Source organism: Haliotis rubra, unplaced genomic scaffold (assembly GCF_003918875.1).
Source record: "Haliotis rubra isolate DU_JTF1 unplaced genomic scaffold, ASM391887v1 Scf960, whole genome shotgun sequence".
Lineage (NCBI taxonomy): Eukaryota > Metazoa > Mollusca > Gastropoda > Lepetellida > Haliotidae > Haliotis > Haliotis rubra.
The window spans coordinates 158,959-231,047 of NW_025767702.1; the positions used below are offsets into that span (position 1 = coordinate 158,959).

Genomic DNA, 72,089 nt, shown 5'->3' on the forward strand with positions numbered 1-72,089 from the left:
GGCGATATAGATAGATGCCCTTTCTGGAAACACCTTGGAATGGTGATATAGATGCCCTTTCTGTTAACACCTTGGAATGATGATATAGATAGATGCCCTTTCTGGAAACGGGTGGGGATGGTGATATAGATGCCCTTTCTGGAAATACTTTGGAATGGTGATATAGAAGCCCTTTCTGTAAACACCTTGGAATGGTGATATAGATGCCCTTTCTGGAAACACCTTGGAATGATGATATAGATAGATGCCCTTTCTGGAAACACCTTGGAATGGCGATATAGATAGATGCCCTTTCTTGAAACACCTGGGAATGGTGATATAGATGCCCTTTCTGTAAACACCCTGGAATGATGATATAGATAGATGCCTTTTCTTGAAAAACCTTGGAATGGTGATATAGAAGCCCTTTCTGGAAACACCTTGGAATGGTGATATAGATGCCCTTTCTGGAAACACCTTGGAATGATGATATAGATAAATGTCCTTTCTTGAAACTCATGGAGATGGTGATATAGATGCCCTTTCTGGAAACACCTTGGAATGGTGATATAGAAGCCCTTTCTGTAAACACCTTGGAATGGTGATATAGATGTCCTTTCTGGAAACACCTTGGAATGATGATATAGATAAATGTCCTTTCTTGAAACTCATGGGGAAAGTGATATATATGCCTTTTCTGGAAAAACCTTGGAATGGTGATATAGATAGATGTCCTTTCTGTAAACACCTTGGAATGGTGATATAGAAGCCCTTTCTGGAAACACCTTGGAATTGCGATATAGATAGATGCCCTTTCTGGAAACACCTTGGAATGGTGATATAGATGCCCTTTCTGTTAACACCTTGGAATGATGATATAGATAAATGTCCTTTCTGGAAACGGGTGGGGATGGTGATATAGATGCCCTTTCTGGAAATACTTTGGAATGGTGATATAGAAGCCCTTTCTGTAAACACCTTGGAATGGTGATATAGATGCCCTTTCTGGAAACACCTTGGAATGGTGATATAGATGCCCTTTCTGGAAACACCTTGGAATGATGATATAGATAGATGCCCTTTCTGGAAATACCTTGGAATGGCGATATAGATAGATGCCCTTTCTGGAAACACCTGGGAATGGTGATATAGATGCACTTTCTGTAAACACCTTGGAATGATGATATAGATAGATGCCTTTTCTGGAAAATCCTTGGAATGGTGATATAGAAGCCCTTTCTGGAAACACCTTGGAATGGTGATATAGAAGCCCTTTCTGGAAACACCTTGGAATGGTGATATAGATGCCCTTTCTGGAAACACCTTGGAATGATGATATAGATAAATGTCCTTTCTTGAAACTCATGGAGATGGTGATATAGATGCCCTTTCTGGAAACACCTTGGAATGGTGATATAGAAGCCCTTTCTGTAAACACCTTGGAATGGTGATATAGAAGCCCTTTCTGGAAACACCTTGGAATGGTGATATAGAAGCCCTTTCTGTAAACACCTGGGAATGGTGATATAGATGTCCTTTCTGTAAACACCTTGGAATGATGATATAGATAGATGCCTTTTCTGGAAAATCCTTGGAATGGTGATATAGAAGCCCTTTCTGGAAACACCTTGGAATGGTGATATAGAAGCCCTTTCTTGAAACACCTTGGAATGGTGATATAGATGCCCTTTCTGGAAACACCTTGGAATGATGATATAGATAAATGTCCTTTCTTGAAACTCATGGGGAAAGTGATATATATGCCTTTTCTGGAAAAACCTTGGAATGGTGATATAGATAGATGTCCTTTCTGTAAACACCTTGGAATGGTGATATAGATGCCCTTTCTGTAAACACCTTGGAATGGTGATATAGATAGATGCCCTTTCTGAGTTGTCTAAATCTAAACACTGATAGTTTGACTTTCTAATGATAGTTTTGTCGTGCTCGGAGCTCTGTTGCTGCTCTCTTCAATGTGGTCTCTGTTGATATTTACGAATGTTGTATGTCCTAGTGTCTGGAAAAACAGGAAATGGTCATTAATATCTATCTACGAATACTGTACGTCCTAGTGTCTGTAAACACCTGGGAATGGTGATATAGATATACCTACGAATGCTGTACGTCCTAGTGTCTGGAAACACCTGGGAATGGTAATATATAGATATATCTACGAATGCTGTACGTCCTAGTGTCTGGTAACACCTGGGAATGGTGATATAGATATATCTACGAATGATGTACGTCCTAGTGTCTGGAAACACCTGTGAATGGTGATATAGATATATCTACGAATACTGTACGTCATAGTCTGGAAACACCTGGGAATGGTGATATAGATATATCTACGAATACTGTACGTCATAGTGTCTTGAAACACCTGGGAATGGTGATATAGATATATCTACGAATGCTGTACGTCATAGAGTCTGGAAACACCTGGGAATGGTGATATAGATATTTCTACGAATATTATACGTCCTAGTGTCTGGAAACACCTGGGAATTGTGATATAGATATATCTACGACTACTCTACTTCATAGTGTCTGGAAACACCTGGGAATGGTGATATAGATATATCTACGAATACTCTACTTCATAGTGTCTGGAAACACCTGGGAATGGTGATATAGATATATCTACGAATGCTGTACGTCCTAGTGTCTGGAAACACCTGGGAATGGTGATATAGATATATCTACGAATACTGTACGTCATAGAGTCTGGAAACACCTGGGAATGGTGATATAGATATATCTACGAATGCTGTACGTCCTAGTGTCTGGAAACACCTGGGAATGGTGATATAGATATATCTACGAATACTGTACGTCATAGAGTCTGGAAACACCTGGGAATGGTGATATAGATATATCTACGAATACTGTACGTCATAGAGTCTGGAAACACCTGGCAATGGTGATATAGATATTTCTACGAATATTATACGTCCTAGTGTCTGGAAACACCTGGGAATTGTGATATAGATATATCTACGAATACTGTACGCCCTAGTGTCTGGAAACAGCGTCGGCCATCAGGGTTTGTATCAATTATTTCTGAAGCTATCCAAAATGTCGTTAAAATGCACTGAAAACTTTCTATTGGGGTCATGAAGTTCATATTTGACTTTTCCCTTCCTGGCCGTTAACATCTATATAAGTATAATTGGCGATTAAAACGATAATAAGCAATTATTTATTATCAATTATGTTTAGACTTTTGTGAGTAAAAGTATCGAAGCACTCGACTTCTTGTTTATTTGCATGGTGTAGAATTTATATGGAACATCACTCCTCACAATTAACAAGAAGTTGTTATCGATAAAGTTGTATACATCGTAGGGATTAATTAATCTTCAAGTTATAATTGCTGTAATTTACACACATAGCGTCCCATGATTTGAGATCGATATGGTGGACGTTGTAGCACATACGCATGACCTACACACTGTCCTGTTGGCAGGAAACACCAGGTTAACTTTCATCTGGAATATGCAGACTAGGAACTTTGGTAAAGCTTAAAGATCGTGTCAGGTAATTTCTTGAAAATCAATTGAAACGAAGTAAACAACACCAAAGAACCTTGAGACAATCGCTGTTACAACAATTATTCCAGCAATATTACGACGGGGAAGCACAAGAAATGGGCTTCACACATTGTACCCATGTGAGGAATAGAACCCGAGTCTGCGGCCTGACGAACGAACGCTTTAACCACTAGGCTACCCCACCGTCCCGCTGCTACGACTAATTAGTTCAGGAGATAATGGCCAGGTTCCGGGAATGATCACCCAACAACGTACTTATTGAGTCCACAGGTGCAACGAGTGCAAACTATTCAGTTTTGGCGAATGACATAAGTCTTAATGTTTGATTTAGACTTATTCTGAACGGTAGTTGTGGAAACACATGGCGTAGTATCCTTCACTTCCTGGTCTTTCAGCATCCCAGTTTCAGCAGCATCAACACGACTGTCTGTCCACGTGATACATGAACTAATGGAGGAAACACTGAACACAATGACCGAATACCCGAACACTCACTCACTCACTCACTCACTCACTCACTCACTCACTCACTCACTCACTCACTCACTCACTCACTCACTCACTCACTCACTCACTCACTCACTCACTCACTCACCCACTCACTCACTCACTCACTCACTCACTCACTCACTCACTCACTCACTCACTCACTCACTCACTCACTCACTCACTCACTCACTCACTCACTCACTCACTCACTCACTCACTCACTCACTCACTCACTCACTCACTCACTCACTCACTCACTCACTCACCCATATATTGTCCCGTGGTGTGGTACACGTTGTGTGGTACACACACCTGTCTGGACTTGTCCTAGATATATTGTCCCGTGGTGTGGTACACGTGGTGTGGTATAGTGTCCCGTGGTGTGGTACACGTGGTGTGGTACACGCACCTGCCTGGACTTGTCCTAGATATATTGTCCCGTGGTGTGGTACACGTGGTGTGGTATACGCACCTGTCTGGACTCGTCCTAGATATATTGTCCCGTGGTGTGGTACACGTGGTGTGGTATACTGTCACGTGGTGTGGTACACGTGGTATGGTACACGCACCTGCCTGGACTCGTCCTACATATACTGTCACATGGTGTGGTACACGTGGTGTGGTATACTGTCACGTGGTGTCGTACACGTGGTATGGTACACGCACCTGGCTGGACTCGTCCTACATATACTGTCACATGGTGTGGTACACGTGGTGTGGTATACTGTCACGTGGTGTCGTACACGTGGTATGGTACACCCACCTGCCTGGACTCGTCCTAAATATACTGTCACGTGGTGTGGTACACGTGGTGTGGTATAGTGTCCCGTGGTGTGGTACACATGGTGTGGTACACCCACCTGCCTGGACTCGTCCTACATATACTGTCACATGGTGTGGTACACGTGGTGTGGTATAGTGTCCCGTGGTGTGGTACACATGGTGTGGGACACACACCTGGCTGGACTCGTCCTACATATACTGTCACATGGTGTGGTACACGTGGAGTGGTATAGTGTCCCGTGGTGTGGTACACATGGTGTGGGACACACACCTGCCTGGACTCGTCCTACATATACTGTCACATGGTGTGGTACACGTGGAGTGGTATAGTGTCCCGTGGTGTGGTACACATGGTGTGGGACACCCACCTGCCTGGACTCGTCCTACATATACTGTCACATGGTGTGGTACACGTGGTGTGGTATAGTGTCCCGTGGTGTGGTACACATGGTGTGGGACACACACCTGGCTGGACTCGTCCTACATATACTGTCACATGGTGTGGTACACGTGGTGTGGTATAGTGTCCCGTGGTGTGGTACACATGGTGTGGGACACACACCTGGCTGGACTCGTCCTACATATACTGTCACATGGTGTGGTATACTGTCCCGTGGTGTGGTTCACGTGGTGTGGTACACACACCTGTCTGTGGTATACTGTCACGTGGTGTGGTACACGTGGTGTGGTATACTGTCACGTGGTGTGGTATACTGTCCCGTGGTGTGGTATACTGTCCCGTGGTCTGGTTCACTTGGTGTAGTACACGCACCTGTCTGTGATATACTCTCACGTGATGTGGTACACGTGGTGTGGTATACTGTCACGTGGTGTGGTACACGTGGTATGGTACACGCACCTGCCTGGACTCGTCCTAAATATACTGTCACATGGTGTGGTACACGTGGTGTGGTATACTGTCACGTGGTGTGGTACACGTGGAGTGGTATAGTGTCCCGTGGTGTGGTACACATGGTGTGGTACACACACCTGGCTGGACTCGTCCTACATATACTGTCACATGGTGTGGTACACGTGGTGTGGTATAGTGTCCCGTGGTGTGGTACACATGGTGTGGGACACACACCTGGCTGGACTCGTCCTACATATACTGTCACATGGTGTGGTACACGTGGTGTGGTATAGTGTCCCGTGGTGTGGTACACATGGTGTGGGACACACACCTGGCTGGACTCGTCCTACATATACTGTCACATGGTGTGGTATACTGTCCCGTGGTGTGGTTCACGTGGTGTGGTACACACACCTGTCTGTGGTATACTGTCGTGGTGTGGTACACGTGGTGTGGTATACTGTCACGTGGTGTGGTATACTGTCCCGTGGTGTGGTATACTGTCCCGTGGTCTGGTTCACTTGGTGTAGTACACGCACCTGTCTGTGATATACTCTCACGTGATGTGGTACACGTGGTGTGGTATACTGTCACGTGGTGTGGTACACGTGGTATGGTACACGCACCTGCCTGGACTCGTCCTAAATATACTGTCACATGGTGTGGTACACGTGGTGTGGTATACTGTCACGTGGTGTGGTACACGTGGAGTGGTATAGTGTCCCGTGGTGTGGTACACATGGTGTGGTACACACACCTGGCTGGACTCGTCCTACATATACTTTCACATGGTGTGGTACACGTGGTGTGGTATAGTGTCCCGTGGTGTGGTACACATGGTGTGGGACACACACCTGGCTGGACCCGTCCTACATATACTGTCACATGGTGTGGTATACTGTCCCGTGGTGTGGTTCACGTGGTGTGGTACACACACCTGTCTGTGGTATACTGTCACGTGGTGTGGTACACGTGGTGTGGTATACTGTCACGTGGTGTGGTATACTGTCCCGTGGTGTGGTATACTGTCCCGTGGTGTGGTTCACTTGGTGTGGTACACGCACCTGTCTGTGATATACTCTCACGTGATGTGGTACACGTGGAGTGGTATACTGTCACGTGGTGTGGTACACGTGGTATGGTACACGCACCTGCCTGGACTCGTCCTAAATATACTGTCACATGGTGTGGTACACGTGGTGTGGTATACTGTCACGTGGTGTGGTACACGTGGTATGGTACACCCACCTGCCTGGACTCGTCCTACATATACTGTCACATGGTGTGGTACACGTGGTGTGGTATAGTGTCCCGTGGTGTGGTACACATGGTGTGGTACACCCACCTGCCTGGACTCGTCCTACATATACTGTCACATGGTGTGGTATACTGTCCCGTGGTGTGGTACACGTGGTGTGGTATACTGTCACGTGGTGTGGTACACGTGGTGTGGTACAGTGTCCCGTGGTGTGGTACACATGGTGTGGGACACACACCTGGCTGGACTCGTCCTACATATACTGTCACATGGTGTGGTATACTGTCACGTGGTGTGGTACACGTGGTGTGGTATACTGTCACGTGGTGTGGTACATGCACATGCCTGGACTCGTTCTGCAACCTATATATAATCCAGGGTAGCATCAGATTAACTCTCTCCAACACTGACGTTGATAAGCTTGGAAGGTATGAGTGGGGTAAATTTATGAGAGCTATATGTTGTACGTTATTGCTAGGAAAGCTAAGTGAAGTGTTTAAGAATGTACGGCGTTATTTGGTGTAAGTAGAGCCAGTGTGACGGTGTGTCGACAGTTCTTCATTACACAGAGTGGGGCGTGTTATCAACACTTAAAAGGACTGACGTCCAAGTAAAATAGAAGCACACGTGAACGTAGAGTTACAGTGCAAAATCAAGACACATGAAAGTTACATCACATCTTTGTACCAGTAAGGAATGATTAATGTGAAACATATGTCTACCGTGTTATGTCAATGTACCAGTAAGGAATGATTAATGTGAGACATATGTCTACCATGTTATGTCAATGTACCAGTAAGGAATGATTAATGTGAGACATATGTCTACCGTGTTATGTCAATGTATCAGTAAGGAATGATTAATGTGAAACATATGTCTACCGTGTTATGTCAATGTATCAGGAAGGAATGATTAATGTGAGACATATGTCTACGATGTTATGTCAATGTACCAGTAAGGAATGATTAATGTGAAACATATGTCTACCGTGTTATGTCAATGTACCAGTAAGGAATGATTAATGTGAAACATATGTCCACCGTGTTATGTCAATGTCCACCGTGTTATGTCAATGTACCAGTAAGGAATGATTAATGTGAGACATATGTCTACCGTGTTATGTCAATGTATCAGTAACGAATGATTAATGTGAGACATATGTCTACCGTGTTATGTCAATGTATCAGTAAGGAATGATTAATGTGAGACATATGTCTACCGTGTTATGTCAATGTACCAGTAAAGATTGATTAATGTGAGACATATGTCTACCGTGTTATGTCAATGTATCAGTAACGAATGATTAATGTGAGACATATGTCTACCGTGTTATGTCAATATATCAGTAACGAATGATTAATGTGAAACATATGTCTACCGTGTTATGTCAATGTACCAGTAAGGAATGATTAATGTGAAACATATGTCTACCATGTTATATCAATGTACCAGTAACGAAGGATTAATGTGAAACATATGTCCACCGTGTTATGTCAATGTACCAGTAACGATTGATTAATGTGAAACAAATGTCTACCGTGTTATGACAATGTACGAGTAACGAAGGATTAATGTGAGACATATGTCTACCGTGTTATGCCAATGTACCAGTAAGGAATTACGTTTGGCGTATTTAGTTTATCGTTTACATGTTGTTCCCTGTAGTTACACCGCCATTTTTCCATTAGATATTGCACATTCAGGGAGCTTCATGAATCGTCCTTAGAACAAGGCGATACCTCGGTCGTGCAATCGCTACCAGCTCACTCCTGGTGTCCTACGAACCAAGACATTTGTATTGAGTTTGCTGAATGTTCACACAACGTTTACTCCACGCTTGAATCAAGTGTTTGAACGTACCGCTGTGTACATAGAGTGTCGTCATTTACAATCAGTTTGAAAAAATCCCCTGCCTTTCTGGAACTAACGGTCTAGCATCCTCGTGTGTATCGGCACCGCCCAGACAGTGCCAGGCTGTATACACAGACTGCTGGCGACAAGGAGCTGTACACTTCCGGTACCGTTCCGTAACATTTCTAACTTTAGCAAACTACTTAGGTCAAGAACGCAAACATCATCCTTACCAGGTTTACGCAAACAAATACTAACTGCGTGTTCAAAAAGAGAAAAAAGAGAAACTATTGAAGTTGTAAACACGGTTGCCATGCTGAAGTTAATATGTTGTCAACATCTTGCATCCAATTCTACTCAGTGTCTGTTTAACAGTGATCCTACCTCGCTACCCTCACCTGACAAATATCTAGCATCAATACAACCGTTGTTCTCTGTACGTTTATATAGGAGGGATCAATGATATGATAAATGTAGATATTTTAATATTGATCCAGGTTGTCTCTCATTGCCATAAAAAAGCAACAACAAACAGCGCTAATGACTCTTGACTCAAACTGTCACGTCGCCACTCACATCATATGGTTCACAGACGCGTCACCCAGAGTCACCCACTCACACGCCAGAGAATAAACACTACCCATTATCTGCCGCTAAAAGGAAAACCAAAGGTGTAGTTTTTTAATGAATGGCTTACTGCCAAGCAGACATCGTCCTGGTAATGGGTGTTCAGTAACTCTAAACTAGACACACATATTAACAATATCTCAAAACAATGAGGTAACTGGCAACTCAGTTGAGTCATGCTACTGCTCAACGTTAATTACTACACCTCTAATTAGTTGGGGATTAAACATTTCGAGATCAGCAAGAGGTATGCAGTTCCAGTTAAAACACACTGACTGTATACACGATCTTTGTTCGGCTGAAGCGTATTCAAGTAGAATTTAAAACCGATCTTATTTCAGCTTATCAGTGACGACAAGTTGTCATGCTCTGAATGAGTAACAAGATTAAAGTTAAATCTCTTTTAATAGAATTTAATTGAAGTTATTAATTGTATTACGCATGTTCTTCTGACTGTGAGTTGAGGTTCATAATACTGCCTTTTGATAGTAATTAGCTGTCAGGAACGCATTACCATGTGATGTCAGCAGTGGTGTAGAATGTAGTATACTTCGGAAGGAGTCAACACTGCTCCGGGATCGTCTAGCACACAAGAATAGCCCAGCAAAGAATGGAAGTTGCTGGAACGTTTACAAGACTATATAATGTGGCAAGAACATTTCACTCTTGCCCCACACTACATCATTACCAGCGTGTTGGTGTTAGAGTTAAGAGTATTATGACTGACTTCAGGTTATGACCACTGTTGGTGTTAGAGTTAAGAGTATTATGACTGACTTCAGGTTATGACCACTGTTGGTGTTAGAGTTAAGAGTATTATGACTGACTTCAGGCATGGTCACTGTTGGTGTTAGAGTAAAGAGTATTATGACTGACTTCAGGTTATGACCACTGTTGGTGTTAGAGTTAAGAGTATTATGACTGACTTCAGGCATGGTCACTGTTGGTGTTAGAGTAAAGAGTATTATGACTGACTTCAGGTTATGACCACTGTTGGTGTTAGAGTAAAGCGTATTATGACTGACTTCAGGTTATGACCACTGTTGGTGTTAGAGTAAAGAGTATTATGACTGACTTCAGGTTATGACCACTGTTGGTGTTAGAGTAAAGAGTATCATCACTGACTTCAGGTTATGACCACTGTTGGTGTTAGAGTGAAGAGTATTATGACTGACTTCAGATTATGACCACTGTTGGTGTTAGAGTGAAGAGTATTATGACTGACTTCAGGTTATGACCACTGTTGGTGTTAGAGTGAAGAGTATTATGACTGACTTCAGGCTATGGTCACTGTTGGTGTTAGAGTGAAGAGTATTATGACTGACTTCAGATTATGACAACTGTTGGTGTTAGAGTGAAGAGTATTATGACTGACTTCAGGTTATGACCACTGTTGGTGTTAGAGTGAAGAGTATTATGACTGACTTCAGGTTATGACCACTGTTGGTGTTAGAGTGAAGAGTATTATGGCTGACTTCAGGTTATGACCACTGTTGGTGTTAGCGTAAAGGGTATCATCACTGACTTCAGGTTATGCCAACTGTTGGTGTTAGAGTGAAGAGTATCATGACTGACTTCAGGCTATGGCCACTGTTGGTGTTAGAGTGAAGAGTATTATGACTGACTTCAGGTTATGACCACTGTTGGTGTTAGAGTGAAGAGTATTATGACTGACTTCAGGTTATGACCACTGTTGGTGTTAGAGTGAAGAGTATTATGGCTGACTTCAGGTTATGACCACTGTTGGTGTTAGCGTAAAGGGTATCATCACTGACTTCAGGTTATGACCACTGTTGGTGTTAGAGTGAAGAGTATCATGACTGACTTCAGGTTATGCCAACTGTTGGTGTTAGAGTGAAGAGTATCATGACTGACTTCAGGCTATGGCCACTGTTGGTGTTAGAGTGAAGAGTATTATGACTGACTTCAGGTTATGACCACTGTTGGTGTTAGAGTGAAGAGTACCTTTGTCTGGTGGTAACTATTGTGTTATGACACCTTACCTAGTGACCAATATATGTGTCATGACACCTTGTCTAGTGATCACTATATGTGCCATAACACCTTGGACTGATGGTAACTATAGTTATGACACCTTTGTCTGGTGGTAACTATATGTGCCATAACACCTTGGACTGGTTGTAGAAATATGTTGAACACTGGGTCGCTGTTTCTGCTCATGATCCGCCTCAAATGTTAACTTTTTCTGAGATTACTTAGCATCACAGCTCGGGTATTCCTGCGAAGTGTCTACCTCAAATATAACATGTATCTGGTGCCTTTGTAGTCATTATTTTGGCGGGGTTGTCAATAGCAACGTGCTGCGGGTACACACAGCCTTGCTCATCAACAATTGGGTGTGTTCGGCCCTTGGATTGTTTTGGTAATTACAGGTATTGGCCAGTGCCCACGTCTATACACGGGCTCCCTGCACTACAACTTGTCTGACATTGGTCGGTCAGTCACGGAGATGACAGCAAGATCTTTGCATACACCATCATTGCAACCTTCGTCACCCTCGAATCATCCTCTTAAGATAAATATCCTAAATTTATCTAACGACTTGAATTGTATTAATTGTATATATGTCTTATCTCTGGTTCATGGGTATCAAGGTTGACCCAACACCTGTTGTTTTATTGGATTATAACACTTGACTGGCTCATTAACTCCATATAATAGAGCTGGGTGGATGGGAAGATGCCGCCACGGACACGACAGGATGAAGCAGCGTTGGTTTAGGACAGGTCAATATGAAGAGATAACTTGCATGTTAGAGTCTTATCTTGATCTATATCCATCTACACTGACGTCTATTGATGTAATGGAACAAAGGAAAACACGTATAGTACAGATCTCATTACAGCCAACAAAAAGACATTAAACCATCGTGCCCGGCAGTCTTCCACGTTAATCAAGCAACTGAAGTCCTATGATATCATTAGTGAACACGATGCCTGGGTGTAGCCACACTTGGCATTCCATTGTTGATGGTAGATAACAAAGTTGTATGGCCTTGTCAACCAGGATATGTCGCATGGCGTAGCTGGTAGTTCATCTGTGGGATTCCTGATCGGCTTATAATCAATATGTTTGTTAAGTGATGTATGCACTGACAGCTCTTGTTCACAAAACAGAGAAGGGTGCAGACAGTGGGTGTAAATAAAACATGCCATCGTGAATAAAACATGCTATCGTTCTTTATGATGGAAAAATCAGTAAAGCGGGACTTTCTGGTACATCTCTTGTGCGTCCATCCATCCATAATATATACTTCGGGGGGTTCACAGGAGCTGCATGCTATGTCCTGTAAATAGTGCTCTCTGTCTCGATTACCGTACATCCTGCATATAGGCGCTCAACATGGAAAAATATGTTGAACAGAAATCTCGAACATATTTCTCTTAACGCCCTGTCACCACACTGTATGTTATATTTACTACCAAGGTATAACGTGTATATTTACTTCCAGGGTATAACGTGTATATTTACTTCCAGGGTACGAGTATAACGTGTATATTTACTTCCAGGGTACGAGTATAACGTGTATATTTACTTCCAGGGTACGAGTATAACGTGTATATTTACTTCCAGGGTACGAGTATAACGTGTATATGTACTTCCAGGGTACGAGTATAACGTGTATATTTACTTCCAGGGTGCGAGTATAACGTGTATATTTACTTCCAGGGTGCGAGTATAACGTGTATATTTACTTCCAGGGTACGAGTATAACGTGTATATTTACTTCCAGGGTACGAGTATAACATGTATATTTACTTCCAGGGTACGAGTATAACGTGTATATTTACTTCCAGGGTGCAATGAATCTGTAGGAGACGCTTTATGGAGGTCCAGGGTATCGAAAGGAAACAAGCCGACAAGTTCCCGTACTCTGGAATCAGAGTGCTTGGAGCTGTCCAAACCGGAATCGGCGTATCATGTGCGTTGCTTGGTGGCCTTGACCTGGCCTTGACGTTGACATCGCGTGACGCTGAGCGTCAAACGGCCAGTGCTGTTGCAGCTTCGTTGACGGTGTATGAGACGCTGGTAGCGTTAACGATAGCTGCATGTCCTCTGTGGTGCGGAATGTGGGTGAGTCGATCGCAGACATAGTTCAGCTCCGATAAGTGAGATGATGCAGTCATGATGTGTCCGTAGAGTGAGATAATGATTTGAGTGTCAGCTGAACACAATACATCAGTTATATCATGAAGCTGGGAGGGTGGGACATCTGGGGCCACTGCATCCTCCGTCTTCTGGGAGGGTGGGACATCTGGGGCCACTACATCCTCCGTCTTCTGGGAGGACGGGACATCTGGGGCCAGTGCATCCTCTGTCTTCTGGGAGGACGGGACATCTGGGGCCAGTGCATCCTCCGTCTTCTGGGCGGGTGGGACATCTGGGGTCAGTGCATCCTCCGTCTTCTGGGAGGACGAGATATCTGGGGCCAGTGCATCCTCCGTCTTCTGGGCGGGTGGGACATCTGGGGTCAGTGCATCCTCCGTCTTCTGGGAGGACGGGACATCTGGGGCCAGTGCATCCTCCGTCTTCTGGGAGAGTGAGACATCTGGGCCAGTGCATCCTCCGTCTTCTGAGAGAGTGAGACATCTGGGGCCAGTGCATCCTCCGTCTTCTGGGAGAGTGAGCCATCTGGGGCCAGTGCATCCTCCGTCTTCTGGGAGAGTGAGACATCTGGGGCCAGTGCATCCTCCGCCTTCTGGGAGAGTGAGACATCTGGGGCCAGTGCATCCTCCGTCTTCTGGGAGAGTGAGCCATCGGGGGCCAGTGCTCCTCCGCCTTCTGGGAGAGTGAGACATCTGGGGCCAGTGCATCCTCCGTCTTCTGGGAGAGTGAGCCATCGGGGGCCAGTGCATCCTCCGTCTTCTGGGAGAGTGAGCCATCTGGGGCCAGTGCATCCTCCGTCTTCTGGGAGGACTGGGCATCTGGGGCCAGTGCATCCTCCGTCTTCTGGGAGAGTGAGCCATCGGGGGCCAGTGCATCCTCCGTCTTCTGGGAGGACTGGACATCTGGGGCCAGTGCATCCTCCGTCTTCTGGGAGAGTGAGACTTCTGGGGCCAGTGCATCCTCCGTCTTCGGGGAGAGTGAGCCATCTGGGGCCAGTGCATCCTCCGTCTTCTGGGAGGACTGGACATCTGGGGCCAGTGCATCCTCCGTCTTCTGGGAGAGTGAGACTTCTGGGGCCAGTGCATCCTCCGTCTTCTGGGAGAGTGAGACATCTGGGGCCAGTGCATCCTCCGTCTTCTGGGAGGGTGGGACACCTGGGGCCAGTGCATCCTCCGCCTTCTGGGAGGGTGGGACATCTGAGGCCAGTGCATCCTCCGCCTTCTGGGAGAGTGGGACATCTGGGGCCAGTGTATCCTCCGCCTTCTGGGAGGGTGGGACACCTGGGGCCAGTGCATACTCCGCCTTCTGGGAGAGTGAGACATCTGGGGCCAGTGCATCCTCCGTCTTCTGGGAGAGTGAGCCATCTGGGGCCAGTGCATCCTCCGTCTTCTGTGAGAGTGAGCCATTTGGGGCCAGTGCATCCTCCGTCTTCTGGGAGAGTGAGACATCTGGGGCCAGTGCATCCTCCGTCTTCTGGGAGAGTGAGCCATCTGGGGCCAGTGCATCCTCCGTCTTCTGGGAGAGTGAGACATCTGGGGCCAGTGCATCCTCCGTCTTCTGGGAGAGTGAGAGATCTGGGGCCAGTGCATCCTCCGTCTTCTGAGAGAGTGAGACATCTGGGGCCACTACATCCTCCGCCTTCTGGGAGAGTGAGACATCTGGGGCCACTACATCTTCCGCCTTCTGGGAGAGTGAGACATCTGGGGCCAGTGCATCCTCCGCCTCCTGGGAGGGTGGGACATCTGGCGCCAGTGCATTCTCCGTCTTCTGGGAGGGTGAGACATCTGGGGCCAGTGCATCCTCCGTCTTCTGGGAGGACGGGACATCTGGGGCCAGTGCATCCTCTGTCTTCTGGGAGGATGGGACATCTGGGGCAGATCTCACTTATACTTCAGTGAACAGTATGAGGATATATAACGAAGCATACCTCTTTAGTGGTTACAGGTTCCTGTTTATTGAAGTAAACCAAGTTCTATGGATCGTCAAATTCTTTATTGCAATGAGTGCGACGTTTCGGTGTAGGTACTAACTTGATAACGGTGTTAGTATCTACACTGAAACGTCGCACTCATTGCAAATAAAGAAGTTGACTAACCATCTAAAAGCAACCATTTAAAATACCTCTCAAAGAAGTTCCTGCTTATTACCGATAGCGGCGTTTCGATCGTACAGTATCAACAAGCTGAGTGGATGATGACTGAATAGTTGATAAAGGCTATATACTGAAGTTGATTTACATATAGAATCTATCAATCAGCTCTCCAATTAGCATCCAATCAGCCTGTTTACAATTTGTTGATCTTACGCTCCGGCTGGCCCCATCCGAGTGTGTGCAGCTTGCTAAAGTACCTGTTGCTCCTGTTAATCGGCTGCTTGTCACAATGTACTATGCATATATACTTCTATTCACCTGGTTGTAGTAACAGTTATCTTGAAAACGGTGTAAGAATATAAATGGAAACGCCCCTCTGTGCATCAACAAGAAATTGGTATCTGAAAGTCGTGCTTCAAGAATGCTGATCAAACGAGCATTGGGTTACGATTGGCGTAATGTTCTCAATGCATCCTTTAACATTTTCTAAAGATATTAAAGTTCCTTCATCGCGGGAATCATGAAAAGAAGTGTATGTTCGATGCTCCAAGGGTTTTATTTTCAGAGCACATGGCAACGGTGAGTTACATGGAGGCTGCCATCTTGTAAACTACTAAAACAGGAACTTTTAATTGAAAAGCGGGAAGGGTAAGCGGAATGCAACAACTAAAGCGGAACAAATCAAATCCTTCATAACACAGCCGCCCCCAAATTTTGGGACAAAATTTGCTTTGAGACAAACTGAAAATGTCATCACTGTCACTTAAAGAGTCACTTGGCATCACTGTCAGCTCTGGCCACCGGTCTGGCGACTTCCTGGTCTCCTACAAGGACTGTTGCAGATCGAACCCTCCCATCATCGCCTGGGTACGTCCTGCATACTCTTCCTACCCGCCATAAGGAACGAACGGTCTGAGGGTCCGCAATCATGACAACATCATTGCACATCAAATTGTTGTGGTCGGGTGTATCTGCACGCCACTTCTGTCGCACCTGTAGGGTTGGCATGTAATATTTCACAAAGTGTTTCCAGAATTGATCTGCTAACACTTGGCTGTGATGCCACCTTTTCCGACCAAGAAGCTCATCAGCAGGGTACACTACCTGTTGAAGGGATGCATCTCTACGTCCCATCAATAGAATGTTAAGAGTTATGGTGTCAACATCCTTGGCATCGGTAGACACATAGCCTAGTGGCTTTGAATTGAGTATTCCTTCAACCTCGATTAACACCGTCTGGAGCACAGATTCTGATACTGTCTGATCACCCAATGCCACCTTCAGTCCATCTTTGACAGACCTGATTTCCCTCTCCCATACTCCACCGAAGTCAGGAGCATAGGGGGGGATTAAACTTGAACTTCACATTGCATCCAGCTAGTTGGTTAGTTAAAACTTGGTTCCATGGTCATCCAAGTTTCTCTCAGTTCTCTTTCTGCACCCTTGAAATTGCTGCCGCAATCTGAGAGGAGCTCATGGGGCTTGCCACGACGAGACACAAAGCGCCGGAACGCCATCGGGAAGGCATTTGTACTCATACTGTCTAGTAAGTCAAGATGTACTTCACGTGTTGTCATTCACTTGAAGATTACTCCCCATCTATTCTTTGTGCGCCGTCCTATCTTGACTGACATCGGCCCGAAACAACCCACTCCTGTGGAGTAAAAGGCAGGTTTTTCTTATGAGACTGAAGGGCACTGAATTCCTCAGGAAAGGAGTCACACTGGACTTTAGGAAATAAGAACATCTCTGTTTTCATCGAATCAAAAGGTAATTGTGTGTCATTGGCCTCCCCGTTAAGGATCTGCATGGTATCCCCAACAAACTGACTCCAGGTACTGTACTTGCTCACATCCGGAATCGTTGGGTTTTCAGTCATGGTCATTGCGCAAAAGGTAGTCTTGACTTCACCACTCGTGTATTTGATGGAGGTACTCATCACTATGTCAGGCGGCCACTCTTCTTGTGATCGAAGAAGGAAGGATGGACCATTCTTCCAAGAAGAAGAATTTGTAAGCTCCTCCAGGGTCTTGCCTCTAGTAATTTTAAAATCATCAGCGGGGTTATCTTTCGTGTTCACATACCGCCGATCTGCAACATTGGTCAGAGTTTGAATCTCTGCAACCCTGGTTCCAACAAATACTTTATATCTGCATGAATCAGATTTCAGCCAAGACAGCACTGTTGTTGAATCACTCCACAAGGTGACTCTTTCAATGGGTAAGGTAAGTTCTCTGATCAGCATGTCTGCAAGTTGTGCTCCTACTAGTGCTGCTGATAGTTCAAGTCGTGGTATGGAAAGTTGACGTTTTGGAGCAACTCTGGATCTGGCTTGTACAAAGCTGACATAAACCATTCCTTGATACACTGTCCGAAGGAAGGTAACTGCACGATACACACGTTCCGAGGCATCCGAGAAGATATGCAGCTGTATCGACATGTGGTATCGACATGATGAGGTGTGTAACAACGAGGTAGATTCACCTCCTCAATGTCTGGTAGCTCATTTCCCATGAACACCACTTCTCATATTCACTTCCCTCGACAATACGTGCATCCCAGTCTCTCTTCAGTTTCCACAGATCTTGGACAATAACTTTCGCTCTCGCTGTGAAAGGAGTTAAATATCCTAAGGGGTCTTACTGGCTGGCCAAGATTCGATATATGACTTTCATGGTGAGACAATCATGGCTAATCTCTTTGACCCTATATCCAAGCAGATCACTGTCACTTTGCCATTGGAGTCCCAAGGTTCCCTCCGTAAGTCCTGTCTCGCCAAGACTGAGCCAACGTTCACAATTGGCTGCCTTGTTCTCTGTAGGTAGATCAGCCACGACTGAGGGAATGTTGCTGATCCACTGTCTGAGGTGGAAGCCACCTTTATCCAGCAAAGGACTCATGTCATGTACTAAATCTTTGGCTTCTACTGCGGTTGGAACGCTGTCTAAGCAGTTGTCCACATAGAAAGCTGTGGTGACCGATCTGTACACATCAGGGTTTCCTCCTTGTGACCATGTGCATGTGTCTGCACTTGCCATTCATAAATGTTTGGTGGAGTCATCTGGTCCATGTCGCGCCAGATGAATCGTAGTAAGGGTCGGTCCTTTGGCAGTAATCTCACTTGGTGGAACATGGCCTTTATGCTGTGCTGCTTGAAACGCAGTAAGACTCCAATCAGGGATGATCCAAGTTGAGGCCCAGGAAGTAAGTTCTCATTGAGCGTTCTGCCTTCATAGGTGTACGAGCAATTAAACACCAAACGATTCTTACCATTGTGCTGTACAATGTGATGTGGAATGTACCAAGATTCATCACTTTTCTCTGCCTCTTCAGGGATGATCATCTTCACATAGCCAGCATCTACTAATTTCTGGATCGCGTACTACTTCATATATCTCCACTCTTTCTGTGAATGCCTCTATAGATTCCAAAGCTTGCTTGTCCTGCTTTGACCTGGTCGCGTCCTTTGTTCCATCGTTGTTCCTATCTGCCACAGTTTCTCAACATTACTCCAAAGTTCTGGATCACGGTGAACACTGGAAGTGAGTAAACACTGCTCAGCTATCTGTGCCATCTGCGGTAAGTGCATGTCTGCTTGGCCTTGTAAAGACCAGCCTAGTCGTGTATGTACAGCGACTGGTGCTCCCTTGGGCCCAAAGCGCACAGGTTCCTGTGGGAGAATCAGGTCTGCATAGTCCAAACGAATCAAAATCACAGGCTGTGCATTGCAGATTGAGGGTAGGGGATAATCTCTCAAATGTGGCCATCTAACCTGCAAATCCTTCACTGGATAGGTGTATTTTGAGAGGCAGAGTGAAGGTGATGTGAAGGCATTTGATATAGGATACTGAACCTGTGGAGAGTCACCTGGTGATATGGAAAGGTTGACACTCTTCCCTGTACAATGGTAAGATTCATGCCTAATTGTGGACAGGAGGATTTCATCTGTTCTACCACAGAGTTTAAGCCTTTCCGCAGTTGCTGTCAAAATCATAGTTCGCTGTCACCCATTATCCAGGACAGCAGATGTTTCCATCTGACCACCTGGACCATGGAGGACAACTTTCACAACTTTCAACATAACAGAGCATGGTTTGGAGGGTTGGTCAACATAAACTACTGGTTTCTCTGCTTTAACTGAATATACCTTGTTAGTTTGGGCTTGAACCATGTTAACTGCATTAGGGAGGACAGTCAAGTGCAGTTCTTGGCAGGTGTGGCACACTTTCCTGAGTGTACAGTCTACCGTTTTGTGAGTACACGCACACTTTGAGCACCAGTTCCCTTCTTTCATCCAACTGACAACTTGGTCCAATGAGAGTTTCTCAAACGCCTTACAAGAGTTCAAATAGTGTTCTGAGGAAGAGCAGTAAGGGCAGTAGGCCCTGAACTTGGTCATCACCTTTGTTTCATCCCTACCTACTGTACTGGGTGTAGGAGCACAGATACTTGGGTTTTGTGAGTCAGACCGCGTATGGAAAGTGGTCACCATTGTTGGTTCACCTCTCCGCGGTTGTACTAGTCTGAATCGACCGATATTCAAGGCTTTGTTACCACTGTCTGGTAGGTTGCCAACGTTATGATATGATGAGATGACTTGACTGGATAGACGTCTAGATTGAGATTTAATCTGAAGCCAATGACTAAACTGAGAAAGTGTGTAGGTTTGACTTGAGTTCCCCCCCCATGTCACACCCGTCTTGATACAATGTTTGATGAAACTGTCTCTTAAACTCATTGGTAGCTTACTTAACAGTCTGTCCACATGAGAACCACACTGTAACTCCGCACAACTCTCACCATTGAGAGATTTCAACATCCCAACCAGGGAATGTACAGCAAGGGCGAAGTTCTCAAATGCCTCATTATCTCCAAACTTTACAAAAGGCATACCCAAAATTGCTCCAGGCTCTCCTTGAACTAACTGGCGTGGCTGACCATACTTTTTCTTGAGGGCTTCAAGGCTACAGAGTAAGGCTGTGGTACGTACATATATGCCTCTGCTAAACGTTTGGCTCTTCCACCCAGCCTATCAAGCAACAACTAATACTTGTACTGTTCAGTTAAATGAGTATGGACATTGACCAGATTATCCAGGGCCATTGGTGGCAAGGCTGGCTCATCCTGTTTTATACATGTTTTCTTCTCACATGGTACAGGCATGGTATTATCAACAGAAAACAGAGTGGAAGGATTCACCTCTTGGTCAGACTTCTCTGTCTTGATAACAACTTTGTCTTGTTCGACCTGGTTTCCAACATTCGCCACTACAGTATGCTGACCTTGCGGTGATGAGGTACTAGTGGTGGAAGTGGTTACTGCAGTTGAAGCATTCAAACCCATTCCTATCATGGTTGCCAAAATGAGTATGGACATTGACCAGATTATCCAGGGCCATCTCGAGAATAGCAAAGTCTTTTTCCTTCTCACTATTGAATAAAGGCAGTGTAGGCCGTGGAATGCCATATGTCGACTTAATCAAAAGTTCAGTCATGTTTGGTGTCATAGGTGGACCAAATCCATGAGGGAAACTTGGTGTACCAGAAGTTTGTGATCCAAAAGGTGCATCTCCAGAAGGCGGGTGAACTGGAGCACCTTGGAATGGCTCAGCAGCTATGTTGGGGAAAATTGGTGGCAAGGCTGGCTCATCCTGTTTTACACATGTTTTCTTCTCACATGGTACAGACATGGTATTCTCAACAGAAAACAGAGTGGAAGGATTCACCTCTTGGTCAGACTTGATAACAACTTTGTCTTGTTCGACCTGGTTTCCAACATTCGCCATTACAGTATGCTGACCTTGCGGTGATGAGGTACTAGTGGTGGAAGTGGTTACTGCAGTTGAAGCATTCAAACCCATTCCTATCACGGATGCCAAAAGACCTGCTTCCTTCAAGGAATTCTCTGCCTAACGGATCCTGCGTTGTCTACTCAGCTCCGTATTTCGTTTCTCACGCTGTCTTATCACCAAACGTTCAATGTCTTCTGCTCTCTTTCGAGCCTTCATCATTTCCTCCTCTGCTTCCACACGAGCCAAATATGCTTTATCCTTTAATTGCCTCATTTCTTCATCAACCTTGGCATCTTCGACAGCCTGTCTCTTTAGTTCAGCTAACTCTATTTGTCTCCTCTGTCTGGTTAACTCTGCTGATTGGAGATCACTTAGTTTGGAGTTAAGTGACACGTTTTACATATTTGAACGCCTGGATACATTTGAAGTTCTGGTTCTCACGGAGTGTTTAGTTTGCCAATTATCAGGCTTATCCACAGAGTGAACAGACGTTTTTATATTTCTGCCACCCTGGAGATCTAACTCATTATCTGTCAAATGGTTAGGTAAATGTCTCTCTCGTGAGGATTGATGTAAGGGCATAGTACTCTGAATCAAACCTTGGGCAATTGTAGTGGAGGTTGTCGCTGTTGATATCCGGATTGGGGTTGTCTTCGTGATGCTATTTGTAACTGCATGGGAGACTGGGTTGGTTAGTCTATCCATGTTGGAAAATAGTGATTCATCACTAAAGACACGGGTCAGTGTTTGTCCATCCATCTGGCAACTTATCCGCCTCACGGGACCATGAAAAAAGAGTATGTTCGATGCTCCAAGGGTTTTATTTTCAGAGCACATGGCAACGGTGAGGCTGCCATCTTGTAAACTACTAAAACAGGAACTTTTGATTAAAAAGTGGGAATGGTAAGCGGAATGCAACAACTAAAGCGGAACAAATCAAATCCTTCATAACAAGTCACTACAGTGACAGAGACGTATTTTATATTAATACATCAAACGATGAACGTGCAGAGGTCGCGTCAAGCCTTTTAAGGCCCGCATTAGATAGCAGATGACTTCAGATTTAAACGTTCTTCTCAAACTATTGTGATAGAAGTTTGTCACCATTCCTGGTCAGTGGAGATCAGATTGGCTAGCTTATTTAGGAATTCAATGCTTTTCATAATCTAGAATCATTGAAATGCATTTTTCTAGAAAACATTTAAAGTGATCTAAAATGAATAATGTTTTAAACATTGGATGACAACACGCTGGCTGAAGCTGAATGGAGAGTAAACAGAAGTTCTCATCATTACCTCAAAGCGAGCTGCTGAACATCTTACTCTACCTGACCTCTACATTGATGGTGATATCATTGTCCCAAGTGCTGAGGCGAGAAACCTTGGTGTTATTTTTGTTCACGATCAATTCATATGAAACCATGTGTGAATGTTTCGGCAGCATCTCCCTGTTAATTACAACAACCCTGGTGAGATGAACGCTATTGACGCCTTGAAAGTAACCTAGCTGACAGAAAATGGAAGCATTTATCATTAAAGCCTTACTTTTTAGTTCATTTAAAGTCCTACTTGTTGGAATTTGACTAACGTTTTCGCGATGGCGAGCGCGGGAGGCTCATCAGAGACATGTAAAATATTTCCATCCGTATAATATATCCGAGCATAACTGTCAGGTGTATCAACGTACTACACACCAGGTTAGTTTATGAGAAAGTACACACGGTAGTCGTAATCGCTGGATATCAGACAACGCCTAGCAGATCAGAAAAAAATATCTTAATATTAAATCATTATATTTAGTTGCGTTTTATCTAAAAATCCCCGTGTCATCTGGAAAGATACTAAGGTAAATACTATTTACTTTTTATCAGGCCCAGGTGTTGAATTGTATTGATTATGCGGGATTAATTTGCGGCATTATGGCCCCTGAGGTTGTTTATAATGAGTCATTTTTAATTTCAATGTGCGTATGGAGCAAGGGAAATTACCCCTGTTAATGTAATTAACCTTACGTTTGTTACCATTGATGTAATCGCCACAATTGTTTGCTTTCTTCTACCCACAACGACCTCCAGTGACCACTGGCAGTGTAACAGAAGCAATACCAGATATACCAGGCCCACTGCAGGTGTTTTACCAACATCTGGAAATACAAACTGTGACTTCGACTTCGAAATTATTTTTGAAAAGAGGAGCAAAACGCATTTATTTTCAGCTATTCACTTAATATGGAACATGGATATCTGATTTGATTCGAGAGGATGATAAGTGAGGACATACATATTCCCCGTGGGTGCATTGAAGGCGGCGTGGCGTGTGTGTCAGGCTCATGCACGCACGCTGAGCTGCGGCGAGGAATACTCTATCATTTAACTCCCAGGTGTCACCTCATCTTAGTGCAGTTGCGCCGGGATTAACTTGCTGACCCTCGAGAAATCCCATACACAATAGCACTGAGTGATGAGTGTGGACTATATTAGGGCATCATCATTTTTTTTATGTGTTTCACGTAGCCACCAAATTCTGAACATGGGTCACTCGGGGTAAAAAACAAACAAACATAAAAAAAAAAAAAAAATACTGAATATCTGAATATTGTTCTTGATTGTCATTTATTGTAATTCTTATTACAATTAGTAGTATCCATGATGGGGTTCCGGCGGCACTTGTGTTCTATAGGGTTATTTATGTCTGAATCATGCCCCATCGATGGTGAAAAACTGATGTGTTTTGATGGCGGACCATTGTTGGATGCGTCTTTAAGCGACTCGAAGTGAGCTGAGTACGGAGCCTAAAAATAGACTAGCTCGCCAGCTTAGGCATTTTAAATTTGCCATGTGAATCACAGCAGTCCCGACAGCGTGATGGTAGAGCGCTGCACTTTGAATCCTGCGATTCGCGTTCGAGTTAGGCTAGCTGAGAAAACCTTTGCAAGTTAGCAGCTTGAGGTTTGTATGTCAAGCGAGTGCTGGACTGGACTAGATTAGTGAGGTTTGTATGTCAAGCCAGCTCTCATACATGAGCGCTGAACTGGCCTAGATACGCTAGCCACATGACAGGCCGCACTTTCTTAGTGAGGTTTCCTGCAACAGTTTGTGTTGATAGTTTTATTGGAGGTTAATTCCCCGAATTTATTATTAGTTTAAAAAAAAATATATTCTGAGTAGTCGGTTACGTTATTTGAGATAATCTTTTTTCTCATAATAAATAAGTTGGTTTCAGACCACGTCTGCTCCGTGGGCTTTGCACAAACCATAATGACATTTCACTCCAATACCGCAAACCGAACACGTGTAGTTCACAAAACCCTTTCTGATAGACATCAGGTGTATCCCACAGTACTCGGTGGTGCATTTCTTGTTGCAAGTCTCGGTTTTTCCCAAAAGCACGTATTTGCAATGATACAGAGCGGGTCTGATCTTCACTATATACACTTAGATATACGTTAGCCTAATTGATTGATAATCAACACGCGTCTAACACTAATGCCACGAAGGTCAACTCACGATCTTTTTGACCTGTGGAAGGTTTGTAATACTGCGAGAGTGTGGGTTCGTCGCCGTGAGGTTGACTTGTTTTCTGGTGACGAGATAATACACGTGCATGGCTTCGTCCACGTCTTTAAACGTTTGCATGGCGTGACCTTCTTGTTGGAGTTGGTCGTGGATAAAATCTATTCTCTGCATGCTTTTTTTGGCGTAGTATGCTTGTGTGGCTTGTAATTTCTCGATGGCTAAATCATGACGTTTCTATTCCGCTTCTATTTCGGCCGTGTTTGACGTTCGTAGATAAGAAAAAAGGTAATTGCTACCCGAAAAGGCTAGGGCGTTGACTAAAGACCCATTGACCATCAAGGCAATCATGGCCTTTTATTTTTGATATATACTGGCTCTTACTTTAATATGTTTTCCGGAATGATCCCTTGCTTGATGAGCATATCTTTGGTGGCCATCGCCGTTCCCAAATCTAGGACGAGCATGCCCATGTCCTACGCATTGAAATCGAATTTGGGAGGTTGGTTGTTTTGTGATCATTTTTCTTAAATACGTCTAGCGGATGGCTAGACCACTGACCATGGCAGAGTGATATGCATCGTTGACAAATGTTTTTCCGTCGGCGGTAGACATGATTATAACATAACGTGTGGGTTTACCTTTAATTGTTTTGTTAATGGTTGGACCATCACCGGTGGCGTCGTTTTTTTGTTTCATTGATATAACCATACAGCCGCGGTGATGCCCACCAAAGTGGCTGCCGCATGATGATTGAATGATTATTACGATACCCTAAGAGGAAAGGAAAATCTTGCTCCTCTTTCTCGCGATTATACTAAGTTTTGAAAACGGTGATCAAAGGATACTGCCACTGAAAGGTGCTCCGGACCTCGATCTCATGCATTTCAGTACTAGAAAACCCCTTGCCTTGTCCACGCTGGCCCGCCATGGTGCCCACTTTATCCGCGACAAATTGAACATAGTCGGCTATCGACAAACTATTTCCGCGAAGACCGCGAAAGCTTTGCAAAAAGTGTGGGCCAAGCTGGGTGCCACGGCAAGCGCGATCGACGATGATTTGAGAGACATGCTGGAATGTGCTCAAGACGCTTCCCACGGGCTCGACGACAGATTGTCCACCTTAAACGATACCACATTAGAAACACCTGAGCTGGAACTTACCATACTACCAGGGACACCGTAAAGGGTTCGAGATTACCGAGCCTCATTGTCTATCATGAGCTGTTCATTCCCCTCGATCGGGTAAGCACGACCGATAATATTCAAGGTGAACGCCCTTCGACTCGCCGAGAGCTGTGGTGGTGGAAACGGAAAAGTGCAACGACGGCCGAATGGAATCGTTCCCGTTCTTACAGTACAAACCGTTAATGCAGGGCATGATCACGGATGATTTAGATAATGTGATTTAGACAATGTCAAAACCAGAGATCTCATAAAAAGCACGTTGTACCAGTTCATCCTAACCGATGATAACCAAATGCATGTTGATCTCCCCCAAAATCGACTGGCTACTCAATATCTCCCTCGTTTCTTCCTACGTGTTTGTGGAGTCAAAGGATCATTATTTAACGAAAGTCCTCAATAAGGGGATTCTTATTGCAGCTTACGACCCCTCACAAAAATGGAGTGTGCTCGTGAACCTCATCCCAAGAAAAGCAAGTCTTTTGCTAGCGAGTCGACCGGATAGCTAAGATACGTGTTTACAGTTGATGCTTGAATTCGGAGATGTCAAATGTCGTACAAGGGATTCCACCCAATTCTTTCTCGGAAAGGCATGACCCGACCAAGATGTTGAAATTATACCGGGAGTAAAACTCTGTTGGCCTCAAAAACATCAACATCATATTTGTGCAATTTATATACGCGAGTCTCGAAGGGGTCACGATTAACTTGGATACAAAAATCGCGCTCACGAAGATTTTTTAGCTCCAAAAATCCATCTCATCAGCTTAAAGTATACGCACGAGAAATTGTCGGTGAATCAATTGAATACTCTTCCATAATACAAGTATAACCATGGGTGACGTTTCCAATCGCAGGGACACGTGAGGATTCGATCAACCCTGTATGGAAAATGCCTTATACGTATTGCTGCTACAAAACAATGTGTACAAACGACGAGGGAATCGAATCTCAATTGGACTGGATCATCAATATTATCCTTACCTACCCCTATCTTGTCATGGATAATGAAGGTTATGTCATCGGACTAAAAAATACTGGGATACTACTGGGGAGTTATACGGCTCCAGAAAAGATAGTGTACTTATTATCATTACCACATAAAACAGGTAATATGTTAGTCGCCCATTGGACAAAACACATTGGTTTACTTTCGATAATAAAAAAGTTATGTAAACCCAAACTCGTGGATCAGTGTGATACAAGGTTCTACACTTATTATTGAAGTCTTTCTTGTGGATGTCCCCACAGAAGATGTGAAACTTCTGGATGGGTTAAAAATACGCTGGCATAATCGACATCAAAATAAACGTTGTCATATTTATATACTACCAGGGACAGTCCCCCTCCACAATCCTCGAGGGGGTCATGATTTATCAAACGTTTATTATTGGACCATTCTTTTATCAGAGCACATGTGTATCATCAGCTTAAAATATATTTATCAAATATTGACAGAGGACCAATTGAAGCTTATTTCCTAACTTATATATTATACTTGAGATGGGATTGTATCCGGTCATGGACGAATGGGCTCAAACGCTCAAAACCGTGGATGGTTCTTGTTTGCGACAAATCAGTGAGATTAAACGTAAACTGAAACAAGAACGCACCATGCGACTAAGATTGCATGAAAAGCACCATAGAGCAACGATTGCTCTCAACAGCGTAGACACCACGCCCGTAGCAACCAGCATGGGACTCGGCGCTGCTGGCATCGGCTTATTATTGACCTTTGTGGCCACACCTGTCGTCCTCGGGTTAGAAATAGCAGACGGGGTATCGGGGCTGGTGGGAGTAGCTCTTGAATTTAATTCACATCGGCTGCAACGCAAAGAGCTGAAGAACGACGAGATCAGGGTTGTAGCCGAAGCCAAGTTATACGCAATCGACGATCACGTATCAAAAGCGCTCACGGACAGTAAAATCTCCCAAAATGGTTCCGTCTGGTGTTAGGAGAACTCACAAAATACGACAGAATGAAACAAGAGATTCGAACTAAGACTCGGAAAACCGCTGGCATCAGCGAAGACGAGAAAAAAAAAGTTCATAGAACACGGCCGACAGCAGATCATTCAAACCTTCCTTACACAGAACAAAGACCTCATAAAATATTAACGTTGAACTGTTTTGTAGATATCAAGTTGTATTTATAGCAAATCAATTAGACATTTGACGTTGCAATTGGATATAACAACCAGCGAACTCAAAGCTATTGCAAGCGATCGTGGATTGGTTGGTTATTCTCTCATGAGGAAAGCCGAATTGCTGACATTGCTCGACATTAAATATGTCAAGCCCCCTACTGTACGAGAGCTCAAAGTTCAAGCAAAAGAATGTGGGTTGAAGGGTTTTTCTGGCATGAGGAAAGCCCACATGTCGACATTGCTGGAAGACTCCAATCTGATTGACTTGCAATTTGTGCCAACAAAGCAAGAGGGTAAGTACCTGAGACCCTGGTGGATGACCGTCGGCAAACTCATGGACGTCAACGACATCAAACCTCTGATCGCTGATAAAGTTGAGGAGGAAAGTCACTATCAAAATGTTGCTCAACAAATAACAGACGGATGACAGTACCCAGTACGTCGAGCCTTATTTCAAAGGTGAACAAGAAGTCATACTTCAATCTGACTCTATCAAATCGACGATCGATGTGCCGTTCCAACAGATACAGGAATCATCAGAAAAATATACCCACAACGGGTCTGAATGAGTGGTGGGTAGTATCGATACCATCATTTGTATTGAGCAAACTACATACCATTCAAAGGTGGATCGTACATAGACTTGCCACTGTATTGCAAGAAAAAAACAAGTCATCATTAACGTTAAAAACAACGACGATAACTGCTTTAGATGGGTGCTGAGATTTGCTTTATTCCCTGCCGATTCTGGAATTGCAAAGACACCTTTGAGCTATCCCCCAGACGATGGGCTTACCTTTGTTGGTATAGAGCACCCACACCCATCTCCCAAATTATCAAGGTGGAAAAACAAGACAATTTAGCCATCAACGTCTCTTCGGACACGATAAAGGTACTATCGTGCACAGAATAAGCTCCAAATCGGAAACATCCCCAGGATCAATTTATTCTTAGTCGAAAAATATAATCAATTTCACTACACGTGGAGTAAAAGTTTGAGCAGACTATTCAACCATAAGGAAAAGAAACCCTTCTCTGAAAGATGTATCCTCGGTTACAGTCGAGAAGACCTGCTGGAAGTGCTGTAGAGGTTTGGGACAGACCACTGTTAGGATTGACATTCCCGAAGAAAATTTAAATATTTTCAAATTAAACCATTATAACAAACAAATGCACGTGCCCTGTGTGATTTACGCCGACATCGAAGCCCTCATCAAACAGGTCAAACACATCATGCCCGACACGACCAAATAAAGTCTTTTGTATAAAATGCAAGAACACGAAGCTTGTGGGTTCGGATAAGTGGTCGTCCGATACGATGGACAAACGAACGCTCCCGTGATCTGCCGAGGTCCAGACGCAGCTGATTTCTCACCCATCTACAACATGAAGAAAAAGCATCCAGGGACTCGTTATCTAAAATCGTGCCCATGCGTATGAGAAAGGATGACTGTAGAACTCACAAAACGTCGACTCATTGCCACGTGTGTAACCAACCCTTGAACAGGGATTCTGTGAAAGATCATTGTCACATCACAGGTCGGTACCGAGGTGAAGCTCACAACGAGTGCAACTTGAAACTAAGTATCTATCCCCAAAAGATACCCATCCCCGTGGTGTTTCACAACTTTCACGGCTACGATGCCCACCTCATCAAGCAGGCCATCTCTAAAGCAGGCAACATCAATTGCATCCCCAACAACATGGAGAAATACATCTCCTTTTCTTAAAACGGTCTGAAATTCATCGATAGCATTCAGTTTCTCCTGTTGTCCCTCGACAGTTTGGTGAAGGCCAACGACCCCGATACCTTCGCCATCACCATTCAATACACCGACGTGGTGACTCAGTCTTTGCTATCGAGGAAGGATGTGTACCCCTACGAGTACATGGACAGTTGCTCTCAGTTTAAGGAGACACGTTTACCTCCCATTGACTTAACTCACTTAACCGAATCCAGTATCACCGAAGACGATTACACCCACGCTCTTAACGTGTGGGAGAGACTAGGCTGTCAGAAGTTAGGCGACTACCACGATCTCTACTTGAAAACGGATGTGCTCCTGCTTGCCGATGTTGTCGAGATATTCAGAAAGTCTCCCAGGATACCGCTACAGCTTGGTTGGAGAATTAAGCCCTCTGGTAAATCGACTTGCCAGCTTGCCAGATACGTCCTGAGAAGAAAGTTTGATGTCTCGATACCCAATCTCCCGCACGACGCAAAACGTACACGTATGCTCTGATCGTTGTGGATGTTGCCAGTCACTACAAAGAGGCCGAGCCACTCACTGCGAAAGATTTGAGTAAAGTAGCTAATGCATTGGAACGTATCTACAAATGAAGCCCTTTGACGTGGCCTAGCGAATTACAATTCGATCCCGGACGCAAGTTCATGGGCTCTGTGTCACAGCTGTTATTTAAGCCATCGTCGAGAGATATAACAGCACCTTGGCCGAGTGTTTGTTCAGACACCTGTACGCTTAGAGTTGGTGACGCCTGAAAAACGATCGACAAAATGACGACCCGTTTACCTCGAGTGGTGTCGGCGATCAACAACGAAGTGACGCAACTCATCGACAAAAGACCCGCCGAGGCCATTAAAATGAAATATGTGACGCACACCACAAACCAACCGCAAAAAAAAAAAAAACTGTCGGCCTGGTGAAGACGAGGGAGGGGATCGACGTCGTGCCCTGGACCCCGTAGATGGGTGGTGGTGGTGTTCGACAATAAAATTAGTGGCGTCGGTCTGTCAATTAGAAACACGAAAAATTAAATGCTACCCTTAATGCTAGAAACTCTAGTCTGCAGTACAGAGTTGTGTACTGCGAGATACTCTGATCTTTAATACAGTGTTGTAACTACTAAATACTGTGATCTTCAAAAGAATGTTGACACTACTAGATACTCTGATCTTCAATACAGTGTTGTCACTACTAAATACTCTGGTCTTCAAAAGAATGTTGACACTACTAGATACTCTGATCTTCAATACAGCGTTGTCACTACTAGATACTCTGGTCTTCAATACAGCGTTGTCACTACTAGATACTCTGATCTTCAATAGAATGTTGACACTACTAGATATTCTGATGTTCAATACAGTGTTGACACTACTAGATATTCTCATCTGTTATACACTGTTGTCACTACTAGATACACTGATCTTCAATAGAATGTTGACACTTCTAGATACTCTGATCGTCAATACAGTGTTGTCACTGCGAGATACTCTGATCTTCAGTACAGTGTTGTCACTGCGAGATACTCTGATCTTCAATACAGTGTTGTCACTGCGAGATACTCTGATCTTCAATACAGTGTTGTCACTGCGAGATTCTCTGATCTTCAATACAGTGTTGTCACTGCGAGATACTCTGATCTTCAATACAGTGTTGTCACTGCAAGATACTCTGATCTTCAATACAGTGTTGTCACTGCGAGATACTCTGATCTTCAAAAACAGTGTTGTCACTGCGAGATACTCTGATCTTCAATACAGTGTTGTCACTGCGAGATACTCTGATCTTCAATACAGTGTTATCACTGCAAGATACTCTGATCTTCAATACAGTGTTGTCACTGCGAGATTCTCTGATCTTCAAAAACAGTGTTGTCACTGCGAGATTCTCTGATCTTCAGTTCAGTGTTGTCACTGCGAGATTATCTGATCTTCAGTACAGTGTTGTCACTGCGAGATACTCTGATCTTCAATACAGTGTTGTAACTAATGGATACTCTGATGTTCAATACAGTGTTGTCACTAATGGATACTCTGATCGTCAATACAGTGTTGTCACTGCGAGATACTCTGATCTTCAATACAGTGTTGTCACTGCAAGACACTCTGATCGTCAATACAGTGTTGTCACTGCGAGATTCTCTGATCTTCAAAAACAGTGTTGTCACTGCGAGATTCTCTGATCTTCAATACAGTGTTGTCACTGCGAGATACTCTGATCTTCAATACAGTGTTGTCACTGCGAGATTCTCTGATCTTCAAAAACAGTGTTGTCACTGCGAGATTCTCTGATCTTCAGTTCAGTGTTGTCACTGCGAGATTATCTGATCTTCAGTACAGTGTTGTCACTGCGAGATACTCTGATCTTCAATACAGTGTTGTCACTAATGGATACTCTGATGTTCAATACAGTGTTGTCACTAATGGATACTCTGATCGTCAATACAGTGTTGTCACTGCGAGATACTCTGATCTTCAATACAGTGTTGTCACTGCGAGATTCTCTGATCTTCAGTACAGTGTTGTCACTGCGAGATTATCTGATCTTCAGTACAGTGTTGTCACTGCGAGATACTCTGATCTTCAATACAGTGTTGTCACTAATGGATACTCTGATGTTCAATACAGTGTTGTCACTGCGAGATTCTCTGATCTTCAGTGCAGTGTTGTCACTGCGAGATACTCTGATCTTCAATACAGTGTTGTCACTAATGGATACTCTGATCTTCAATACAGTGTTGTCACTAATGGATACTCTGATCTTCAATACAGTGTTGTCACTGCGAGATACTCTGATCTTCAATACAGTGTTGTCCTTGTGTTTCAGTTCATCATCGCTGGGGCAATAGGCACCTGTGTGTCACGTGTCAGGGCTCACAGTCTGCTGTTTTTTGTAAGTATTGTTCACCTGTTTGTGGGAGCCACACAGGCATACTGTCTGTTCTCTCTTCACCCTGTCAAAGTATTTGAACTTGGGGATGGCAGGTAAACTGCAGTAAGAGGACCTATAAATATATTATTGTTATAAGTAAAGCTTCTATTGACAGAAAAGCGAAAATAACAACAATATAACAACCTAACAACAATATAATGCACAATTCATGTAATGAGCTACTTTGAACACATCCATCATTGAACGTTACCGGCTGTTAAGGCCTACATCTACCACCTCGCCTAATAACTTGACGTTGTCATTCTAGCGGAATACATTCCTGACGCTCAGTGTTCTGTGTGCAGCCTTGTTCGGCCCAGCCTGCCTTGCAGTCACGTGCATAGAGGCTGTTCTGGTGAGTTCAGACATATGATCAATAACCACGTGTTGTGTGACAGTGTGACAGTGCTGGTGAGTTTAGATATACGACCAGTAGCCAAGTGCAGTGTGACAGTGTGACAGTGCTGGTGATTTCAGATGTACGATGATTATTTAGCAACTTTAATTTATTGTTTATGTAAAACATTTCTCGTCACTATATGGCTGAAATATTGCCGAGGTGACGTTAAATTCTAACTCACTCACTCACTCACTCACTCAGATGTACGACTAGTAGCCACGTGCTGTGTGACGGTGCTGTGTGACGGTGCTGGTGAGTTTAGATGTACGACCAGTAGTCACGTGCTGTGTGACGGTGCTGGTGAGTTTAGATGGCAGCTACAATATTACATGATTACATGATGTTACAATATTACCTCAACAGCGTCACGGGCTATATCCTGGCGACTATAGATGGCAGCTACAATATTACATGGTTACATGATGTTACAATATTACATCCACAGCATCACGGGCTGTATCCTGGCGACTATAGATGGCAGCTACAATAATTACATGGTTACATGATGTTACAATATTACATCTACAGTGTCACGGGCTGTATTCTGGCGACTATAGATGGCAGCTACAATATTACATCGTTACATGATGTTACAATATTACCTCCACAGCGTCACGGGCTGTATCCTGGCGACTATAGATGGCAGCTACAATAATTACATGGTTACATGATGTTACAATATTACATCTACAGTGTCACGGGCTGTATCCTGGCGACTATAGATGGCAGCTACAATATTACATGGTTACATGGAGATGTTACAATATTACCTCCACAGCGTCACGGGCTGTTTCCTGGCGACTGTAAGGCAGCTGCAATAATTACATGGTTACATGATGTTACAATATTACATCTACAGTGTCACGGCTGTATCCTGGCGACTAAAGATGGCAGCTACAATATAATATGGTTACATGATGTTACAATATTACATCTACAGTGTCACGGGCTCTATCCTGGCAACTATAGATGGCAGCTACAATATTACATGGTTACATGATGTTACAATATTACCTTCACAGCATCACGGGCTGTATCCTGGCGACTATCGGTGGCTGTTACAATATTACATGATTACATGATGTTACAATATTACATCTACAGTGTCACGGCTGTATCCTTGCGACTATAGATGGCAGCTACAATATAATATGGTTCCATGATGGTACAATATTACATCTACAGTGTCACGGGCTGTATCCTGGCGACTATTAATGGCAGCTACAATATTACATGGTTACATGGAGATGTTACAATATTACATCCACAGCGTCACGGGCTGTATCCTGGCGACTATAGATGGCAGCTGCAATAATTACATGGTTACATGATGTTACAATATTACATCTACAGTGTCACGGGCTGTATCCTGGCGACTATAGATGGCAGCTGCAATAATTACATGGTTACATGATGTTACAATATTACATCCACAGCGTCACGGGCTCTTTCCTGGCGATATTAAATGGCAGCTACAATATTACATGGTTACATGATGTTACAATATTACCTTCACAGCGTCACGGGCTGTATCCTGGCGACTATAGGTGGCAGCTACAATATTACATCGTTACATGATGTTACAATATTACATCTACAGTGTCACGGGCTGTATCCTGGCGACTATAGATGGCAGCTACAATATAATATGGTTCCATGATGTTACAATATTGCATCCACAGCGTCACGGGCTGTATCCTGGCGATTATAGGTGGCAGCTACAATATTACATGGTTACATGATGTTACAATATTACATCTACAGTGTCACGGGCTGTATCCTGGCGACTATAGGTGGCAGCTACAATATTACATGGTTCCATGATGTTACAATATTACCTTCACAGCGTCACGGGCTGTATCCTGGCGACTATAGATGGCAGCTACAATATTACATCGTTACATGATGTTACAATATTACCTTCACAGCATCACGGGCTGTATCCTGGCGACTATAGATGGCAGATACAATATAATATGGTTACATGGAGATGTTACAATATTACCTCCACAGCGTCACGGGCTGTATCCTGGCGACTATAGATGGCAGCTACAATATTACATGGTTACATGATGTTACAATATTACATCTACAGTGTCACGGGCTGTATCCTGGCGACTATAGGTGGCAGCTACAATATTACATGGTTCCATGATGTTACAATATTACCTTCACAGCGTCACGGGCTGTATCCTGGCGACAATAGATGGCAGCTACAATATTACATCGTTACATGATGTTACAATATTACCTTCACAGCATCACGGGCTGTATCCTGGCCACTATAGATGGCAGCTATAATATTACATGGTTACATTATGTTACAATATTACATCCACAGTGTCACGGGCTGTATCCTGGCGACTATAGATGGCAGCTGCAATAATTACATTGTTACATGATGTTACAATATTACATCTACAGTGTCACGGGCTGTATCCTTGCGACTATAGGTGGCAGCTACAATATTACATGGTTACATGGAGATGTTACAATATTACATCCACAGCGTCACGGGCTGTATCCTGGCGACTATAGATGGCATCTACAATATTACATGATTACATGATGTTACAATATTACCTTCACAGCGTCACGGGCTATATCCTGGCGACTATAGATGGCATCTACAATATTACATGATTACATGATGTTACAATATTTCATCCACAGTGTCACGGGCTGTATCCTGGCGACTATAGATGGCAGCTACAATAATTACATGGTTACATGATGTTACAATATTACATCTACAGTGTCACGGGCTGTATCCTGGCGACTATAGATGGCAGCTACAATATTACATCGTTACGTGATGTTACAATATTACATCTACAGCGTCATGGGCTGTATCCTGGCGACTTTAGATGGCAGCTACAATAATTACATGGTTACATGATGTTACAATATTATATCCACAGCGTCACGGGCTGTATCCTGGCGACTATAGATGGCAGCTACAATAATTACATGGTTACATGATGTTACAATATTACATCTACAGTGTCACGGGCTGTATCCTGGCGACTATAGATGGCAGCTACAATATTACATGGTTACATGGAGATGTTACAATATTATCTCCACAGCGTCACAGGCTGTATCCTGGCGACTATAGGTGGCAGCTGCAATAATTACATGGTTACATAATGTTACAATATTACCTCTACAGCGTCACGGGCTGTATCCTGGCGACTATAGATGGCAGTTACAATATTACATGGTTACATGATGTTACAATATTACCTCCACAGCGTCACGAGCTGTATCCTGGCGACTATAGATGGCAGCTACAATATTACATGGTTACATGATGTTACAAAATTCTACCTCCACAGCGTCACGGGCTGTATCCTGGCGACTATAGATGGCATCTACAATATTACATGGTTACATGATGTTACAATATTTCATCCACAGTGTCACGGGCAGTATCCTGGCGACTATAGATGGCAGCTACAATAATTACATGGTTACATGATGTTACAATATTACATCTACAGTGTCACGGGCTGTATCCTGGCGACTATAGATGGCAGCTACAATATTACATGGTTACATGATGTTACAATATTACATCTACAGCGTCACGGGCTGTATCCTGGCGACTATAGATGGCAGCTACAATAATTACATGGTTACATGATGTTACAATATTATATCCACAGCGTCACGGGCTGTATCCTGGCGACTATAGATGGCAGCTACAATAATTACATGGTTACATGATGTTACAATATTACATCTACAGTGTCACGGGCTGTATCCTGGCGACTATAGATGGCAGCTACAATATTACATGGTTACATGGAGATGTTACAATATTTCATCCACAGTGTCACGGGCTGTATCCTGGCGACTATAGATGGCAGCTACAATAATTACATGGTTACATGATGTTACAATATTTCATCCACAGTGTCACGGGCTGTATCCTGGCGACTATAGATGGCAGCTACAATATTACATCGTTACGTGATGTTACAATATTACATCTACAGCGTCACGGGCTGTATCCTGGCGACTATAGATGGCAGCTACAATAATTACATGGTTACATGATGTTACAATATTATATCCACAGCGTCACGGGCTGTATCCTGGCGACTATAGATGGCAGCTACAATAATTACATGGTTACATGATGTTTACAATATTACATCTACAGTGTCACGGGCTGTATCCCTGGCGACTATAGATGGCAGCTACAATATTACATGGTTACATGGAGATGTTACAATATTATCTCCACAGCGTCACAGGCTGTATCCTGGCGACTATAGGTGGCAGCTGCAATAATTACATGGTTACATAATGTTACAATATTACCTCCACAGCGTCACGGGCTGTATCCTGGCGACTATAGATGGCAGCTACAATATTACATGGTTACATGATGTTACAAAATTCTACCTCCACAGCGTCACGGGCTGTATCCTGGCGACTATAGATGGCATCTACAATATTACATGGTTACATGATGTTACAATATTTCATCCACAGTGTCACGGGCTGTATCCTGGCGACTATAGATGGCAGCTACAATAATTACATGGTTACATGATGTTACAATATTACATCTACAGTGTCACGGGCTGTATCCTGGCGACTATAGATGGCAGCTACAATATTACATGGTTACATGATGTTACAATATTACATCTACAGCGTCACGGGCTGTATCCTGGCGACTATAGATGGCAGCTACAATAATTACATGGTTACATGAAGTTACAATATTATATCCACAGCGTCACGGGCTGTATCCTGGCGACTATAGATGGCAGCTACAATAATTACATGGTTACATGATGTTACAATATTACATCTACAGTGTCACGGGCTGTATCCTGGCGACTATAGATGGCAGCTACAATAATTACATGGTTACATGATGTTACAATATTACATCTACAGTGTCACGGGCTGTATCCTGGCGACTATAGATGGCAGCTACAATATTACATGGTTACATGGAGATGTTACAATATTATCTCCACAGCGTCACAGGCTGTATCCTGGCGACTATAGGTGGCAGCTGCAATAATTACATGGTTACATAATGTTACAATATTACCTCCACAGCGTCACGGGCTGTATCCTGGCGACTATAGATGGCAGCTACAATATTACATGGTTACATAATGTTACAATATTACCTCCACAGCGTCACGGGCTGTATCCTGGCGACTATAGATGGCAGCTACAATATTACATGGTTACATGATGTTACAATATTACCTCCACAGCGTCACGAGCTGTATCCTGGCGACTATAGATGGCAGCTACAATATTACATGGTTACATGATGTTACAAAATTCTACCTCCAAAGCGTCACGGGCTGTATCCTGGCGACTATCGGTGGCTGCTACAATATTACATGGTTACATGATGTTACAATATTACCTCCACAGCGTCACGGGCTGTATCCTGGCGACTATAGATGGCAGCTACAATATTACATGGTTACATGATGTTACAATATTACCTCCACAGCGTCACGGGCTGTATCCTGGCGACTATAGATGGCAGCTACAATATTACATGGTTACATGGAGATGTTACAATATTATCTCCACAGCGCCACAGGCTGTATCCTGGCGACTATAGGTGGCAGCTGCAATAATTACATGGTTACATAATGTTACAATATTACCTCCACAGCGTCACGGGCTGTATCCTGGCGACTATAGATGGCAGCTACAATATTACATGGTTACATGATGTTACAAAATTCTACCTCCACAGCGTCACGGGCTGTATCCTGGCGACTACAGATGGCATCTACAATATTACATGGTTACATGATGTTACAATATTTCATCCACAGTGTCACGGGCTGTATCCTGGCGACTATAGATGGCAGCTACAATAATTACATGGTTACATGATGTTACAATATTACATCTACAGTGTCACGGGCTGTATCCTGGCGACTATAGATGGCAGCTACAATATTACATGGTTACATGATGTTACAATATTACATCTACAGCGTCACGGGCTGTATCCTGGCGACTATAGATGGCAGCTACAATAATTACATGGTTACATGAAGTTACAATATTATATCCACAGCGTCACGGGCTGTATCCTGGCGACTATAGATGGCAGCTACAATAATTACATGGTTACATGATGTTACAATATTACATCTACAGTGTCACGGGCTGTATCCTGGCGACTATAGATGGCAGCTACAATATTACATGGTTACATGGAGATGTTACAATATTATCTCCACAGCGTCACAGGCTGTATCCTGGCGACTATAGGTGGCAGCTGCAATAATTACATGGTTACATAATGTTACAATATTACCTCCACAGCGTCACGGGCTGTATCCTGGCGACTATAGATGGCAGCTACAATATTACATGGTTACATAATGTTACAATATTACCTCCACAGCGTCACGGGCTGTATCCCTGGCGACTATAGATGGCAGCTACAATATTACATGGTTACATGATGTTACAATATTACCTCCACAGCGTCACGAGCTGTATCCTGGCGACTATAGATGGCAGCTACAATATTACATGGTTACATGATGTTACAAAATTCTACCTCCAAAGCGTCACGGGCTGTATCCTGGCGACTATCGGTGGCTGCTACAATATTACATGGTTACATGATGTTACAATATTACCTCCACAGCGTCACGGGCTGTATCCTGGCGACTATAGATGGCAGCTACAATATTACATGGTTACATGATGTTACAATATTACCTCCACAGCGTCACGAGCTGTATCCTGGCGACTATATATGGCAGGTACAATATTACATGGTTACATGATGTTACAATATTACCTTCACAGCGTCACGAGCTGTATCCTGGCGACTATCGGTGGCTGCTACAATATTACATGGTTACATGATGTTACAATATTACCTCCACAGCGTCACGAGCTGTATCCTGGCGACTATAGATGGCAGCTACAATATTACATGGTTACATGATGTTACAATATTACCTCCACAGCGTCACGGGCTGTATCCTGGCGACTATCGGTGGCTGCTTCAATATTACATGGTTACATGATGTTACAATATTACCTCCACAGCGTCACGAGCTGTACCCTGGCAACTATAGATCGCAGCTACAATATTACATGTTTACAGTATGTTACAATATTATATCCACAGCGTCACGGGCTGTATCCTGGCGACTATAGATGGCAGCTACAATAATTACATGGTTACATGATGTTACAATATTACATCTACAGTGTCACGGGCTGTATCCTGGCGACTATAGATGGCAGCTACAATATTACATGGTTACATGGAGATGTTACAATATTATCTCCACAGCGTCACAGGCTGTATCCTGGCGACTATAGGTGGCAGCTGCAATAATTACATGGTTACATAATGTTACAATATTACCTCTACAGCGTCACGGGCTGTATCCTGGCGACTATAGATGGCAGCTACAATATTACATGGTTACATGATGTTACAATATTTCATCCACAGTGTCACGGGCAGTATCCTGGCGACTATAGATGGCAGCTACAATAATTACATGGTTACATGATGTTACAATATTACATCTACAGTGTCACGGGCTGTATCCTGGCGACTATAGATGGCAGCTACAATATTACATGGTTACATGATGTTACAATATTACATCTACAGCGTCACGGGCTGTATCCTGGCGACTATAGATGGCAGCTACAATAATTACATGGTTACATGATGTTACAATATTATATCCACAGCGTCACGGGCTGTATCCTGGCGACTATAGATGGCAGCTACAATAATTACATGGTTACATGATGTTACAATATTACATCTACAGTGTCACGGGCTGTATCCTGGCGACTATAGGTGGCAGCTACAATATTACATGGTTACATGGAGATGTTACAATATTTCATCCACAGTGTCACGGGCTGTATCCTGGCGACTATAGATGGCAGCTACAATAATTACATGGTTACATGATGTTACAATATTACATCTACAGTGTCACGGGCTGTATCCTGGCGACTATAGATGGCAGCTACAATATTACATCGCTACATTGATGTTACAATATTACATCTACAGCGTCACGGGCTGTATCCTGGCGACTATAGATGGCAGCTACAATAATTACATGGTTACATGATGTTACAATATTATATCCACAGCGTCACGGGCTGTATCCTGGCGACTATAGATGGCAGCTACAATAATTACATGGTTACATGATGTTACAATATTACATCTACAGTGTCACGGGTTGTATCCTGGCGACTATAGATGGCAGCTACAATATTACATGGTTACATGATGTTACAAAATTCTACCTCCAAAGCGTCACGGGCTGTATCCTGGCGACTATCGGTGGCTGCTACAATATTACATGGTTACATGATGTTACAATATTACCTCCACAGCGTCACGGGCTGTATCCTGGCGACTATAGATGGCAGCTACAATATTACATGGTTACAAGATGTTACAATATTACCTCCACAGCGTCACGAGCTGTATCCTGGCGACTATATATGGCAGGTACAATATTACATGGTTACATGATGTTACAATATTACCTTCACAGCGTCACGAGCTGTATCCTGGCGACTATCGGTGGCTGCTATAATATTACATGGTTACATGATGTTACAATATTACCTCCACAGCGTCACGAGCTGTATCCTGGCGACTATCGGTGGCTGCTACAATATTACATGGTTACATGATGTTACAATATTACCTCCACAGCGTCACGAGCTGTATCCTGGCGACTATAGATGGCAGCTACAATATTACATGGTTACATGATGTTACAATATTACCTCCACAGCGTCACGGGCTGTATCCTGGCGACTATCGGTGGCTGCTTCAATATTACATGGTTACATGATGTTACAATATTACCTCCACAGCGTCACGAGCTGTACCCTGGCAACTATAGATCGCAGCTACAATATTACATGGTTACAGTATGTTACAATATTATATCCACAGCGTCACGGGCTGTATCCTGGCGACTATAGATGGCAGCTACAATAATTACATGGTTACATGATGTTACAATATTACATCTACAGTGTCACGGGCTGTATCCTGGCGACTATAGATGGCAGCTACAATATTACATGGTTACATGGAGATGTTACAATATTATCTCCACAGCGTCACAGGCTGTATCCTGGCGACTATAGGTGGCAGCTGCAATAATTACATGGTTACATAATGTTACAATATTACCTCTACAGCGTCACGGGCTGTATCCTGGCGACTATAGATGGCAGCTTCAATATTACATGGTTACATGATGTTACAATATTACCTCCACAGCGTCACGAGCTGTATCCTGGCGACTATAGATGGCAGCTACAATATTACATGGTTACATGATGTTACAAAATTCTACCTCCACAGCGTCACGGGCTGTATCCTGGCGACTATAGATGGCATCTACAATATTACATGGTTACATGATGTTACAATATTTCATCCACAGTGTCACGGGCAGTATCCTGGCGACTATAGATGGCAGCTACAATAATTACATGGTTACATGATGTTACAATATTACATCTACAGTGTCACGGGCTGTATCCTGGCGACTATAGATGGCAGCTACAATATTACATGGTTACATGATGTTACAATATTACATCTACAGCGTCACGGGCTGTATCCTGGCGACTATAGATGGCAGCTACAATAATTACATGGTTACATGATGTTACAATATTATATCCACAGCGTCACGGGCTGTATCCTGGCGACTATAGATGGCAGCTACAATAATTACATGGTTACATGATGTTACAATATTACATCTACAGTGTCACGGGCTGTATCCTGGCGACTATAGATGGCAGCTACAATATTACATGGTTACATGGAGATGTTACAATATTTCATCCACAGTGTCACGGGCTGTATCCTGGCGACTATAGATGGCAGCTACAATAATTACATGGTTACATGATGTTACAATATTACATCTACAGTGTCACGGGCTGTATCCTGGCGACTATAGATGGCAGCTACAATATTACATCGTTACGTGATGTTACAATATTACATCTACAGCGTCACGGGCTGTATCCTGGCGACTATAGATGGCAGCTACAATAATTACATGGTTACATGATGTTACAATATTATATCCACAGCGTCACGGGCTGTATCCTGGCGACTATAGATGGCAGCTACAATAATTACATGGTTACATGATGTTACAATATTACATCTACAGTGTCACGGGTTGTATCCTGGCGACTATAGATGGCAGCTACAATATTACATGGTTACATGGAGATGTTACAATATTATCTCCACAGCGTCACAGGCTGTATCCTGGCGACTATAGGTGGCAGCTGCAATAATTACATGGTTACATAATGTTACAATATTACCTCCACAGCGTCACGGGCTGTATCCTGGCGACTATAGATGGCAGCTACAATATTACATGGTTACATGATGTTACAAAAATTCTACCTCCACAGCGTCACGGGCTGTATCCTGGCGACTATAGATGGCATCTACAATATTACATGGTTACATGATGTTACAATATTTCATCCACAGTGTCACGGGCTGTATCCTGGCGACTATAGATGGCAGCTACAATAATTACATGGTTACATGATGTTACAATATTACATCTACAGTGTCACGGGCTGTATCCTGGCGACTATAGATGGCAGCTACAATATTACATGGTTACATGATGTTACAATATTACATCTACAGCGTCACGGGCTGTATCCTGGCGACTATAGATGGCAGCTACAATAATTACATGGTTACATGAAGTTACAATATTATATCCACAGCATCACGGGCTGTATCCTGGCGACTATAGATGGCAGCTACAATAATTACATGGTTACATGATGTTACAATATTACATCTACAGTGTCACGGGCTGTATCCTGGCGACTATAGATGGCAGCTACAATATTACATGGTTACATGGAGATGTTACAATATTATCTCCACAGCGTCACAGGCTGTATCCTGGCGACTATAGGTGGCAGCTGCAATAATTACATGGTTACATAATGTTACAATATTACCTCCACAGCGTCACGGGCTGTATCCTGGCGACTATAGATGGCAGCTACAATATTACATGGTTACATAATGTTACAATATTACCTTCACAGCGTCACGGGCTGTATCCTGGCGACTATAGATGGCAGCTACAATATTACATGGTTACATGATGTTACAATATTACCTCCACAGCGTCACGAGCTGTATCCTGGCGACTATAGATGGCAGCTACAATATTACATGGTTACATGATGTTACAAAATTCTACCTCCAAAGCGTCACGGGCTGTATCCTGGCGACTATCGGTGGCTGCTACAATATTACATGGTTACATGATGTTACAATATTACCTCCACAGCGTCACGGGCTGTATCCTGGCGACTATAGATGGCAGCTACAATATTACATGGTTACATGATGTTACAATATTACCTCCACAGCGTCACGAGCTGTATCCTGGCGACTATATATGGCAGGTACAATATTACATGGTTACATGATGTTACTAATATTACCTTCACAGCGTCACGAGCTGTATCCTGGCGACTATCGGTGGCTGCTATAATATTACATGGTTACATGATGTTACAATATTACCTCCACAGCGTCACGAGCTGTATCCTGGCGACTATCGGTGGCAGCTACAATATTACATGGTTACATGATGTTACAATATTACCTCCACAGCGTCACGAGCTGTATCCTGGCGACTATAGATGGCAGCTACAATATTACATGGTTACATGATGTTACAATATTACCTCCACAGCGTCACGGGCTGTATCCTGGCGACTATCGGTGGCTGCTTCAATATTACATGGTTACATGATGTTACAATATTACCTCCACAGCGTCACGAGCTGTACCCTGGCAACTATAGATCGCAGCTACAATATTACATGGTTACATGATGTTACAATATTACCTCCACAGCGTCACGGGCTGTATCCTGGCGACTATCGGTGGCTGCTACAATATTACATGGTTACATGATGTTACAATATTACCTCCACAGCGTCACAAGCTGTATCCTGGCGACTATCGGTGGCTGCTACAATATTACATGGTTACATGATGTTACAATATTACCTCCACAGCGTCACGAGCTGTATCCTGGCGACTATAGATGGCAGCTACAATATTACATGGTTACATGATGTTACAATATTACCTCCACAGCGTCACGGGCTGTATCCTGGCGACTATCGATGGCAGCTACAATATTACATGGTTACATGATGTTACAATATTACCTCCACAGCGTCACGAGCTGTATCCTGGCGACTATAGATGGCAGGTACAATATTACATGGTTACATGATGTTACAATATTACCTTCACAGCGTCACGAGCTGTATCCTGGCGACTATCGGTGGCTGCTACAATATTACATGGTTACATGATGTTACAATATTACCTCCACAGCGTCACGAGCTGTATCCTGGCGACTATCGGTGGCTGCTACAATATTACATGGTTACATGATGTTACAATATTACCTCCACAGCGTCACGGGCTGTATCCTGGCGACTATAGATGGCAGCTACAATATTACATGGTTACATGATGTTACAATATTACCTCCACAGCGTCACGGGCTGTATCCTGGCGAGTATAGATTGCAGCTACAATATTACATGGTTACATGATGTTACAATATTACCTCCACAGCGTCACGGGCTGTATCCTGGCGACTATAGATCGCAGCTACAATATTACATGGCTACATGATGTTACAATATTACCTCCACAGCGTCACGGGCTGTATCCTGGCGACTATAGATGGCAGCTACAATATTACATGGTTACATGATGTTACAATATTACCTCCACAGCGTCACGGGCTGTATCCTGGCGACTATAGATGGCAGCTACAATATTACATGGTTACATGATGTTACAATAGTACCTCCACAGCGTCACGGGCTGTATCCTGGCGACTATAGATGGCAGCTACAATATTACATGGTTACATGATGTTACAATATTACCTCCACAGCGTCACGGGCTGTATCCTGGCGACTATAGATGGCAGCTACAATATTACATGGTTACATGATGTTACAATATTACCTCCACAGCGTCACGGGCTGTATCCTGGCGACTATAGATGGCAGCTACAATATTACATGGTTACATGATGTTACAATATTACCTCCACAGCGTCACGGGCTGTATCCTGGCGACTATAGATGGCAGCTACAATATTACATGGTTACATGATGTTACAATATTACCTCCACAGCGTCACGAGCTGTATCCTGGCGACTATAGATGGCAGCTACAATATTACATGGTTACATGATGTTACAATATTACCTCCACAGCGTCACGAGCTGTATCCTGGCGACTATCGGTGGCTGCTACAATATTACATGGTTACATGATGTTACAATATTACCTCCACAGCGTCACGAGCTGTATCCTGGCGACTATCGGTGGCTGCTACAATATTACATGGTTACATGATGTTACAATATTACCTCCACAGCGTCACGGGCTGTATCCTGGCGACTATAGATGGCAGCTACAATATTACATGGTTACATGATGTTACAATATTACCTCCACAGCGTCACGGGCTGTATGCTGGCGACTATCGGTGGCTGCTACAATATTACATGGTTACATGATGTTACAATATTACCTGCACAGCGTCACGAGCTGTATCCTGGCGACTATAGATGGCAGCTACAATATTACATGGTTACATGATGTTACAATATTACCTCCACAGCGTCACGGGCTGTATCCTGGCGACTATAGATGGCAGCTACAATATTACATGGTTACATGATGTTACAATATTACCTCCACAGCGTCACGGGCTGTATCCTGGCGACTATAGATGGCAGCTACAATATTACATGGTTACATGATGTTACAATATTACCTCCACAGCGTCACGAGCTGTATCCTGGCGACTATAGATCGCAGCTACAATATTACATGGTTACATGATGTTACAATATTACCTCCACAGCGTCACGGGCTGTATCCTGGCGACTATAGATGGCAGCTACAATATTACATGGTTACATGATGTTACAATATTACCTCCACAGCGTCACGGGCTGTATCCTGGCGACTATAGATGGCAGCTACAATATTACATGGTTACATGATGTTACAATATTACCTCCACAGCGTCACGGGCTGTATCCTGGCGACTATAGATGGCAGCTACAATATTACATGGTTACATGATGTTACAATATTACCTCCACAGCGTCACGGGCTGTATCCTGGCGACTATAGATGGCAGCTACAATATTACATGGTTACATGATGTTACAATATTACCTCCACAGCGTCACGGGCTGTATCCTGGCGACTATAGATGGCAGCTACAATATTACATGGTTACATGATGTTACAATATTACCTCCACAGCGTCACGGGCTGTATCCTGGCGACTATAGATGGTTGCTTCCCCTGCTGGTGGCCTTCCTATCTCTGTTGGAGATCACGCTGGCCATCGTCAGTGCTGCCATGTGCTGCTGTTGCTCTCCAGTGCAGCTCACCAAGGTATGTCATATCCCCGTGTCACTCATCAAGGTACAAGTGTACTTGATATCTTCGTGCAACCCACAAGAGTACGTTGTATTATTGTGCAACTCACCAATGTACGTCATGTGAATGTGCAACCAATCAAGGTACGTCATACCCCGTGCAACTCGCCAAAGTACGTCATACCTACGTACAACTCGCCAAGGTACGTCATATCTACGTACAAGTCACCAAGGTACGTCATATTTCTGTTCAACTCACCAATGTACGTCATACCCCCTGCAAGTCACCAAGGTACGTCATATCTACGTACAACTCACTAAGGTACTTCATATCCCAGTGCAACTCGCCAAGGTGCAAGTCACCAAGGTACGTCATATTTCTGTTCAACTCGCCAAAGTACGTCATATCTAAGTTCAACTCGCCAAAGTACGTCATATTTCTGTTGAACTCACTAAGCTACGTCATATCTACGTACAGCTCACCAAGGTACGCCATATCCCTGTACAACTCACTAAGCTATGCCATATCCACGCACAACTCATATTTCTGTTCAACTCACAAAGCTACGTCATATCTACGTACAACTCACCAAGGTACGGTACATCCACGTACAAATCATCAAGGTTCGTCACATCCCTGAGCAACTTAATAACTCATATCATTTAATATTAATCTGTACAGAATTGCTCACCGCCCCCAGTACATGTGACTGTTTTAGGTGCACGTGCTGTTTGTAGGAGATTGCTAACGTCAGCATTAAATAATACTGACTCTCTGACTTTTTTAGGTACACGTGCTGTTTGCAGCTCCCTCTAACGGCCCGAGACCACAGGAAGTATTTCGTCTGGACATCAAGGACACTCCAAGACGTCCTTCAACTTATATGATGCCAGGTCAAGGTCGGATACGGGCACTTGACTCGCCCGAAGCAGACACAGCTCACCAAGAACCAGCCTATGCGAAGCTGAAGAAGTGGGCCTTGCCGGAGTAGGCCCACTACTTGATGTCACTGTGGCCGGCCCAGCTTGTTCACTCTTAGTCATGAAATAATGACAATGTTCCGCCATGGCATATGTTTCATTAGGAGTAGCATGGTGGTAAATTTTCATTTTCAAGTAATGACATTCTGTGTTTGAACAAACGAAATGTCGCTGAATCAGTTGACCAAACACTCTGGCTGACCGCTTATGTATTTGTGTATTGTGTCCAGCAACTAGCGGGAGCCTGCAGTCTGTGTCCTGTCTGTGTCCAGCCACTAGCGGGAGCCTGCTGTCTGTGTCCTGTATGTGTCCAGCCACTAGCGGGAGCCTGCTGTCTGTGTCCTGTCTGTGTCCAGCCACTAGCGGGAGCCTGCAGTCTGTGCCCTGTCTGTGTCCAGCCAGTAGCGGGAGCCTGCTGTCTGTGTCCTGTCTGTGTCCAGCCACTAGCGGGAGCCTGCTGTCTGTGTCCTGTATGTGTCCAGCCACTAGCGGGAGCCTGGTGTCTGTGTCCTGTCTGTGTCCAGCCACTAGCGGGAGCCTGCTGTCTGTGTCCTGTCTGTGTCCAGCCACTAGCGGGAGCCTGCAGTCTGTGTCCTGTCTGTGTCCAGCCACTAGCGGGAGCCTGTCCCATGATGTCGGATACAGTGAGCCGTGCACCACGTCAGGATTACGCCAAATAAACCGGTTGTTGATATGTTTACAGGAGAGGACTATGTAATCATCTACAGTACATATGGTTGTACATTATACACACGTGTCATACACCTGTTCTGCTGGTCAACGCCCTCAGCGAAATGGGAAATACCTTTTACATTTATTAATATTTACTACAACATACTACCCAACGTTACGATCTTCCTGGAAGAAGCCGATCTGTTTCTGTCAAATATAGCTGTTATATGGGAATATACATGACACAAGAAGCAATTTTTCACAGAATCTTTATGTATAAACTCATTGATTACAATAACACATACGTCGCCACTGTTGTGTATTATCAAGTGAGTATCAGCACCGTCATAGAACAACGTGGCTGTTCCTGCGCTCGTTACAGAGTCGTCAGCAATAGTTGATAAAACGAACTATATATACATCATTCGACCTTGTAACACTCGGCCCTGTAACACTCGGCCATGTAACACATGACCCTGTAATACTCGGCCCTGTAACACATGACCCTGTCACAATCGGGCATGTAACACCTGGCCTTCCAACACTCGGCCCTGTAAAACATGAGCATGTAACACTCGGCCCTGTAACACCCGACTCTGTAACACACGACCTTGTAACACTCGCCCTGTAACACACTACCCTGTAACACACGACCCTGTAACACTCGGCCCTGTAACACACGACATTATAACACTCGGCCCTGTAACACTCGGCCCAGTAACACTCGACCCTGTACCACACGACCCTGAAACACACGACGTTGTAACATAGTACGACCCTGTAACACACGACCTTGTAACACACGACACTGTAACACACGATCCTGTAACACACGACCCTGTAACACTCGGTCCTGTAACACAAGACCTTGTAACACTCGGCCCTGTAACACACGACCCTGTATCACTCGGCCCTGTAACACACGGCCCTGTAACACATGACCTTGTAACACACGACACTGTAACACACAACCCTGTAACACTCGGCCCTGAAACACACGACCCTGTAACACTCGACCCTGTAACACACGACCCTGTATTACTCGGCCCTGTATCACTCGGCCCTGTAACAAACGACCCTGTAACACTCGGCCCTGTAACACTAGGCCCAGTAACACACGACCCTGTAACACTCGGCCCTGTAACACTCGACCCTGTAGCACACTACCTTGTAACACACGACCCTGTAACACAGTACGACCCTGTAACACTCGACCCTGTAACACACGACATGTAACATACGACCCTGTAACACACGACCTTGTAACACTCGACCCTGTAACACATGACCCTGTAATACTCGGCCCTGTAACACATGACCTTGTCACACTCGGCCATGTAACACATGACCCTGTAACACTCGGCCATGTAACGCACGGCCTTGTAACACTCGGCCCTGTAAAACATGAACATGTAACACTCGGCCCTGTAACACCCGACCCTGTAACACACGACCTTGTAACACTCGACCTTGTTACACACGACCTTGTAACACACTACCCTGTAAAACCCGACCTTGTAACACCCGACCTTGTAACACACGACCTTGTAACACACGACCTTGTAACACACGACCTTGTAAAACTCGGCCCTGTAACACACTACCCTGTAACACACGACATTATAACACTCGGCCCTGTAACACTCAGCCTTGTAACAAACGAACCTGTAACACACGGCCTTGTAACACGTGACCCTGTAACACACGATCCTGTAACACTCGGCCCTGTAACACTCGACACTGTAACACTCGACACAATAGCACACTACCTTGTAACACTCGGCCCTGTAACACTAGGCCCTGTAACACACGACCCTGTAACACTCGGCCCTGTAACACTAGGCCCAGTAACACACGACCCTGTAACACTCGGCCCTGTAACACTCGACACTGTAGCACACTACCTTGTAACACACGACCCTGTAACACAGTACGACCCTGTAACACACGACCCTGTAACACATGACCCTGTAACACAGTACGACCCTGTAACACACGACCATGTAACACACGACCCTGTAACACACGACCATGTAACGCGTTAACCACTAGGCAACCTATCTCTCCTTTGCGAATATCACCCCTTCCGAGTTGTTGCCAACGAGCCAGTCGCTATATGTGGACACAAGTCAAATACTCCAGCTGGGAAATACAGTTAATTAATCCTACGTTTACACTGATTTTCAAGTGAAAATTAAGTCAGTTATTATTTGGAAACTATCAATGTCGAATATTTACAGGGTACTATTTCCATCAGCGCACTGCTTGAATAAGCGATTCGTTTCACTGGCCCGTCTGCATATCCCGTATGCAAAAATACAGTTCGACTAACTATTTAGTTGCCGCTATTGTAATGGAATACAACAAACAAAGGGAGGTAACCGGGTTTCGTTCGGGGTTTAATATACAGTTAAGGCGCGACGTTTAAACGTCATGCTCAGTTGCGGTTCCCTCGGGGCCGACTGCACTGATCACTTAAAGTTATTATCAGTTGTATATGATACTGATTGACGATTCTATGAACGACAACCTGGGTTACAGTTTAAGGTTTATGTGTTTGGTAGCTGCCTCTACTGATAGCGTGACCGAGAAGGTGCGTTTTGTTTGCATGTTGTGCTGAGGGGTCATTAGAACGCGTTGTGGGATGGATCGGTAGCCATAGTGATAATTTTAAAAAACCTCTCTTGTGAGAGTATGGATTTAGGATTTACCCTGAGTATGCGCTGACAATCCATTCATGCCTGTTTGTATATCTTGGAAATGTGAATCAGTTACTATATAATCATATCGATAAAGTTGTGGAGTAGTTGGTGCTGCCGACGATGATGCTGACGATGTGGATATGTATTAATGACTGTGGTCAGCCAGTGCACCTTACATATGCTATGTTTGGGTATTGTGTTTCCCACATTTACTCACGCTGGGAGACCCGTGAAAATCCACGTTAGAATTGATCTTCAGTTACCCATGTTTGTCTCCCCGTGAGGACCCGAGTCAGAATTGATCTTCAGTAACCCTTGATTGTCTCCCCGTGAAGACCCGGGTTAGAATTGATCTTCAGTTAACCCTGCTTGTCGTAAGAGGCGACTAACGGGATCGGGTGGTCAGGCTCGTGACTTAGTTGACACATGCCATCGGTTCCCAGTTGCGTAGATCGATGCTCATGCTGTCGATGACTGGATTGTCTGGTCCAGATTCGATTAATTACAGACCGCCGCCATATAACTGGAATAATGCTGAGTGCGGCGTAAAACTCAACTCACTCACTCACTTACTCACTCACGCTTGGAAAAGAACATTTCATCCGGCATGACCAACGTTTGAAATCTACGTATAATCTGGATGTCAGATATGCACATATTTAATGTGGCACAGAAATAAACAAACATTATACTGTGTATTTACATGTGTTTCATCTGGCCATAGTCTGTGTTCATTGCTCAGTGCAAACAGGAGGATGTCACAGGAGGATGTCACTTAACCCGTTGCATTCACCAAGCCCTAGGCAGCTACGTCGTAATATACACTCGCCTTTGGGTCTTACGTAGCTCATGTTCCACCAGTAAACAAGACTGAGATAAGAACAAGACTAAACTTAACTATACTGGACGCATGGTGGATACAAATTATGTTCCTTGGTTGTAGTCTCTTTGGAAAATGCACTTGACTTCTGACTTTGACCTTGTGTAACGTATCACGTGCAATTCTGTGTCAGTAAATTGATGAATATGTACACTTTGAATATACATTTAAAAAACCCATTATAAAATACATACGGGAGTTATTAAGCTATGAATAAAAAATATCCGAAGTAACTAAACACCCATCGGCTCACATCGCCCTTAAGACTATGGCGTATGTGAGTATGTGTATGCGTGTGCGTGTGTGTATGCGTGTAGTTCTGACTTATGCTGAGATTATAGTCAGCGTTCGAAACGCGCCCGGGTCGGGTTATTTTCAGCAGGGACTGCCAGATTCTCCAATTCACCTGCCCGACGGTCTGGTTAAAAGTTAGAGATGTATATGATGATATTCATCACATTTCAGGATAATAAATCATTATTAATTAACTCGTAAAAATAAATGATGAAAACCAGTAGGATGATAAACTACGTTGCTTGTCAAACCAAAAATATTTGCGGGCAGGTAAGTTTTGGTCAGGGCTGGCAAGTTTTACATCTATCCAGCCCTGTGGTCTGGCTGAAAATGTTGGGAGTTTCATACCCTGTTATAGTGTCAGGCCACTGGATATGCCGGTCTAGCATTAATGCACCACCCGATATCTGCTATACCAGGCAGGGAACATCAAGCGTCATCGTTTAACACATGTCAGCGTATTTAATATAACGTGCATCAATTAAATCCAAATTCTGCAAACTGATGTGTATAATCTATGTTTCGCCATATTGCCAAAATACAATGTAACTGCGTTCGAAGCTGCTATATTGCCAGGGATCGTCAACCATATACATACTATGCAAGTCACTGTTAAGAAATAAAAAAGAATAAAATTCAAATGCTATTTATGAATATTCACAAGCGTCAGAGTGGTCTTGTAATTCCATGAACATTTACTAGGCGCAGACAATGTACAAGACCCCAGACTAGGTACACAAGACACAGATGAGTACGCCAGCCTAATGTTATTTACACACCAAACAACATCATATGTAGATGATCTGGGCTATCTGAATGCAATATTATCCTGGGGCTGGCACCATCCTGATGATGGCCTACCTACCTACCCCAGTATTGTTATGAATAGTTTCACCTGGACAAAACATGAGAGAGAGGCTGCAGAACACTAATTACTAATTACTAAACTTTGCTTGTTGTCATAGCAACTGAAATAAACGTGTTTTCTTTATAACATTTCGGACGACTTTTGATTTGACAATGTCAACATACCTTGATGAGGAACATCCTCTGCTCGTCTCTTGTTCGGCTTGAGCTGACACGTCGTCCGGCACAGTGCCCTGGATTTAGTGAGATTATCATGGTGCAGACCTCACACAATTGGAGGGAAATACTTAAGAATGTTCCCATATTTGCCCAATCAGTCTTGACGATCAATACGTTTCCTGATGACTAAAGTACACACAAATTAAAAAAAACCATGTCTTCAGCTTCTTGTGCAAGCAAACCAAAGTGTGTTGGCGGTCGCGTTGGGCAAGAATGGTATTTCGACACTCAAATGTGTTGGCGATAGGCTAGAATGGTATTTCGACACTCAAAGTGTTGGCGATAGGCTAGAATAGTATTTTGGCACTCAATTTATTGGCGATACGCTAAAATAGTATTTTGGCGCTCAATTTATTGGCGATAGGATACAATGGTATTTCGGCACTCAATTTATTAGCGATAGGCTAGAATGGCATTTCGGCACTCAATTTATTAGCGATAGGCTAGAATGGAAATGATATTTCGACACTCAAAGTGTTGGCGATAGGCTAGAATTGCATTTCCGCACTCAGATTATTACAGATAGGCTAGAATGGTATTTCGGAACTCAATTTTTTGGCGATAGGTACAATGGTATTTCGCAATTCAAAGTGTTAACGATAGGCTAGAATGGTGTTTCGGCACTCAAAGTGTTAGTGATAGGCTAGAATGGTATTTCGGCACTCAAAGTGTTGGCGAAAGGCTAAAATGGTATTTTGGCACTCAATTTATGGGCGATAGGCTAGAATGTTTTCTTGGCACTCAAAGTGTTGGCGATTAGCTTGAATGGTATTTCAGCGCGCTATTTATTGGCGATAGGCTAAAATGGTGTTTCTGCGCTCAAAATGTTGGCGATAGGCTAGAATGTTACTTAGACACTCAATTTATTGGTGATAGGCTAGAATGGTATTTCGATTCTCAATTTATTGGCGATAGACTAAAATGGTATTTTGGCACTCAAAGCGTTGGCGATAGGCAAGAATGAAATTTAGGCACCCAATTTATTGGCGATAGGCTAGAAAGGTATTTCGATGTTCAAAGTGTTGGCGATAGGCTAGAATGGTATTTCGATATTCAAAGTGTTGGCGATAGGCTAGAATGGTGTTTCGGCACTCAAAGTGTTGGCCAAAGGCTAAAATGGTAATTTGGCACTCAATTTATGGGAGATAGGCTGGAATGGTATTTCGACGCTCAAAGTGTTGGCGAAAGGCTAAAATGGTATTTTGGCACTCAATTTATTGTCGATAGGCTAGAATGGTATTTCGGCACTCAAAGTGTTGGCGATAGGCTAAAATGGTATTTTGGCACTCAATTTATTGGCGATAGGCTAAGATGGTGTTTCTGCACTCAAAGTGTTGGCGATAAGCTAGAATGTTACTTCGACACTCAATTTATTGGTGATAGGCTAGAATGTTTTTTTCGATGCTCAAAGTGTTGGCGATAGGCTAGAATGGTAATTCGATTATCAATTTATTGGCGATAGGCTAAAATGTTTTTTTGGCACTCAAAGTGTTGGCGATAAGCTAGAATGGTATTTCAGCGCGCAATTTATTGGCGATAGGCTAAAATGGTATTTCGGCACTCAAAGTGTTGGCGATAGGCAAGAATGAAATTTCGATTCTCAATTTATTGGCGATAGGCTAGAATGGTATTTCGCTATTCAAAGTTTTGGTGAAAGGCTAAAATGGTATTTCGGCATTCAATTTATTGGTAATAGGCTAAAATGGTATTTCGGCACTCAAAGTGTTGGCAATAGGCTAGAATGTTATTTCGACACTCAATTTATTGGTGATAGGCTAGTATGGTGTTCCGATTCTTAATTTATTGGCGATATGCTACAATGGTATTTCGCTATTCAAAGTGTTGGCGAAAAGCTAAAGTGGTATCTCGGCATTCAATTTATTGTCGATGGGCTAAAATGGTGTTTCGGCACTCAAAGTGTTATTGATACGCTAGAATGGTATTTCGGCACACAAAGTGTTGGCGAAAGGCTAAAATGGTATTTTGGCACTCAATTTATGGGCGATAGGCTAGAATGTTTTCTTGGCACTCAAAGTGTTGGCGATTATCTTGAATGGTATTTCAGCGCGCTATTTATTGGCGATAGGCTAAAATGGTGTTTCTGCGTTCAAAATGTTGGCGATAGGCTAGAATGTTACTTTGACACTCAATTTATTGGTGATAGGCTAGAATGGTATTTCGATTCTCAATTTATTGGCGATAGACTAAAATGGTATTTTGGCACTCAATTTATGGGCGATAGGCTAAAATGGTATTTCGGCACTCAAAGCGTTGGCGATAGGCAAGAATGAAATTTCGGCACCCAATTTATTGGTGATAGGGTAGAATGGTATTTCGGCATTCAATTTATTGGCGATAGGCTAAAATGGTGTTTCGGCACTCAAAGTGTTGGTGATAGGCTAGAATGGTATTTCGGCACTCAAAGTGTTGACAAAAGGCTAAAATGGTATTTTGGCACTCAATTTATTGGCGATAGGCTAAATTGGTATTTCACTATTCAAAGTGTTGGCGATAGGCTCTAATGGTATTTCGCAATTCAAAGTGTTGGCGATAGGCTAGAATGGTATTTCGGCATTCATTTTATTGGCGATAGGCTAGAATGGTATTTCACTATTCAAAGTGTTGGCGATAGGCTAGAATGGTGTTTCGGCACTCAAAGTGTTGGCCAAAGGCTAAAATGGTATTTTGGCACTCAATTTATTGTCGATAGGCTAGAATGGTATTTCGGCACTCAAAGTGTTGGCGATAGGCTAGAATGGTATTTCGGCGCTCAATTTATTAGAGATAATCTGGGTTAAAGATGTGTTTCATTAGTCATGCCATGTTGTGTACTTCTCACAAAATATCAAGCAACAAGTATTTTCAGTGTAATGTCTTTATCAATCTCGATAGCGATTTCTGCCGACATATTACTGATAGGTAAATATTCAAAGAATACATAACCGTTTAGTGACCGTCAAATTTATTTATCTGATAACATCGACAACATCAACCGAACACAACCACCCTAAGAAACAACATGCAAAACGTGTGGCATGAATTTGCTATACTCTTCACGCATGCACCCTGATCGGTGTAAACCTACCTGTAATCATTCCTCTGGTACAACAAGCGGGTCCTCACTTCATCTTTATGGATGATAATGCCCGTCCATGGATGATGATGTCCGAAAAAGAGTCATTAATGATGTTGTTTGGAGCAACAAAATCACACATATGGACTGGCCTCCAAGGTCAACTGACAAAGTAAGTGATACCGTAGAGGAGGCTATTGCAGTAGTCGTGACGAGACAGAGTAAGTGATACAACAGAGGAGACTATTGCAGTAGTCGAGACGATACAGAGTAGGTGATACCATAGAGGAGGCTATTGCAGTAGTCGAGACGAGACAGAGTAAGTGATACGATAGAGGAGAATATTGCAGTAGTCGAGACGACACAGAGTAAGTGATACCATAGAGGAGGCTGTTGCAGTAGTCGTGACGAGACAGGGTATAAGTGACACCATAGAGGAGACTATTGCAGTAGTCGTGACGAGACAGGGTATAAGTGACACCATAGAGGAGACTATTGCAGTAGTCGTGACGAGACAGGGTATAAGTGATACCATACAGGAGACTATACTCCATGGTATATGACATTCCGCGATATGCTCTTACAAGAGAAGGAACTGGCACTATTCGTTAGGTAAGGTTCGCAGTAGTGGATACGAGACAGTGTAGGTGATACCATAGACATTTTGACATTTAATTATGATAACAGAACTATTCCCAATACGTTGAATGTATTTTAAGTAGGGTAATATCCTCGTAACTCTCCACTCCTTAAAAATAATGTGCCTCGGCCCCGCCAGGGCCTCGCCTCAATTATTTTTAAGGAGTGGAAAGTTACTCAGACATTACTCTCTACTTAAATGTCCAGATGTTTGCGAAATGAGCTGGCCAATTGACCTCAGGAGAAATGAGAAATACCTCAGCTTGAGAAAAAAACCCAAAAACAATTAGGGCTAAATGCATAAGAAAGTGTTAGTTGTGATTGAGTGCTGGGGATGATCATGAATTGGCTGAGGCAGCAGGGTAAGGGGGACGCCCAAAGGGTGTGTCGACTAAATCTAACACAACATCTACCCAATCGTGTGAACCTCAACATCAAGACATCAGAAAGAAACACAATCACTCCTGATCCATGAAACCAGAAGCCTAAACACAGAGAGAATAAACCATGACCATAACCAGTTGAACAACACACCACCTACTTATGATATTAAAGTAGTTGCTGGTCTATTTACATGAATGTTTAAATGTACTTTATTTGGTTCATCCCTTGGGGCTCAAGCATTCATGTATAAATTGGGAATTCTCATTCACGCACACAATCACCAATGCTGAGGTAGAAAAAACCCACTAAATAACATCTACGTTTATGGAAGTCAGTACTGAAGTGTATGATCGCTCATTCTAAGTCTAAGTATTCAAAAAACATGCATGCAACAAGATCTAAATTGGCCAAGAAATACTGTGCAGGCAGGCACAACCCGGGCACATGATATACAGTAATAATATTTAACTTGGCTTACATTTAATAACGATTATATTTATATGAATTCCGTGTCCAAGTAATGGTTCCTTGACCCGCCTGTTGCACAAGTCAAGTATAACATCAGCACAGATCTGAACAGTGTATTACAGGTGTAGTTCCATCTACACTCAAGTGTCTCTATATCTGCAGATAACAAGATACAAGTTGTATATCACAGGACAAAACGCACAGGTTGTTCCCGTTGATTATGTCGTGGTTCCAGTAACAGTTGTGGGTAGGATCTCGAATGTTGATGACATCTTCGGTTAGGCCGTTCCTCACTGGAGGCTACTTTTTGTTGGTCGGGGTTTGATTAATGTGGAGGCTCTTCATGAGAGAATTTTATTGTGCACTTTTGCACATACTTATTTATCGGATGATCCTCTGGTGATGCATGTGAAGACTCATGATGAAAGCAAGGAATTCCACAGCTATTTTAAGCGTGCCAAGGTTGTTGGACAGAATCTGAGATTTGAGGTTGACTTTGTTGATGGCAATGTACTGCTGGACGGTAAAGCGATGGGAGTAAACCAGGTGAAGTCCTTCACCAAGTCTGCCCAGAGTTGGTCTTTTGTGGAGAAGCTTTCTGAGAAGCCATTGCATCGTGTGTACATGCAGTGTGTTGAACAGAATAGCAATCCCACCGACTCCTTCGCCTGGAAGAAGTCGGCTGGTCTTAAATGTGAAACTGAGGGCTTCCTTTTTGCTGCTCAGGACCAGTCACTTCCCTCTCGTAATCGCCTAAATGTGATTCTTAAAGAGAATATTAACATGAAATGTCGACTTTGCAATGAATTTACAGAGACTGTCCAACACCTTGTCAGTGGATGCCCTTCCCTGGCACAAACAACATATCTTAAACGACATGATGGCATAGCTCATTGCTTTTACTACCGTCTCCGACATGCCTGTGGCTTTGACTCCGAGGTCCATCAATGGTACGACCCTGAACATGTCCAGGGCGTCATGGAAAATGATGCTTTCAAACTTCTGTGGAATAGGCCCATATACAGCCTCAGAAGAATTCCAGCCAACAAACCTGATCTTGTCCTTTCTGATAAAGCCAACGAATTTATTTATATCATAGAATTTTCTGTCCCTTTTGACACCAATGTGATTGGCAAGATTCAAGAAAAGCATGATAAATATGCGGACCTCGCCTTTGAAATGTCTCGCTTGCATCCCGTACACTGTCGTCGGGCTCCCCATTGTTCTCGGTGTCCTTGGTTTGGTACCTCCTGATCTCTTGGCGCAGATTAGGAGAGTGCCCGGGTTCTCCACCGAGAGTACAGCCCTTCTGACACTCTGGGTAATGCAGAAGGCTGCAGTGTTGGGGAGCCTTCATTTTCTCCGGAAAGTTCTTGGTGGGTTCGACTAGGCAGCGTTTCCTGGGAGAAGTCCCATTCGCTGTCTGGGCTGCGTGTAGAGGGGGGCAAGGGCCCTGAGCTGATGATGAGCTTTACCAGCCTGACTGTGCCAGGATCACTCGAACCCTCTCTGCTGCATACTATCTTTAATCTGTAAAACATAATAATAATAATATGTATATACATGCTAATAACGAACGTATACAAAGGAATCATCAGTAATGATACAGTAATCAAACACACATTTGGATGTAGATGAGCAAAATATAAAACAATGCAAACTAAGACCTCATTCATTCATTCATGATTACAAATCTATACTTTGGAGGTGGGAGGAGAGGTGTGGACGTGGTGGGAAGAGAGGTGTGGACATAGTAGCAGAGATGTGGACGTGGTGGGAGGAGAGGTGTGGACGTGGTAGCAGAGATGTGGGCGTGGTGGGAGGGAGAGGTGTGAATGTAGTAGAGAGGTGTGAATGTAGTAGGAGGATAGGTGTGGAGGTGGTGAGAGGAGAGGTTTCTCAGTGTTAGGAGGAGAGATCTGGACTAGGTGGGAGGCGAGGTGAGGACGTGGTGGGAGGACAGATGCGGAGGTGGTGAGAGGAGACGTGTGGACGTGGTGAGATGAGAGGTGTGAATGTAGTAGGAGGATAGGTGTGGACGTGGCGAGAGGTGTGAATGTAGTAGGATAGGTGTGGACGTGGCGAGAGGTGTGAATGTAGTAGGAGTAGAGGTGGGGAGGTGGTGAGAAGAGAGGTGTGGAGGTGGTGGGAGGAGAGGTGTGGTGGGAGAGGAGAGGTGTAAACGAGGTGAGAGGGAGAGGTTTCTCAGTGTTGCTTAGGAGAGATGTGGACTTGGTGGGAGGCGAGGGAGTGAGGGACGAAGGTGGGAGGAGAGGTGTGTGGGGGTGGTGTGAGGAGGGAGAGGTGTGGCCGTGTGTGGAAAGGCAGATGTGGACTTGGTGAGGGGAGAGATTTCTCAGTGTTAGGAGGAGGAGAGGTGTGGACGTAGTGAGGAGAGGAGAAATGTGGACGTGGTTGGAGAGAAAGGAGAGGTATAGATGTAGTAGGAGGAGGATAGGTGTATGGACGTGGTGGGAGGAGAGGGGTTTGGACGTGGTGGGAGGAGAGGTTTCTCAGTGTTAGGAGGAGAGCTGGTGGACGTGTTGGTTGTAGAGAGAGGTGGACGTGGGAGGAGGAGGAGAGATGTGCACGTGGTGAGAAGGAGAGGTGTGGACGTGGTGGGAGGAGAGGGTGTCGACGTGGTGTGGTAGAAAAGTAGAGGAGTGTGAGGTGGTGGGGAGAGGAGTTTCTCAGTGATAGGAGGAGAGGGGGTGAATGTAGTATTAGGAGAGAGTGTGAAAGACGTGGTTGGATGAGAGGTGTAGACGTTGTTAGAAAGAACTGTATGTGGACGTACTAGGAAGAGGATGTGGACGTGATGGAGAGAGGAAAGTGTGGACGTGGTGGTGATAGGAAGGAGAGGTATGGACGTTGTGGGGAGGAGAGGAGTGTGGACGTGGTAGGAGGAGAGTTGTGGATGTGGTGAGAGTTGAAATGTGGACGAGAGTGGGAGGAGATGTTGGTCGTCGAGGATCTGATGCTCTATCGTCGGAAGAATCGCTTTCGATATTAAAGATCGTCGTTCGGCGATCGGCGATAGCAATAAAGATAAAGCCAGAAAAGTCGACAATGCGTCGGAAGAAAAGAAATCTCATCGGCAGAAAAACTTTCGTTTAATATTAAAGCGTCGGCAATAGTAAAGCCTCCAGTTCAATAATCCGTCAAAAACTATCGAACAATCTCCGGAAGACCATTCGAGAAGATAAATCGTTAAGATCGATGAACATCGTTAGATAAAAATCAGACTTATTAAAATAGACAAATGTCGTTAAAGTATAAAAAGACATCTCCATCGGAAAGAAAGAATCTCGTTTCAATAGAAGCGTCGTTGATATTAAAGAACGATGTCGGCGTCTCGTTTATCATCCAGAATCGAATGCCAGTAAAGGTCATCTCGTTTCGTCGGAAAGAAATATCTCGTCGATAAAGATCAATCTTCTATCAAATCGAAAAGTATCGTAAGTGTCCGGAATCCGATGAACCAGAAAGTCTCGAAAAAATAAATAAATGAAAATCCGACAAAGTCTCGTTTCCTCATCCGGAAAAACCGACAATAAAGCATATCGTATCAATTTCATAATAAATAAAAACATGGAACAATCTCGGAAAAATAGACAAAGATTCAGAAATCTCGTCGAAGATCGTCGTTATCGTTAGATAAAAAATGAACTTCGTCGGAAAAGTCGTTTCGTCATAAAATTTCCGGAAAAAGTCTCGTTTTAATCTCGTCTCGTTTCATTAATCATTGTCGAAGAAGAATCGTTTTATCATCCGGAAAAATCTTCGATAAAGACCATCTCGTTTCCGTCGAAAATCGTCGATCCGTCGGTATCGTCAATGATATCAATGCGTCGAAAAATCTCGAAATCTTATCGTCGTAAAGTCGATATCGTCAGAAGCGTCTCGTTTCTCATCGAAACTTTCGATATCGGCTTTGCGTCATCGGCATAATCATCAGATTCATATCAAATAAAACATATCGATTTCATCGAAAATCTCGTTTCGTCGACGTCGTCCGAGATCGTCTCGTTTCGTTCGATCATCGTTAATGCGTCTCGTCATCGGCATCTCGACTCGTCTCATTTCTCCATCATCCAGAATCGTTTCTCGTCGTCTCTATCTCGAAATTCGTTATCGTCGAAGTCGTTTCTTTCGTCAATTCATCCGTCATATCGATCGTCGCTTTCGTCGTTTTCATCTCGTTTCGTCTCGCGCGTCGTTTCATCTTCTTCGTCGATATTAGGTCGATATCGACTCGTCGAAAATCATCTTTCGATCTCGATCTCGTCGGCGTCATAACGATATCGGGTATCGTAAAGGATCGCGTCCGGAAATCTGGTCGTCATCCAGATCTCGATATCGTCGAATCTCGTTTCTCATCTTTCGAAAAGTTCGTTTCGTCGATATGGTTTCATCGTCGTCCATTCATAAATCGAAATCGTTTCGTCGATCATCGTCGGCGTCGATCTCTATCGTCGACGTCATCAACGATGTCGAAGTCGTCGAAAGTCATCGGCGTCATCGTATCTCGTCGGAAATCTCGTTTCATCGTTGGATATCGTCGACAAATCTCTATCGAATCAGTTATCAATAAAATATCAGAAATATCGAACCGTCGCTCGTCATCGTTTCGTCGGAAGAAGATATCAAATCATCCGAAATCGTTATCGTCGGAAAATCATTTCAATCGTCGTCATCGATAGATCGTCGCCGATTATCGTCGAATCTCGTTTATCGTTCGTCTCGATCGTTTCATCGTGAAAGATATCGGCGCGTCCGGAAAATTAAAGATCTCGTCATCAGAAGAATCTCCGTTAATAAATTAATCAGATCAGATTCAAATCGGCTCGTTTTAAGAAGTCATGGAAAATCGTCGTTATCATTAAAATAAAAGAGTCGTCGTTAATAAAGTGGTCGAATCGTGGTGAAGATAAATCTCTTTTCCGTCATGTTTCGTCGTCCGGAAAATTAACGTCTCGTTTAATAAATTAAGTTCTGGCGTCCGGAACAAAACCGAACAATCGTCAGGAACAATCGTCGGAAGATCAGTTCATCATCAAAATCAAAGAAGTCCGGAAGAATGATATCAGTTCGTTATCGAAGATCGTCCGGATCGTCAAATTGAAGATTTCGTCGTTGTCGTCGAAGTGAACAATTAAAGACAATAAAATTAGAACAATAAGTTCGATCAAAGATCAGGGTCGTTCGGATATTTCGTAAAATGTATCGTCAATCTCGACAATAAATGTCCGTCGTTCTAATAATCGAATCCGTATCGTTCGTCGGATCGATCAGACGTTCTATCCGGAAATCGTCTGTCGTTTCGTCGAAAAATTCGTCTCTGTCGCGTCTCTCAAAGTCAAAGGAAGATCGTCGTCGTATGAATAGTTCGTTTCGTCTCGGCGTCATCATTAAAGAAGTCGTCGTCGGCGCGTCGTTTCCTCGTCAAAGATCTTGTCGGCGTCGGCGATCATCTCGTTCTCGGAAAGTCTCGGATAATGAAAGTCGTTTTATCGTCCGGAAAGTAAAGTAAAGAACAATAATAAAGAAAGAGTCGTCGGAAGTAAAATAAGATGAAATAAAGAAGAAGTCGTTTCGTCGGAAATTAAAATTAAAGACAATCAAGAAAAGTCGTTAATAGATGAAGTCAAAGTAAAGAACAATAAATAAGAAAGTCCGGAAAGACGATGAACAATGAGTAGAGGAAGTGACAATGGGGGTCTTAATGATGAAGGAAAGTGTGGACGTAGTTGGAGAGTGAAGTAAGGGGACAATGATGGAAAGGAAAGTGTAGACGTGAGTGGGAGGTAAGGTAGGGAACGTGATAGAAGAAGAAGTGCGGACATGAGTGGGAAGAGGCAGATATGGGTCGAAGTGGTTGTGGTGAAGTGAAGTGAGACGTGATGAAGAGAAGTCTGGGGACGTAGTGCAGGAGAAGGGAATGTGGACAAGGAGTGGGAGGATGTGGACATGGTAAGGAGAATGGATAAGGAGTGCGGAGAGAAAGGGCGGGCGTAGATGGGAAGTAAAGGTGTGGACAGAGCTGGAAGTAAAGGTGTGGATGGAGTGGGAGAGTCAGACAAGGTGGAAGAATGTAGACGTAAAATGGAAGAATTAATGGATAAAATTGGGAGAAGGCAGACGTGGTTGAAGAAAAGTGGACATAGTTTGAAGATGAGTATTAACTTGTGGTGGAAAGGTACAGACCGGCAATGAGGTCTGGACGCAATGTCCGGAAGATGAAGTGGAACGTAGTGGGAAGAGAAGATGTGAACGTAAAATGGAAAAGTGGATAAAGGTGAGGAGAAGATAATTAGAAGAATGGGCAGGGATTAGCAGAGAAATTAATAGACGTGAGTAAAGGAAAGGAATGGACAGGCACAAGGTTGAAGTATAGACGTTGTAGAAGAAGATGTATGAACGTTATGGAAAGTATAAGACGTGGTCGAAATGCTGTCAGACATGTAAGTGGAAAAGAAAAAGTGTAAAGACAAAGGGTGTAAAGGAAGAGATTATTACAAAGTACTGATAAAGTGGACAATGGTGAAGGTTTCGTGATAAAAGATGGAATACGATAGACGAAATGGAAAGGAATTACAAGACATAGTGAAAGGTCTGCCAGTGGAAGATTAAGGTGGAATAAAATTAAATCCGGGTCGTTGAACGTTATGGAAGAAGTTTATGCAATGTCGGGAAGGAAAGGTGTATGTGGTCGGGAAGGAAAGGGTAGATGGAAGGAAGTGGACAAGTGAAGGAATATGGAAGGAAGGATAATGGATGGAAGATATAGATCTGGAAGTCGTCGTTTCGTGGAAGATGGATCTCCGGAAGGAAAGTCGATAAAGATGGAAGAAGATGAATCTCGGAAGGAAGGAAAGTCGTTAATGAAACGGAAGGTCATGGAAGGAAAGTCGTTTCCTCAAATGAAGTCAGATCTCGGAAAGTCTCTTAATGGAATGGGGAAGGAAAGTCGTCTGGAAAGAAGTCGTTTCCTCGTGGAAGAAAGTCAGATCTCGGAAGGAAGGAAAGTCTCCGTTTCTCGTCGGAAGGAAAGTCAGATCTCCGGAAGGAAATTAATAAGACAATGAAGTGGGAAAGGTATAATAAAATAAAGGGAAGGAAGAATGAACGATGAAGTCCGGGAAGGAAGTCATAAGATCTGTCCGGATCGATTAATGAATCAATGGTCGGAAAGTAAAATTAAAGAGACAATGATGAAGATGAACAATAAATTGGAAGTGAAATTAAAGAGACAATGATAAAGTGGACATTGGAAGGTAAAGATAAAGAGACAATGTCGAGGTATGGACAATGGAGTCGGGAAGTGAAATTAAGACGTGGTGGAAGATGGACAATGGTCGATTAAGGTAAGGACTATGATGAAGGATAAAGTCTGGACAATAGATGGGAAGGGCGGATATGGTTCGAAAATTAATGGATAGTTTGAGGACAAAGTGGTGACAATATTGGTCGGAAGTCCTGGACTAAACGTGAAAGGAAGATAGACCTGAAGTGAAACAAAGGAAATTAGACGATAGATGGAAGGAAAGTGGACGTAAATAAGAACCGGATAAAGATTAAGGAAGAAGTGAAAGTCATGGACGATAAGTGGAAAGTGGACAATGGTGAAGGAAAGGATCGGTTCATGGAACGATATTATGCGCATATCAGGACGAATGCATGCTCAAGGCACTGGTATTTTCAATCAAACGGCATGCGTTATCAATCAGCGCAGGGCGGTAAAATGACGCGAAGTTATTATTGAGCGTCGAATTGACGAAGATGGGAAGATGGAGGATAATGGACGTGGAGTGGAGAGGATAAAGTGTGAACGAAGATGGAGAATATGAATAAAGTAGGAGGATAAAATTAGACGATGGAGTGGGAATTAATGGACGTTAAAGTGTGGACGTTGAAGACGATGTCGGGAAAGATAGACGATTATGGAAGTCATAGACGATGGAAGATAGACAATGAATTGAAGTGGAAGTCGTAAGACGATGGCCGGAAGGAAAGTCGTTGTCGGGAAGAAGTCTCGGCGATTAACGGGGAGAAAGTGGACGATAGTGAAAGTGATTACAATTTTCTTCTTCTTTTTTTCTTTTTGCGACATTCACAAACCTATTGATTGTTCTTGTCAAATTATGTTAGGTTGCAATTTGTACAGTTATTTTAAGGTGTCATTTTTCTTTTGGGAAACAAAATAATTATAAATATACAACTTGAAAATGTCATATCATATTATTACATTTATGATTACATGAAAAGGAAAAGTTTCTGATGCGTGAAATTAAGAATGCAAATATTATTTTACACATAAAAGTATGTCATTATTCATTTAAATTGATAACAGATGTTTCAACATGTTGAAAGTTTAAATTTATGCTGACTACATTGATTTTGGCTTATAATAAATAATACATTTTGATAAATGTGTAGGTCATATTATAAGGTCTAAAGAATAATGCAGAATTTTGCTTCAAGAGAATTTAGGATAATGCCTGCATAGGGTGAGGTTTATCCAAAAATATGGATTTTTTAACCATTTTTTCAAGGTCATGACAGCAAAATGAATAGCGACAGAATTTTGTCAGAGAGAACTATTCGACGTCAAGCAGCGGCAAAAGCCAATGAAAGTGTCCATGATTTACAACTAAAGACCAGCAGACAGGAGGGGAATCAAGAGACCAGCAGACAGGAGGGGAATCAAGAGACCAGCAGACAGGAGGGGAATCAAGAGACCAGCAGACAGGAGGGGAATCAAATCAGCAGACAGGAGAGACCAGCAGACAGGAGGGGAATCAAGAGACCAGCAGACAGGAGGGGAATCAAGAGACCAGCAGACAGGAGGGGAATCAAGAGACCAGCAGACAGGAGGGGAATCAAGAGACCAGCAGACAGGAGGGGAATCAAGAGACCAGCAGACAGGACAGACCAGCAGAGGGAGGAATCAAGAGACCAGCAGACAGGAGGGGAATCAAAGAGACCAGCAGACAGGGCAAGAGACCAGCAGAGAGGAATCAAGAGACCAGCAGACAGGAGGGGAATCAAGAGACCAGCAGACAGGAGGGGGAATCAAGAGACCAGCAGACAGGAGGGGAATCAAGAGACCAGCAGACAGGAGGGGAATCAAGAGACCAGCAGACAGGAGGGAATCAAGAGACCAGCAGACAGGAGGGGAATCAAGAGACCAGCAGACAGGAGGGGAATCAAGAGACCAGCAGACAGACAAGAGGAGACAGGAGGAATCAAGAGACCAGCAGACAGGAGGGAATCAAGAGACCAGCAGACAGGAGAGGGAATCAAGAGACCAGCAGACAGGAGGGGAATCAAGAGACCAGCAGACAGGAGGGAATCAAGAGACCAGCAGACAGGAGGGGAATCAAGAGACCAGCAGACAGGAGGAATCAAGGACCAGCAGACAGGGGAATCAAGAGACCAGCAGACAGGAGGGGAATCAAGAGACCAGCAGACAGGAGGGGAATCAAGAGACCAGCAGACAGGGAGGGGAATCAAGAGACCAGCAGACAGGAGAGGGGATCAAGAGACCAGCAGACAGGAGGGGAATCAAGAGACCAGCAGACAGGGGAATCAAGAGACCAGCAGACAGGAGGGGAATCAAGAGACCAGCAGACAGGAGGGGAATCAAGAGACCAGCAGACAGGAGGGGAATCAAGAGACCAGCAGACAGGAGGGGAATCAAGAGACCAGCAGACAGGAGGGGAATCAAGAGACCAGCAGACAGGAGGGGACCAGCAGACAGGAGATCAAGAGCAGCAGACAGGAGGGGAATCAAGAGACCAGCAGACAGGAGGGGAATCAAGAGACCAGCAGACAGGAGGGGGAATCAAGAGACCAGCAGACAGGAGGGGAATCAAGAGACCAGCAGACAGGAGGGGAATCAAGAGACCAGCAGACAGGAGGGGAATCAAGAGACCAGCAGACAGGAGGGGAATCAAGAGACCAGCAGACAGGAGGGGAATCAAGAGACCAGCAGACAGGAGGGGAATCAAGAGACCAGCAGACAGGAGGGGAATCAAGAGACCAGCAGACAGGAGGGAATCAAGAGACCAGCAGACAGGAGGAAATCAAGAGACCAGCAGACAGGAGGGAATCAAGAGACCAGCAGACAGGAGGGGAATCAAGAGACCAGCAGACAGGAGGGGAATCAAGAGACCAGCAGACAGGAGGGAATCAAGAGACCAGCAGACAGGAGGGGAATCAAGAGACCAGCAGACAGGAGGGGAATCAAGAGACCAGCAGACAGGAGGGGAATCAAGAGACCAGCAGACAGGAGGGGAATCAAGAGACCAGCAGACAGGAGGGGAATCAAGAGACCAGCAGACAGGAGGGGAATCAAGAGACCAGCAGACAGGAGGGGAATCAAGAGACCAGCAGACAGGAGGGAATCAAGAGACCAGCAGACAGGAGGGGAATCAAGAGACCAGCAGACAGGAGGGGAATCAAGAGACCAGCAGACAGGAGGGAAAAAATAACTTAGTTTCCATTCTTGCGGAAACCTAATGGATACTGGGTAATGTAGGTTTCCGCTAGGTGTCAGTATCGGGAAACAGACAATGCTTGTTTCCGCATAGTTTACAAAACTGAAACTAACAAATCTAGGTTCCCGTCAGGTTTCTACAACTGAAACTGTCTTTATGAGTTTCCATTTAGTTTCGTGTTGCTGAAACATTCATAGCAAAATGACTTAGTTTCCGTTGTTGCGGAAACCTATTGGATACTGGGTAATGTAGGTTTCAGTTAGGTTTCTGTACCCGGAAACTGACAAGTCTATTGGTTTCAGCTTAGATGAAATAGCAAACTTAGCTTTGTGCTGTTCCATTTGGGGACTATATTTTTTTACTGTTACACTTGCAAAATAATTTCTATATACAGAATCCAGCTAGGGTCCATGCAGGGAGCAAAAGCAATAACCTATTTAAATACTGTACTGTTAAAGTGTGTATGGTTATATGCTAGTTTTTAGTGTACATTTGTGATATACTAGTTATTTTACTGTCCTTCGCGGACAGGTAAGTATGTAAGTTTGCACACATTTACAAATTTAAATTTACGAGGTTAGTTTCAGCGACTGGAAACTACCGGAAATCAACAAAGTTAGTTAGAAATGGAAATTTACAGTAAAATATCATTGGTAGTTTCCATTGCATAAAGCAGCTGGAAGCCATCATTGATGGGAACGTGAATGAAACAAACTTAGAGGAAATTACTCCATATATACCAGTATATACAGTATATATTCAGAAACCTACATTAACCTACGCTAAACTGTCTATGTATTCCATGTATATAAGTTTCAGTTTAGTGAATACATAACTGTACTAAAAAGGACAATAGTTTTGTAAATGTTCAATAAAGAACATAATACAGGCCACAACAAATTATACAGTAGACTTATAAACATATAATATATATAAGTTTAACCTCATCTGCCAGTGGTGAAAAATGTTAGGATTGAACGAAAATGAAGTCAATGAACGTTTGTTTTGCCTTTTAATTATAGCATTATCATTATTGATCCATTATCATATTTTAAGCACTTTGGAACCTCATAAATTTATAAAATGGCTTTCTAGATATGTCATAGAGTACCTAAAATATAAGGGAATCATATTTCACACACATTTGCCCTAAGTGTGACTAAGTACATGTTGTTTGTGGAATGATTTTGTTGAATGCTACAAGAAAAATGAAAACAAAATACAGATATCAAACTTAAAACCAACTAACGGTATAACAAAACTAATGGGTTATTACCTTGTTCGAGAAAAGTATCCATCAGTATCCGCATAATGGAACGATATGCCATTCATCGGCAGCTGCCCAAAAGACTGTTCCATGTCACGTGACCGGGTTTCATTGGACACCAAAGATAATACACCTGCCAAGTTTTTACATATTGTCCCCAATTCTATTTTAAAAAATCAAATAGTGTCGGTTAATTCTCGAATGAAGGTCGCTGTGTTTACACGACAGGATGTGGGTATATTCGGTGATGTCTTTCTTGGAAGTAGACCTTTGTTATTACAGTGAAAATCCTTTGATATTGGAGGGCTGACGGTGGATGTTGTTTTAAGGGATTAACTTTCTGAACTACCTAGCGAAATAGGTGACACGAACTCACCCCTTGTTCACTTACATAATGAAAATCAATGAAATTGAACTCACTTAGCTTGTTTTGACAATCATTGATTGTCATTAATTGATATGAGTAAGCACCAGCTCATCAATTTGGGTACATAATATGCTGGCCATACTTTCAAATTCATCACTTTTATTAAGGCAAAACAGCAGTTCCATGTGTAAAGTAAAAGTTCATTCCGACTTCACGAGGTGGAAGATATCTATGTATGTATGGTACACTTTAGAGAAACGCTACATCTTGGTTGTCCTGGGTATGTTGTAGAGTCTCAGCTGTCTCCACTGTCGATGATATAGTCACCAAACATCCTGACATACGTAACCACGAACGTGTCAACAAGATATAAAGGTGTGACAATATATCTGCTGTGACAATAAATACAAATATACCATAAATATATTTTACAATACCACTGCTGATTTGCCTGCAGGCAGAATAAGTGAACTTGCATTCGCAGACGCAGTTTCATACTTAATGAAACTGAAATGTAGACTGTATGTGTACTATGTATATGTATTATGAATTTGTTTTATCATTATGATGCTAAGATGTCACTTTAATGAATTTTATTGTTGCCATATCATGAATAAGTAAAATATTCTTTAACATCTGGTATTTTCTACGAATATCACTTCGTTGTTCATTTTATTTTGTTTTCAACTTGGGAATTTAGTGTTACCTGCATGCCTATCATCCATTGTTCTCCAAATGCGTTCAACCTGACAATCCCTGTGTGCCTTATTGTTGTTACCTTTTGACGGTCCCTTTTGACAAAGACGTCGTGCAAGATAAACGTAATAAATCAATTAGCGTGTCATCGGTTAATCCTTTCATCTGTGTTTGTTTTTTTAACTCAGCTGATAATTCCTTTTGCTGCACCTCCATGCATAT

General features: G+C 43.5%; 1 protein-coding gene across 1 annotated transcript; it reads left to right on the forward strand.

Annotated features, from left to right (window-relative positions):
- The first annotated feature begins 13,201 nt into the window (after positions 1-13,201).
- Positions 13,202-33,291, forward strand: LOC124265118. Its single transcript, XM_046699910.1, has 3 exons — positions 13,202-13,486; positions 32,814-32,879; positions 33,187-33,291. The coding sequence occupies exons 1-3, from the start codon at positions 13,238-13,240 to the stop codon at positions 33,289-33,291; spliced, it is 420 nt and encodes a 139-aa protein (XP_046555866.1). The 5' UTR covers positions 13,202-13,237.
- The last annotated feature ends 38,798 nt before the right edge of the window (positions 33,292-72,089 follow it).

What these genes read in the sequence shown, in the direction of transcription:
- LOC124265118 (XM_046699910.1), top strand. Translation starts at nt 13,238, where the DNA reads ATGGAGGTCCAGGGTATCGAAAGGAAACAAGCCGACAAGTTCCCGTAC. An exon ending in CTCTGTGGTGCGGAATGTGG is followed by an intron (nt 13,487 to 32,813) that starts GTGAGTCGATCG and finishes CTTGTGTTTCAG; the next exon opens with TTCATCATCGCTGGGGCAAT. An exon ending in CTCACAGTCTGCTGTTTTTT is followed by an intron (nt 32,880 to 33,186) that starts GTAAGTATTGTT and finishes TTGTCATTCTAG; the next exon opens with CGGAATACATTCCTGACGCT.